At 33.6% G+C, this 72,089-nt stretch overlaps 2 protein-coding genes and 1 long non-coding RNA gene across 11 annotated transcripts; 2 read left to right on the forward strand and 1 right to left on the reverse strand.

The window, feature by feature from the left end:
• The first annotated feature begins 6,169 nt into the window (after nt 1–6,169).
• Nucleotides 6,170–7,990, forward strand: LOC109811072 (uncharacterized). The gene is made up of 6 exons (XM_083067001.1): nt 6,170–6,393; nt 6,630–6,740; nt 7,057–7,113; nt 7,205–7,345; nt 7,437–7,487; nt 7,748–7,990. The coding sequence occupies exons 1-6, from the start codon at nt 6,301–6,303 to the stop codon at nt 7,973–7,975; spliced, it is 681 nt and encodes a 226-aa protein (XP_082923127.1). The 5' UTR covers nt 6,170–6,300; the 3' UTR covers nt 7,976–7,990.
• A 7,478-nt stretch (nt 7,991–15,468) lies between these two features.
• Nucleotides 15,469–21,384, forward strand: LOC109801443 (putative ureide permease A3). 9 transcript variants are annotated; one of them, XM_020362513.3, is made up of 9 exons: nt 15,469–15,622; nt 15,711–15,865; nt 16,496–16,801; nt 18,516–18,654; nt 18,891–19,065; nt 19,335–19,360; nt 19,451–19,551; nt 19,957–20,331; nt 20,969–21,384. In XM_020362513.3, exons 3-9 carry the CDS (start codon nt 16,565–16,567, stop codon nt 21,140–21,142), a joined length of 1,227 nt encoding a protein of 408 aa, XP_020218102.2. In that variant the 5' UTR covers nt 15,469–15,622; nt 15,711–15,865; nt 16,496–16,564; the 3' UTR covers nt 21,143–21,384. The 9 variants fall into 9 exon arrangements, with proteins under 9 accessions (XP_020218102.2, XP_020218101.2, XP_020218100.2 ...); XM_020362512.3 differs by having other exon boundaries at nt 15,711–15,803; XM_020362511.3 differs by lacking the exon at nt 15,469–15,622 and having other exon boundaries at nt 15,632–15,803.
• Nucleotides 21,385–22,151: 767 nt separating this feature from the next.
• LOC145953021 (uncharacterized) lies at nt 22,152–28,494 on the reverse strand. Its single transcript, XR_014430542.1, has 2 exons — nt 27,685–28,494; nt 22,152–22,370 (listed from the first exon to the last, which is right to left on the reverse strand). It is a non-coding gene; the product is annotated as an uncharacterized LOC145953021 (long non-coding RNA).
• Nucleotides 28,495–72,089: the final 43,595 nt, after the last annotated feature.

Genomic DNA, 72,089 nt, shown 5'->3' on the forward strand with positions numbered 1-72,089 from the left:
CATGTGATTGTTATGTCAATATTAGAGTGATTCACATGACAAATCACATAATTAACACATCATCATTTAATGATAATACTTTATAAAAGAGACTAATAACAATGATAACCAATAAATGAAAGGCTAAGATTGGTGAAAAAAATATTTTCTATTTTCTATTTTCTCTAAATATACAAATAATAAATCAAAACTTACAATATATCACTTCCATAGATTAGTTTGAATTGAGTTTGCATGTTCAATACTAAAAACCAATTAATAAACATGAAAAATCGTGTTCGATAGAGTTGAATTGAGTTCTACCATAGCATTACAAATAAAAAAATTAAATCAAAATGTTTGGATTGGTCAATTTATAAGATTTTTCCACAACTATATTTTAAATTAATATTAATATATTAGTATCTAAACCTTACGTAGTTTTTTTTTTTTTTTTTTTTTTATCTTCGTTGAAAATGAACTCATTAGGAAAGTGAATCTCAGCAGAATCCACGTAACTCATTGAAGAGGGACTTAGAAAATGACAGAATACACTATTGTGTGACGCTGACGCATTGCAAGTTTTGAATTCGTGTAAGAGTTCACAGGTCTCTTGGAGTTCTTTTCTTTGTTACTTAAAATAAGCAACTAGGCAAGAAAAACGTACAAACAACAAACTTGCTCTTTGTCTATATATTCGGTTAGGTTTAATAAAATAAATTAATTTCTTACATTCGAATCCCTAATAAAAAAAAAAGTGTTTACGTGTAGTATTAAATCATACTTCGAATAGTATTAGTTTATATATATATAGAGAGACGCAATTGAAAAAAACAAAAGCAATACATTAATATTTATATTCTAGATCTATTATTTGACTAGGAACAACTTGGATTCCTTAATGTCCACAAAGAAAATCAATTGGTTTCGTCTTGAGATAAAATCTTATTGATAACATCATATCAATGGGTCTAATATTAAAAGAATTAAGAGGAGTGTGTTGAAAAAAGAAGTCACAAACTCTTATTAAATTTTTGGTTTCTTTTAGTAATTTGTTTTCTCTTTTGTATATGTTTTTTTTTGTAAATATATTTTTTCTTTTTGACCTTATATTTTGAGTTAATTAAGTAGTATAGAAATTGTCTTTATAATTATTTTTATTTTAGGAGTGTAAATAATAATTTAAGAGGGGTACAATTAGTAAAGGTTAATTAGGACTTACTGGGTGTGGATGGACTAATAATATTTTTTTTCTTAGCCCATGCTTAGAAGTCCACTTACTTATACAAGTGATTCGCACATCCAAGACATACATGTTACTAGTTTATCCAAGTGGAGAGCATGTCATATGACATTGTCTAATCACACCAAACATGTTATACCACATGACAAGCTTTTATTGACTTTTCTAGATTTAGAATGGTGATATATGAGTCACATTTTTTTTTGGTCTTGCCACATGACAAACTCTCATTGGTTATTCTAGATTTAAGGTATTGAGATGTAGAGTGTGGTTGGTCAAACTTAACTAGGTTGGTTTAGGATTAGTAGTTTGAGTTCAAGTTAACCTAACTTAGATTATCTTAACCTAAGTTAGTTTGGCTTGCACCACAAGCTACTAATTTCTATATATAGCTTTCTCCTTGTAATAGCTCATCACTTTTGATGAGTATATGATATATAACATTGAGTTTTCTCTTTTCCAAAAGTCTTAGTTTTCTTCCTTGGAGAAATCTCTCATTAAGAACTTTATCAAGGAATTCTTCCTTGTGGCATGTTCAACACATCTCTTGCTTATCTTCTACAAGAAATGGTGCATCCATCTTGAACACCTTCTCCATCATTTTGAGTTTTGAAGCTTTGATTCAACCATGTAAGAGGATACAGAGCACAAATGGAGCTAGTTAAAGTGTTCACCTATCACCTTCAACTTAGTTTCATCATATTTGGTATCATGAACTTTGGTTCTTTCATAAAGGTTTTCTCTAAACTTTTCATGTCTTGTGTTGTCTTATTATTTGTTTAGTAATCATTGTTGCTTAAATATAAATTTTTGCACATTACATGATAGATCTAAAATGTCTTAAAAAATTATGGTTCAATAATTTTTAGCACTAGTTTCTATGAACCTAATCTTTGTGTTCTACAATAAGATTCATGTTCTATAAGCTTTTCTTTATTTTTTGATGTCTAATATGTCATTTGGAGCATGTAAATGATTCACATGAACTATATGAAGTGTTATAGTAATTTTTTGTTTTGAAACCTATACAATGTTTATGTCTTAGATGTCATGTTTAGTCATTATTTTGTCATCACTTCTTGTTGTATTTTTTGTTTTTAAATCTTGAAAACTCATATGATATATGTGTTGGCCGAAACTGTATGTGTGCTTTTTTGCTTATGATCTTTGAGTTCATACATGTTATTAGATTATTAATATGTTCCTTGTAGAGTTAGGTTTTCATATGTCTAATAGTTTTAACTATTTTCTTATTTCCTTGATTTCTTTCTATTCAAATTGATTTCAAACTTTGGTGAAATATTATAAACTTTTGAGGTTGCACTAACATCATATTTTAACTTTTTCTTAGCAGTTCATTAAGTTTGAAAATCAAAAGCTTAAGTGAAAACAAGAGTAGTAGCCAAAATTTCACCAATTTTTGGAGTCCTTTTGAATTTTATCTTCTAAAGTTTTGCAAATTTGTGTTCTTATTTTGGAACATTTTGTGACATTATCCCAGAAGCTAAAATAAAAAGAAAGTAGTCACAAAATAGCTCCAAAATAAAAGAAAACAAAAGTGTGAGAAAAAAGAAAAGAAAAGAAAATATAAAAGAAAACTACAAGAGAAAAAGAAATAGAAAAATATTTGTGATAAAAAATATATATGAAGCTTAAAATCATTTTAAAAATACATTTCACATTTTATTTCATATTAATTTGTATTTAATTTGAAAGTAGATTTGAGTCTTCATTATTTTTGTGGTCCAAATCTATAACCTACCCTAGGATTACTCTTTTATTGTCCTAACTTCCAAAATGTGCTTTAATTTTTATGTGTCTATTTCTTTGTTATTCTTTCTAGTTTTGTCATATCTCGTTTCATTTAAGTTTAACTTATTTTAATTGTGCTTTTTTCTTTAGTTTTCCTTATAATTTTAACTCTAGTGTGTTTTTGGTGTGCTATTTCTTTGTGTGAAGGTAAATAAGGTTTTTGTCATAAGGTAGTATCTTGAAATGTCGATGAAGGTCCAAGAGATTTGGCTCCTTGGTAGAAGCTACCTTTTGGAGGAGCTTCTAAGCTAAACACTTGGAGTGGAGTGAAGAGTAAAAACTAGATATTTCTTACACTAATGAGTTTGTTCATTGTGTAGGAGAAGATTGAAGGCTTGAAGACTTGTATTTTGAGTTGTAATTCTTGATTTTATTATTGCTTTTAGTTTATTTTTTTTAAGGTCTCTTGCTTTGAAATGGTTTTGTGAGGTTTTAAGTGCCTACTCAAAACCTCCAATTTGTTTGTAAGGATTCAAGTAGTTTGCGCCTAGTACTTGTGAAAGTGTGTTAGGAAACTCATAAGTTTCCACCCAAACTTTCACATAGGAACATGTCTAACTTGCATCTTTATTTTTCTTTAATTGTTTTCTTTAATTTCCTATCAAATGTCAGAGTGTTTAAGAAGTTCCAAAGACTTCTTTAAACGCATTAGGTTGCATTTTTTGTTCAGTATAAGAAATATCTCTTTCTAACAACTTGCATCATGCCTAAGAACACTTCACACACTTCTCAAAGTGGTAGTGACTCTGATTCACCTCCAAACCTTTCAAAACTTATGAGTAAATTAAAGGCACTTAAGCTTTGGAAAAAAAATAAGAGATGTTAGTGAAAGAAAGAAAAAGAATTGAGATGGAAGTAATAGACGCTTGTTTAGAACAAGAGATAAAATAATTTAGAGAACAACAAAAACACTTGGCGAAGAAAAATAAGAAAAAGCATGGTAGTAGTAGTAGCTCCCCTAAGAGTCATAGCTTGACTTATCATGAGGATAATTTGTACATGAGTGACTATTACCATAATGAGCTAGAAATCCTAAACCAAGAAGAGAGCATAAGGTAAGGAAATCCAAGGTGGATTTCCCTCACTTCCATGGGAAGGATGATACGGACACATATCTAAATTAGAGATGAAAGTGGAATAACTTTTTACTTGCCACCAAGTGAGTCAAGAGAGAAAGGTTCCACAAGCGACCCTTAGCTTTCAAAGGTATGCTATGTATCGATGGACCTCCTTAGAGAGAGAGAATGATTTATAATGAGCCTAGTATGAGGTACTGAAATTACCTCAAGAGTGTCATGAGAATGAGACACATACCCTCCTATTATGGATGAGAGCTTATAGATAAGCTTTAAAGACTTTATAAAAAAAAATATGAGTATTGAGAAATATAGACAAAAGATGGAGTCATCATGATAAGGGTAAGTATAAAGGAATAGTAAAGAACCATCATTGCTAGGTTTCTTAGTGGCATGAGTATTAAGAATGACTTAGTCCAATTGTGCATTAAGGTAGAGCAACAATTATTGAGGAAAAATTCTAACAAGAAGGATTCCTCATTATTATCTTCATACCATATAAGAAGGACCATGGCACTACAAAAAAAATAACCTATGCCTACAGACACTTTTACCTATAGACTTGAATTAGTGTAGGTAAAACTAAAAAAAAATTTACCTACAAATATTTAATGTAGGTATAACTCAAAAATCTATACCTACTTTTGTTTGGTGTAGGCAAAACTCAATACAACTTAAGATTCTTCTAACAACAGATTGTCAATGTAGGTAAAAGCCTTCAAAAACTTATTACTACAAAAAATTAGTCAACTACACTACAAAAATTTAGTTAATTAGTGGCGGTTTTTTTTCGGCGGTTTCAAAAACCGCTACAAAATGTTATAATTCCTGCGGTTATTTTAACCGCCACAAAATAATTAAATTTTGGCGATTTTAAACCGTCACAATGTTTAAATATTGTCACCACGTATACAACTTAATTAAAATATACTTTTATTCTCGTTAAAAGAATAAAAATAAAAGAGTTAAAGAATTTAAATTCAAAAATATAAAAAAAATCCCTAGGGTACCTTCTGCTTCACTTCAACGCATGCTCTGCTTCGCTTCTGCCGTCAAACCTCCGTTTCTTCTTCTTCCGTTAAACCTTCTGCTTCACTCTCAAACTTCTTTTTTCGTCAAACCTTTAGCTTCATTTCACGCTCAACACAGTCGTTGGTGAGCCAATTTGCGATGAAAGCATTTCGCTAAGTGTTCTCTACGATGTTCTCTACGGGGTTAGTGATTTCGCAAGAGCTTTTTAATCTTTCTCTTCTCTACGCTGCTCTTCGATTGATTGCTTCCACTTAAGGTGAGTTTTCGATTCATATCCATTTTGATTCCCTATTTTTGCTTTGTATAATGTTTCATTTTAATTTTTTTGTACAAAGGTTTTAGGTGGAACAAATTTTTCAGAGATTACACAAAAATTTACACACTATTTTTAATTCCATTTGTTAGTTCGAAAAAATTCACATAGCTAAACCTAACCGGTTGGAGTTGAGTATCCTAACAGAGTGGCCCAAAGTTCAGTATATAGGTTGACTTGTACCATCTTTGTTTCCTAAAAATGTTTACCAGTTCATTGTATAATTCCAGAATGAACTTGAGGCTGCAAAATCTGAGATTAAGAAGTGGCATTTTTCATTTCAAAATGAACCTTTTATATCTGCTGGGACCACTCCAGGTTAGTTTATGCTTATTATTTTGCAAGTAACAGATGTGTTTTTTATTCATGATATGGTTTTGTTAATAGTTGGTTTATGTGTTTTAAATATATAGCTAAGCAATTATTTCTTCTTTATACTTTCTAGCACCAAAATTGGTGATTAATTATCTTCAAGCTCTGAAATCATTTGAAGAGTCTTTAAGAGAGCAGGTTCAGAGTCTAGTTTTTAATTTTTATGCTTCAAATGATCCAATATACGTTGATCATATTTCACTAAGCCATTTCACTTTTCTACTGGTTATTAAGCTTGAAAAAGCAAAGAAAAAGGAAGTTGCATTCATTGTCACATTTGCAAAATGAGAACAAGAGATAGCAGAGTTGAAGGTTGGTAACAATATTCTGAACATAAGGTTCTTATTCTTTATAGCATGTGTATGTGTTAATTTATTTATTTATTTTGTGTGTACGTATATCACCAGAGTAGCTTTACACTGGTAATGATTTTGAAGGTGAACTAATCTGTTGAGTCCTCGTGGCAGTTGGGGATGAATTTTGAACTTGTTAGATCAAATTCAACGATTCTCCATGTCTTCCCCTTCAATTCTGAGAAAAAGCGAGACGGTGTTGCTGTGAAACGGGTAATTATTTGATACAAATGTTTTCCAACTCATGGCTTATTTACTGAATCTTATAGCCATTATGATACATAAATATTCGTCCCATGCACTTTCAATTTTAACTCTCATTTTTAACTTATTTAATTTACAGAAATAGATTAGTTTTACTTTTCTAATATTGAAACATATCAATTGGATGGTTTGCATCATCTTTCATATGATAATCTCATAAATAATGAATGTAACTTGCTTGGCAGATGGACTCTGCAGTACATATACATTGGAAAGGAGCTGCGGAGATTGTTTTAGAAACTTGTACTCAATATGTTGATTCTGATGGTCACTTGAAATCTATTAAAGAAGAAAAGGTAAGGAACAACAGCTTCATGTGATAGAAAGTTTGTTGAGGGAATTAAAATTATTGAATTGAACCAGGGGAGATAAAAATAAATAAAAAATATGATTTAGACATGGCTGCTCAAAGCTTGCATTGTGTTGCCATTGCATATAGATCGTATGATTTAGACAAAATTCCATCTAATGAGGTTGAATTAGATCGGTGGTCCTTACCAGAACACGAACTTATCTTCTGTATGTATTTTCCCCTTTTGTAAAACTAATTTACTTTCAGATATTATGATGTGGTAGTTCATTTGTATCTCTTTGGATGTTTTCTGATGACAGGTCAATCCTCACACTCACCAGTTGAAGCTTTGTGACTTTGGGAGTGCAAAAGTTTTGGTATGTTTATTCTCAACCTTGAATTTCTATTGTCTATTTTCACTATCTATCTGGTGCATTATCATGAGTAAATTTTGCATATATTTGACAGGTCAAAGGGGAACCAAACATATCTTACATCTGTTCTAGGTACTATAGAGCTCCTGAGCTTATATTTGGTGCAACTGAGTACACCACGGCCATTGATATATGGTCAGCTGGTTGTGTACTAGGTGAACTATTGCTTGGCCAGGTATTTTGCTTTTATGTTTGATTCTGCTATTTTTAGAATTCATTTATGTGCACTTGTGCAAGAACTAAGAATGAATTTTTATTTTTGTTAGCCTCTCTTTCCTGGCGAGAGTGGAGTAGATCAGCTTGTTGAAATTATCAAGGTAAGATAAATTCTAAAGATTAATAAATTCACTTCGTAAAATGGCATTCTAATAACTGCTTTTTTTGTGTCTTTGCAAGCTGGTTTTTGCTTTGAATGACCTGTTCTTGAATTTATATTAATTGCATAATTTGCATTTACTTGTAACTAGACAGTTTGTAGATATCCATAATACTCCCTTTGTTTTATTTTGTACTTTTGCATTGTTCAGGGCCTTGTTATATTTCAGTACTTCTGAACAAGTTTGGGATTCACATGCAGGTTTTAGGCACCCCAACAAGGGAAGAAATCAAGTGTATGAATCCTAATTACACTGAGTTCAAATTTCCACAAATTAAAGCTCATCCATGCATAAGGTATTGTAATGTTCATCCATGCATAAGGTATTGTAATGTTATTTTTATACTCGTCTTTTTACATATTATTTCATATGGTGTTCATGTATATGAACCTTCATCATCATATTTTTCATGTCTGTTCAAAGCCTAAACATTCCTTTACGCATTCAGCCTTTGTTTGCCTTTTGTTAGTCCCATTAAGAAGGCTTATAGCAGGAAGAATGATAACAGAATATTAGTCATAAGGATTTATTAGTAGTATTACTTTTTACTGGGCAAAGAATTGTAATAAAGAGAGTAGGAATAGATGAGGAAGTGATAGTATGTAAGATTTGAATCATATTCAATAGGAGACTTCAGGACTCTTGAATACTGGGTTATATGCTCTGTTTTCAGTGATTTGTCTTGTCCATTTCAGTTTAAGAATCCATCTGCTACTGAACTACAAAGCTTCCTCGATGGCAATAAATACAAATAGTCATAGGAGATTTTATTCCTATATACATTACATGATATGACTATAAATTAAATTCTAATAAGATATGCCTATAATTACAAAATCCTAATTAACTTAAATTAAATAAGGAAACAAATCATAGAATATAAAAGAAGAATAAGTCTTAAGAGATGATCTTCTAGGGCACTCTAAAATATTCTAGGGGTAACGGTATGTTTTTTTGTTTCTGTTGCTTACTTTATATAATCTTTGACTTTTATATCCTTTACAAAGACTTCTGAGGAACAATATTTGACTGATTTACAGGCACAGGTGGAGAAATTATTTACGGAGGCAAATTTGCAGGTAGTTTACCTCATACCTATTATGAGAGGAGGCTTTTTTTATTCTACATATAAGAAAAGAGAATCAAAGTGTGCTTACATGTAATGATACCTTCGTTTTAATGTAGTGAATAATTGATTAAGTTGAATTTTTCTAATTATGTATAGTTTTAGCACCAGGCACAATAATTCAATATTGCATCATTGATTCGTAGCTCTGGTGTTGCATGCAATCTTGATAGTGGCTGATGCATGATATATTTATATGATGACTAAAAAAATTGTTTCCAAAATTAGTTATTATATTCATATAGAGTACACATATTCTCTATAAGATATATTATATATATATATATATATATATATTTTATATTATATATAAATAAAATAAAAAATGCTTTTACCTATAGTCAGAGCATGTAAGAATAAGTTAATGACTTTTACCTACAGTCATAACATGTAAGTACAATTTAATGGTGTTTACCTATAGTAGGGAGTGTAAATATAAGTCAATGACTTTTACCCACGCATATTGCAAATTGTAGGTAGCTCTTATAGTGACAGTTAAATATAGTTGTAGGTAAAATTATGTCTGTAGGTAAAACTTATAGTGATAGACTATTAGTTGTAGCTATATGCCCCCTCAAAGTTGACAATTTCAATGTCTGTAGGTCAAAGTCCATGATACCTTTACCTATGGAATTTATATTTTTAGTGACATTTTTTGTGTGTAGGCATAAGTCATTTTTCTTGTAGTGATGGAGAAGAGAAGTACTCTTCTAAGAGTTACTCTAAGGAAAGAAGGGATAAAGGAAAATCCTCTCTAGAAAAAGAAAATTCCAACACTAGTTCTAAGACTAGTAACATTAAATGTTTTAAGTGTTTTAAGAAAGATCACATTGCCTCGCAATGCCCCACCAAAAAGACCATGATCTTAAGGGCAAGGACCATTATATTAGTCAAGAGGAGACTATATCTTCTTCCTCCACCTCTAGTGGTAGTGAAGAAGAAAGGGTAGAAAGCTCTAGTGGGGAGGAAACTTATCCATGTGATGGTGAACTCTTATTAATTAGAAGGCTTCTTGAAAACTAACCTTGTGATATTAGCACTTCTCAAAGAGAGAATATCTTACATACAAGGTGTAAAATTTTATAACAAACTTGTTTTCTCATTATTGATAGTGGTTCAAGCTCTAATTGTTGTAGCACAAGGTTGGTTGCTAAGTTAGCCCTCACTACCATTTCTCACCCAAAACCTTATAATCTTTAATGGTTTAATGAAAAGAAGGATATGAGAGTAAATCCACAAGTGAAGATCAAGTTTTCTATAGGGAACTATAAAAAGATAAAGTTTTATGTGATGTGGTTCTCATGGAAGCTTAACATATTTTGTTAGAGAAATCATGGAAATTTGATAGAAAATCCATACATAATGGTCTTACTAATGAAATATCCCTCACTCACAAATATAAGAAATATGTATTATAGCCTCTTACACCTATCCAAGTGAAAGAGAATGAAATGCAAATGAAACTTATGAGGTAAAATAAAATGAGAAAATACAAGAAAAAGAAAAATAACTCTTAGAGGGCGAGAGGAGTGAAAAGGAGGAAAATGCTTCTTCACGAATAATTGCTAAGAAAAAGAGTCATTTTGCTATATAAAAAAAAAAGATAAATCAAGAAAAAAAAAATTCTTGATTATGAAATTGTTATTATATTCCTTAGTACGTGTTTATGTTTGTGGCTACCAAGTCTTATCTCACTAGGTGCAAAAGTGAGACGTATCTCACTGCCTTATTTTGTGTTGATTGTTTTTGTTATATGTTTTGTAGGTGGGGGGGGGTCATGATGATGCTAGTGATGAGGCATTATGCCTTGGCTATGGTTGAGATATGTTTTGATATAGGATGTGACATTGAGGGATTTGGAGTTCATGTGTTTATGTTTCCTTTTGAAAATTTAAGTTAGAATCTAATTATGTTGACTAGAAACCTTTTGTTAGTTCTTTTAGAGTTTTGTATGGCCTTTGATGCTTCTTGGATTTGTTTTAATTATTTTTTATTCATGTTATCGTTTTCTAAAAGTTCGACTTAAAACTTGATTTAGTATTATAAAAGAAATGTGAGTCTACATTAGAAGGCATTTTGCAAACTCTATTCATCTTACAATTAATTTTTTTTTATTTAAACTTTCAGTTGTTTACTAAAAATGAAAGCATGCGGGGTAAAGGGTGAAGGTAGACCCACATTTAAGTGAGGGTGGACAAATGCACCCCCTCAGTTTCATAAAATTTAGCACATGTGTAAAAATTTAAAATCTTGACCCTATAATATCATATAATGAAACCCTTAATTATAGATAAAAAGTTAAATTTTATTAAAATATAATAAAATAGTTTTTAGCATGGATTGAGTCATGGTTTAACGGGTTTGGAAAATTAACTTAACCACTAAACCATGCAATTATATATATATAGGAGGGTTCAAACGACACCGGTGTAACTTTTACTAAGTGTTACATCGTTCAATAACTTTATATTAAATGTGAATTTTCAAAATCCAAGCGTTAGATTGAAAGTTCATATCTTTTAGATCATATATATCAAATTTTGTTAAAATTGAACAACAACTTGAAGGTAATCAAAGTGTTCATATTTTAGTATATTTTGAAATGTATATATTACGCCAATTTTGTTTTATGAGAATGAAGTATCAAATCATTTTAGATTAATATAAAATTTGATATATATGATCTAAGAGATATGAACTTTCAATCTAACGGTTAGATTTTGAAAATTCACATTTAATATAAAGTTATTGAGCTGTATAACACTTAATAAAAGTTACACCGGTGTCGTTTGAACCCTCCTCATATATATATATATATATATATATATATATATATATATATATATATATATATATATATATATATATATATATATATATATATATATTAGGACAAAACTTGGGTATAATTCTTTAGGTGCAATTAGTGTTGTTCTCCAATCAGACTTGGAGTTTTACCTCGATAGTATGCGATGAGACTTGCATTAAATGCACTTGCAAATACCAAGGTAAGACTTCAACTCTGATTGGAGAATAACACCAACTGTGCCTAAGGAACTATACCTAAATTTTGTCCTATATTTTACATATATATATATATTTTAAAATTATATTATATTTTATTTATACTAGTTTATACAATTTAATTAGTGTCTCATTGGTTTGATTAGTGGCTCATTAGCCTAGTATCCCTATCGGTCAACTACTGGCTCAAGTTTTAAAATTATGATATTAATCATGTTCAAATAATAAAATTTTTATTTCTTCCTATCTCAACTTCTCTCATAGGATAAAAAATATACTAGACCAACAAGATTTGAATGACCATTTCACTTAGACAAATACACAATTGCTTCTTTATATGACTATCTTGGATCCAACTAATTTGTTCTCTACTTTTGAGAAGGCATGACTAGTTGAATTTGCAAAGTTTTATCCACGTGAATTTTCTTCATTTAATTTAGTGATGCTTGATAATTTAATTTAGTGATGCTTGATAATCAACTTGAAACTTACATCATTGATATGCATAGCAATGTGAAATTTGCATCTTTGAAGGGAATTGGTAATTTTTCTGAAAAATTGATTGAAATTGGGAGACATATTATTTATCCATTATTTTATCTTCTTTTAAAGTTAACAATGTTTTTTTCCACAACCACCATATAAAGACCATTTTCTGTTATGAAAATTGTGAAAAATAAATTGCGTAATCAACTGGGAGATGCATGGATGAATAATTGTCTTATAACTTATCTTGAGAATGATATGTTTCAATAACATTGATAATAAACTTATCATTCAATGATTTCAAAACATAAAATCACGTAGAGGAAAATTATAAAACATGTAATTTATTTGATTAGATATATTATATTTTTATGATTTAAGCATTTATATTTTATTTTTCTTATGTATGATGGTGATTATTTTTTAAAAAAGTTGTTTTCACTGGCCAGGGTCTTGGATTGGCCACATATATACAACTATTGACAATTTTACGGATAAAACTTCTATACGAAAAGACTTATCTGTCATTTATAAATAATAATTATTATATGAGTTATATAATTTTTATAAAAAAAAGGTTAAAATTGTTAAAAATAATATGCAGACCAAAAACAAAAAAATCACACACACACACATATTAAAAAATCAAGATTAATTGTTAAGTCCAAACAATAATTGATTAACATTACTAATGAAGAAAATTATAGGGATATTTAATCCATTTTTATATTAATAAATTCTTTAATCATCTTAAAATGAAGTCATCGTGTGCATCATAAGGGTAAAATCTAGTTGCGGTGTAAAATGGGTGTAGAAAAGAAAAGATACTCGTTGAATAAGCAATGCAATGTAGCTGTTTCTGCTTGCATTTGAATTTTTTGTCAACTCAACGTAGTAAAAAGTTATATTTCATTAAAAAACAATAAGAAAATAAAAGTAGAGAAGCAATAAATTGCATAGGTTATAACCCCAAGCGTGTGGTTCAGTGGTAGGGGTTGATCCACGCTTAAGCAAGGTCAGGGGTTCGAATCCTGCCTTGTGTATGCAGCCGCGCCTCCAACGTAGCGAGGAGATTAGTCACTGCTGTCGGCGGTAGATACTCCATGAACGAACCTAAAAAAAAAAAAATCTGCTACCAGCGTAGGGTTCTTATCAGAAAACTTTCACCATTCAAGCTCTAATTAATATATCATTTATTCACTCTCACACAATACAATGCAAAGGGATAAGCTCGATCCATGAAGTCGGTGCTACCCTTAGGAAAGATAGGGCAGAAAAATGAATAAAATGGAACGTATGTAGTACTTTTATATTGTTTCATGCAAATTTTGTAACAATTTGTAATTTCATTGAAAATTTTCATATAAGTTTGAAAAACTTGCTACAACGGGTGATTTTCTGGTAAATCAATACATCACCTATAACAGATTTACCCTAGGATCTCCCTATTAAATTAAGTTATTCGGATGTTACTCATATTTATTATTAATTCTCAAGTTTTGGAAAAGTCTACAATATTATTCTTTATTGGCAGGGAAAAAAGAAATATTTCCTATCTCTTAAATTAAAAATAAATTAAAATAATAATAAAATAAATGATTGTAAATATTTATTTAAAGAGAATATGCAAAATTATTATTTTTTATATTTTAAAAAATATAATAATCTAGTGAATATAAAAAATATATCTTTTATAATAAATATAGATGAAATACAATTCATATTAAGATAATATAGTATAATTAGTCGATAGTTTCATTTCTTAAACATGATGAAAAGTTTTATTTTAAAATACATATAAAAAATAATTATTAAAGATATTAATTATTTAAATAAAGTTTTGTTCTTCAAAAAAAATTTCATGAACAAAAAATTTTGATGCAAGGACCAAAATATTAATACCATAAAAAATTTAAAAGCTAAAAGCAGAAATCAACAAAAAAATTTAACTACTAAAATTAGTTAAAAAATGTTCAAAAACTAAAAATAAATATTGACACAAATTTAAAATTTTAAAACATTCTAAAAATAAAATAGCTTGCGTTGTTGGCTTGATAGTTGCTACAAAATACAAACGTTAACGGTGGATGATTTATTAAAAAAAAATTAAGAAAAATAATAATAAGAAGAATATACCGTATACTACCGGTACACTGATAAGTGTCCTATTGGCAAGTTTAATTATTTTAAATTTTAATTATAAAATTTGGTTTTTAAAGTAAACCTACACTACTAAAAACTAGTTTTTTTTATTCGTAATTTAAAAAATATTTCTAAAATACTTATTTTAAAAGCAACTAACATATTTTATTTTCATTTTGTTCAATTTCTCTCAATTCCATACTTTGTATCTTGCTTGTTTGCATTAACGACCACTAACTATTTGAACAATTTTATTAGTTGATTTTAAAAACTAAAATATCTTTTAAAAATAAAAATTATTTATCTAGTCATACTACATGTGAAAAATTATAGAAATTATATATATATATAATTATAATTATAATTATAATTATAAATATTTTACTTTGTAATCACAATTTTTTCAAACATTTGCTAATTTACGTTTGCGTAATAATTTTTTTTAACACAAATTTACGAATATGATAAACTATCATAGTTATTTACTTTTCATTGAAAAAAAAAAGGTATGAAGAAAAATTATGTCTATTAAAACACTTGTCCAAATACAAAATGAAATTGTCTCAATTTTCCAAATTCTATTTGATTACATAGCTACCTTTGTCCAATTTTTCTGCATAAAGTTATAGAAACACAAATTATATCTTTATCCTATTATTGTTAAGCTCTTTCCCACTTTTATTAACGGAATTTTGCAATTCATTAAAACATGACAATACATGTAAAAAGTTTAAGAATATTCTCTCTGTTTCATAATAACGGTAGTTTTACATTTGAAAATCAAAGTCTCAAAAATGTAAAATTAATTAACCTTTTCTTAATTTATTTTTTTATAAATTATTTAATCTTTATAATTTAAAATAATGTATTTATTGAAAGAATCAATTATTTTAATAAAATTATATATATATAAAAAATAATGTTATTAATCGTGTATAAAAATCTTAAAATATTTGTGGGACTCAGGGTGTATTACTTTCCATCTTATAAAAAATCTCAATTACAAACATTCATAAGATGCTTTAAAATCCGAGATTCGATTCCATAGTGAGAAATTCTCTCTCAAAATTCCTAATATCAATTGATATGTATGGCCTGCCTGTCATTTTTGGGATTTACGAAAATAAAAGTCAAAAAGCAGATTCTTCTGCATCCAATTAAAAAAAAATCAGTTAATTGACATTATCAACCAAAAAGTTGGAATCCTGTATGAAGATTCCCCTCAATTGAGTTGCATCCAATGAAGTGTACTCACAATTCAAAGGGTACATCATTGTAGTGGTTTTCTCATTGTTAGGTGACAGGAACAATTTGCATTCACACTTCTCTCTTACTTTTTTCTTCTTTGTTATCATTCTCAGTTCAAGTACTTCCAAATTGTGCAGATCAGCATAGGGTGAATTTTCTCTCCACCAACAGTGTTTTGAGATTTTGAAACCATTTTCCGGGGAAGTTTTGGCCTGATTAGTGCATCAAAGGTTCAAACATTTCTTCATCATGTGGCCCACAATTGCTTTGTGTGTGTGGCTAGTAAAACTTGGTAGATTTTTATTCACTGTTTGAGCTTTTATTTAATTGATTGGCTTCCACAAAGGCTTTTATCTTTTGACTTTCATAGCTGACTTCCTAATTCCTATTGTTTCTGATCCATGGATTCCAAGGTAGCTGGATTCTTTCTCAGTTCTCTGCCGTTCATTGTGTATTTCCAATTTTTCCGTGCTTGACTTTCTGAAGATTATGCTTCTTTTTTCTCTTATTCAATTTTCCCATTTGGATACTTCATCGTTAAAAAGTAAATTTTGACTCCATTATATTATATACTTGCCTTTAGTTGGTTTCCCCTTTCTAGTAGACTCAACTCCTGTTGGTTGTGCTTGTGTGTAGATAATTCTTCTCCTTTTCACCCCTATTCAATTTGAGTTTCTTTTCGGTGTTAAAAAGTAATCTTTTTAAGCCGTTTATATGCACAACTTTTGCCCTTGCCTTTGATTGTGATTTTCTGACTGTTATAGGAGATTCACCCCTTCCATGTTGCTTGAATAGTTGAATTTCTAACCACTTTTATGTGGATGGACTTTTTATTGGGTTATTATTGCTTGTGACATTCCAGTAATAGCTCATCATTTTGATATTTTTTAACTGAAGTATGACTAATTCATGCTGCTTTCAGGAGTTCTCTGGTATATGCTCCTTGGTTCCTTCACTTTCTGAGAGCATTTTGTGCACCAGTGGGTTGAAAATGTATTTGGTGGAGAGCAAAGGAGGAGCCATAGCATGCATGTTCTTGGCTCTTTTCTTCTTGGGGACATGGCCTGCACTTTTGACTATGCTAGAGAGGCGTGGTCGTCTTCCTCAGCATACCTACCTTGATTACTCAATCACCAATTTCCTGGCTGCTTTAATCATTGCTTTTACATTTGGTGAGATAGGCAAAAGCAAACCTGATGAGCCTAATTTCTTGGCTCAACTTGCTCAGGTATGACTATTTGTTGTATTTTGCAGTTGTTATTTTCATAAAATAAAGGATAAAATATGTTTTTGGTAATTAATTTTGGTCAAAATTGATCTTATTTCCTATATTTTGAAAATGATAATTTTGGTTCTCGCATTTTTTAATAATCGGTGAATTTCATCCCTTACTCTGGAATTCTAAATTCAATAGAGATAAAATTAACCAAATCATGAATAGCACTCTAACCATATTTTGACATAAAAAATATATATATGAAAATGAAATCATACACATATATAGTAGCATATGAGCTAGAAATATAAACAAAGATACAAATAATAACAACCACAAGGTCAAAAGAAGTGACTGTTTGCACAGTTCAACAACAAAGCTCCCAAAAACCCAGTTTTGTTTGACCAATTCTTCTTCATTCAACAATTTAAGCTTATATGACTTAATTTTTTATGAGAATTGGTAAAACTAAGGTAAAAATGAAAAAAATAATGAATCGCTGAATCATATGATTTGTATCAATGATACGAAATTATATAGATTCATTCATGTATCTTAAGATACAAAACCATTTTAGCTTCATGTTAGGATACGTGTTGTTAAGTTGTCAAAAATTGTATCGAATCATAAGATTCAAATCGTGAATTGTAAGATGCTGATAACTATGACCGGACTATAAAAGGATATGAAAACTAAAATTATATTTAAAGTACAGACCGATTTTGACTGAAAATTAAGGACCGAAAACATGTTTTATCCTAAAATAAAGGTTCTATAAAGCATGTGAGAGTGATCATGATCGCATATGATGCCTCATCAGTAGATGTGATATGATATCTCGGAAAGTGTGATTTTGGAAACAAAAGCATTCATGACATATTAAATGGGTTGAAGAGTTATATGCTATGTCACTATCATCAATAAGCTACAAGTTTTGTGTTTGAATACCAGAAATCTAAGAATTATATATTGTTACTTTGCTTTGCAACTAGTTATAGTTATATATAGTGCCTGTACTGTGTCAGTCAGTTGTAACATAAATGGAATAATATTTGAAGATGGAATGTCTTTGAGTTTCCAAGTTGTTGTAAAATGGTTTTATCAAGTTATGAATTATATTTCTTAATGATATTTATGGTAATGATTCCATAATACTATCAAAATGTCTCCAAGTCCCTTAATATATAAGCTTTACAAATATAAACAAATAAAGGGTACAAACTCCCTCCTTCACAGCCTGTGCCTGATTTTCTTTAAGCCTTCAAGGATGCATCTACACTCTCCTTTTCAAAATAAACTGAAGAGCAGGTTTATGTTTTAACTATAGATAACATGAGAAATTATCAGTAAAACCTGGGGACAGTTATGGTATTTTGCTAAATATGTTATTGGTACGAAGTATTTATCGACTTTGCCGAGACTAATCTCTGTCAAGAAACTTATCTGGCCACTTTTAAAGGAGTCTTCTTTCCCGACTACTTTTTTTTTTTTTCCATATTCAAAACTTGAATCCGAGATCTTGTTTAAAAGGATCGAGTACAGTACCATTACTTGTTGGTAATCTATAGTCATTTAAATTCTAGTAATGTGCAAGTTTAATTTTAATTATCTTTGAAACTATTTAGTTAAAAGCATGTTTAGCTTTGAACATTAGATTCAATTGTATTTTTTTTTTCTTTTTATGTTTACAATTGGTTTAACAATTTGCTTATGTTATTTCGTGCAGGATAATTGGCCCTCCGTTCTTTTTGCAATGGGAGGTGGTGTAGTCCTTAGCCTTGGGAATCTTTCCTCACAGTATGCATTTGCTTTTGTTGGGCTATCGGTTACTGAAGTGCTCACAGCAAGCATAACTGTTGTTATAGGTAATTCAATGACATAACCACTCCAAAATGATTAAATTAGTATACAAACAAAAATTAAAGCACATGTAAAATGAATGCTAACGAAAATATACGCTCAATGACATGGATGAACATGCCATGCAAGGATATGAGGGTAGTGTGCATAGGCTATGTACTAAAAAGTTTTGACTTTTGTGATGATTTTCAGCTTGCTGCAGTACTGAATTCTATCACTATCCTTGTTCCAATTGTAACAGGCACAAGCTTGAATTACTTTTTGGATGACAAAATCAATAAAGCTGAGATCCTTTTCCCAGGAGTTGGTTGCTTTTTGATTGCAGTTTTTCTAGGTTCTGCTGTTCATTCATCTAATACTGCTGATAATAAAGCCAAGCTCAACAATTTCTCAAGTGATTACAAAGATGGAGCCTTGTATGTGTTGTTTGCTTACAATTATTTTTGAGATACGAGTATTATTGGGTATAGATGTTAAATTTATGATTAATGCTCCTTCCAAAGTGATTCCCTAATATTATTGTCAACTTGATTTTGATCCTGTATAGTGTATACTTATGTGAAACTTATGTCACATACCTTACAATTGGATCCTAGCACGCGTATTTTGTCAATGATTGTATTGGATTTTGATGCTATATAAATTTGGTGGTGTATTACTAACTCTGTTAACAATTTTTTGCCAGCAACTCTTCGAAGGAAGGAAATTTAGGTAAGGAGATCTCTTGTGGTTCAAAATGTGAGTTTGTTATATAGGATAACATGTCAACTTATTCTACCTCTTCAATATATATTATTATAGTTACATCGAAAGATCTCGAGGATGGAAATGATTCAGCAGACATTGTTAAAGCAGGAACTGCAGTTTTCCTCCTAGAGCTTGAGGAGAAAAGAGCTATCAAGGCAGGTGACTATAGTTTATAATATATTTAAGTTCTGTTTGGATAAACTTATCAGGAAACACATCTAAAAGAGAAAAACTAGAAAGAAAAAATAAGTTTTTGCATGAACTAAGATTAACTTGTGCACAAGCTAATTTGAAGAAACTTTCTTTTATTAACTTCTTCATTTAGTGTAAGTATAAGTTAGTTTTAACTTATAGAGAAACTTATTTCAATATTCTTTTAGATGTTTTCTCCTAGAAGTACTTCTGAAGAGATTTATCCAAACATGTCTTTGATGTGTTATGGGATAATGACTTGAACAGTAGAACATGCTTTCTCTTAGTCAACCTTATATGGCACCAACACTTGTCAAAACCAAATCCTTGACCTTAATTCTACATCTCACACTTAAATTCTGGTGCAGGTTTTTGGGAAGAGCACTTTGATTGGATTGGCAATAACTTTCTTTGCTGGACTTTGCTTCTCTATGTTCTCACCAGCATTCAACATAGCAACAAATGACCAATGGCACACTCTAAAACAAGGGGTTCCCCATTTGACAGTTTACACTGCCTTCTTCTATTTTTCAGTCTCTTGTTTTGTCATTGCCATAATTCTAAACATCACCTTCCTCTACCACCCTGTCCTAAACTTACCCAAGTCATCATTCAAGGCTTACTTGGCAGACTCAGATGGCAGAGTCTGGGCCTTGTTGGCTGGTATCCTTTGTGGCTTTGGAAATGGTCTCCAATTCATGGGTGGTCAAGCTGCAGGATATGCAGCAGCAGATGCTGTCCAGGTTAGTTTTATTACTTCTATTGAAAAAAAGGATAAAATATAATTTTAGTCCTTATTTTTTATTTTAAGTTCCCATTTGTTTCCTTAAGTTTAAAAAATTTCACTTTAATCTCTTAAGTATCTATGCTAAATTAAATTGATCCTTCCGTCAATTTAGCTCACTAATTTAATCAATTTAATGGCATGTGACAAGTTGTGAAGATGTGATATCAATCAAAATTAAATGATCTCTGGGAGAAAAAAGTTGACGGAAGGAACTAATTTGGATAACAAAAAATATTTTAAGACATCAAAGTGAAACTTTATAAATTTAAGAGACTGAATTGATACCTAAAATAAAAATAAGGGATCAAAATTTTATTTTAGCTTAAAAAAATGAATTTAATTGAAATGCACTAACAATGTAAAGGTTGTTTATAGAATAATAATATAAATACAACAATTTGTATAACTTCATTTTTTTGTGTGTATATGTCTCCATCAATGTGATGAAAAGAAACAAATAAAAAAATGATATTTTACAAATTGTTATACCATGTTGTACAAGTATCATTTCCCTTTAATGAATGTATCTGACTTTTGTGTGTTCAATGAAGTTCTGAATCATTTCATCATTTGAATGTGTGTTGATCAAACAGGCACTTCCACTTGTAAGCACTTTTTGGGGTGTTGTTTTGTTTGGGGAGTACCGGAAATCATCAAGAAGAACATATATGCTGCTAGGGAGTATGTTGTTTATGTTTATTGTGGCTGTTGCTGTGCTAATGGCATCATCAGGGCATAGAAACAGTCCTCACACTGCCAAGGAATGACTGAAGAGAACAGAACACAAGTTATTAAGAGATTGTCCTGTGAAAGGGTAGAAGTATTCTCATTGTTCACGAGGGTGAATAAAAGGGAAAAAAAAATATTAAGAAAAGGGTGTATAAGAAGAAATAAAACAGGAATGGTGTTGAAATATTTTTATGTAATTTTTTTCTCTTTAAAGTTGATGGCCTTTTGTGTATATTTGAACGTTTAAACTGAAATTAAGGAAATTCTTTGTACATGTAAATTTGAATAACTATTTTAAATTATAAGTGTACTGTCTGTACCGCGAAGCCGAGCTCCGAGCTCGGCATCACAGCACAAAATGAGGTCGGGTACGCGTTACGCGACGTCAGCTCGGCATTTAAGCAGATCATAACCGATCTCGAGGGATCTCGCTTCAGACGGGATCCACCATTTAATCCTATCATATCTTATCACAGGCCCAAGGCCCAAAGTAACCCTAATCCACACTAAGGTACGTGCATTACTTATACGAGATTCATACTCCCACAAGAACTAACTTTAGCATCGGAGTCTCTTTTGCAGGTACCACCCCCATCTTGGAGCACCAGCGTACAAGTGAAGGAGGCTCACCGATCTTACCTGGCAGATCAGCTCTACAATAAATTTCCGATAAGAACATTTGGCGCCCACCGTGGGGCCGATCAAGACAGCTCTTATCGGCCACGCCTATGGTTTTCAACAAAAGCCATAGTAGACGCGCGACAGACGAAGCAAACTGTGACACCCTCTACCCCATCATCAATTCACAATTAAATAATAAGAAAGATTTCTTTTTTTTTCTTTTTGGGTAAATAAAATCTTTCATAGTTTAATAACATCTTTCATGTATAAAACAATTGTTTCAAATACTATAAGGTAGAAGATTCACATTCGTAACTCATCAATCATAAAAAGTCAACATATAAGTATTAAGATTCAAGAAATCATATAAAGGAAAATATAGATTATTTCCAGCAAAGGTGGCAGAGCCTCCTAGTTAGGAATTAATTTATAACTTTGAAATCATATAATAAAATAGTATAATAAAGATGTACATTTTGGTCTTTTCTCAGGAACGTTCAAAATTACATAAGAAGAGAAAATTAAAGCTTTTTAATATAATAACATCCAAAATAAACCTAGCTATGCCCGACGTCACATCCTATCAGAGCATGCCCCACTGAAGCCTTTAAGCCTCATCACCAACATCCCCATGATGCTGATCATCTGCAACATAATTTAAAACATATACAAAAATAACAAGGGAGTGAGAAACATCTCACTCAGTTTCAGGTGCAGAAATAAAGGCTAGATAGCACCCACACACACAACAAATATAAGTCACTTATAAACAATACACATATATCATCAATATCACATATACATTCATTTATCATGCAATGATGTCATGGACTCATATCATAAATGCATACATGTGGCGCCATACGGAAGTTTCACATATCATCACTGGTGACCCAAAGGTACACCTGGTTACATCACTGGTGACCCTAAGGTACACCTGGTTACATCACTGGTGACCCTAAGGTACACCTGGTTACAAGTTACATCACTGGTGACCCTAAGGTACACCTTGTTAGCATGTTACATCACTGGTGACCCCAAGGTACACCTTGTTAGCAAGTTACATCACTGGTATGCGGCCTCAGCGGCACACCTGGAATAATATATGCGTATGATGCATGTCATACCATCATAATCTCATTGACTCAATATTTAACTTGTTACATAATTTCATTTAGTACATCATGTCCTCATTTGTCATAGTCTCATAATCACATGTCTCAATAGTCCATTCATATGTCTCATGTCATTTGTCCATATTTCACAAGGTCGTGTCATAAATACTCCTCATAAGGTTCGCATAGGAATTCAGAGATCCAGAGAGCATTCTTTTTCATATTAAAACTCATTCATTATTAACATTAATTTCATACTCATTTATTACTTTCAACAAAGAACAAAGTAAAATAAATAGAAAATCGGACAGAACAACGGCACCTTCAACAAAAAAAAAGTAGAGTAAATAGAAAATCAAACAGAACAACGGCACCTTCAACAAAGAACGAAGTAAAGTAAATAGAAAATCAAACAGAACAACGACATCTTCAACAAAGAACAAAATAGAGTAAATAGAAAATCAGACAGAACAACGGCAAGGGATTGGGGGCCAATCCGACAAACAACTATCCAACAATTATCCCCACACCCCTGAGCGAGGTTCTCACTCCCCCCTTACCTGGATAGGCAGAGTTGGAACTTGGGCAGGACCTCCTCCTCTGGATCCCCTCTTTCTTTTCCTTTTCTCTCTCTTTCTTTCTTTCTTTCTCTCTCTCTCTCTCTCTTCTCTTTCTCTCTCTAGGATTTCACTTTCTTACTGAATATAAAATTTTCACCCCCTGCCCCTATTTATAGGCCTCCTGGCGCAACCGGAACGGCCGTACTGATTTCGGAACGGCCCGTTCCGGATCCTTCAAACGTGGGCAAATTTCTCAACTGGAACGGCCCGTTCCAAAACCGGAACGGCCCGTTCCGAGACTCAGCAGAACGGCCCGTTCTGTTTCTAGAACGGCCCGTTCTCCATACCAGAACGGCCCGTTCTCCATCCAGAACGGCCCGTTCCAGGCCCGTTCTGGAACTTGAAAAAAAAAGCATATTCGCTCTTTTGGAACGGCCCGTTCTGCATTTGGAACGGCCCGTTCCGAAACCCAGAAATACCTTTGTCCCTTTATTAAAATTACGAAAATGCCATCAATAATTACGAAAATGCCATTACTAATAAAAATATCCTTTTAAGGAAATTGGGGTGTTACAATTCTCCCCTCCTTTTAGAAATTTCGTCCCCGAAATTTACCTGAAAACAAAAATAGATAAGTTTCTCGCATCTTGCTTTCTAACTCCCATGTAGCACTTTCTTCAAAATTTCCTTATTGATGTACAACTCTATCAATCTCTCCAAGAAATGTCTAATGTTAATAAGTTCAAGGTGAGCAGACCTGGTAAGCCTATCCATTAATCCAAATAAGATCAAATTTCTTAAGAATATCATACATAACTACAACTAAATCCATAGATACAGAATCTTATTTTCAAATTAGAACGTCTAAAGGTTGTATTAAATCTGAAAGTTTTTGGTGTTCGACCTTAGCTTTCTAACATACTAAGCAAGCATACACAAATTCCTCCACTTCCTCCGTCATCTTAGGCCACCAAAACATCTTCTTAAGATATTGATACACCTTAGTAACTCCTAGATGAATACTAAGACTGCTCTTATGACCTTCTTCCAAGATTGCTCTCTTAAGTTCTAGCACATTTGGAATATACAACCCATCCTTAAATCTCAACACTCCATCCACTCCAAATTTAAACTTACTTTCTACACCTTGATTCAACTTCTCTACTTCTCTTTAGACCATCATGTTTCCGCTGCGCCACTCTGATACATTTCAGTAACTCTTAAATAAATGCTAAAAATATTCTTATGTCCTTTCTCTGAGATCATCTTCCTTAATTTTGGGTTTACTAGGCACATAGATTATATCCTTGTATCCCGAAACACCATCAACTTCCACTTGTAAAAGGCTATTTATATTCCTACCAATCTTTTTCACTTGGGTCACTAAGAAAGAATCTAACTCCTGAGTCTTCTAATCTCATTATTAATCCTTTCAACATATTCAATTCAATGTTCCTAAGGGTGAGCTCACACATCATGCTTAAGTTTCTAATCTACTCAATCAAACTCAACCCTTATATCATCAAAATGATAGATAAATGCTCATCCTACTCAGGACATTTGTCACCATATTAGTTTAACTTGTATAATCTTCTCCAATGATTAGGCATCTAATTGTAAGTTCACTATGTACTCATACTCGGTCTTCAAGTCTTACCACTTTATTTATACTCCAAGAAAACTCTTATTCACTACCTTGTCCTATAATCTCATACCTGGCCACCAAAATGAATCGACTAATATGCTTATTCAATATCCTTTGAATAATCCATTCGTTAATCGAGTCATACATAGTCCCTTACTACTAGGAGTAATTTCACAAATCAAACTTAAATTCCTAACTTGAGCCAAAAGATATATCTCTTTGACCATAAAGAAAGATAAATATAAATATTTCCTATTCAAAGCATCGACTGCTATAGGTTTACCCAGATAACTACTAAGATTAAAATCTTAATCCTTACAATTTCCAACTATCTCTTCTATCTCATATTCAATTCCTTCAGATCAAACAGATATTTAAGATCCTTATAATCACTAAATATCTCAATAATGTTTCTAAAATCTCAAGCGTAACTATTACAACTTCTAATTCAAGGTAATTTCTCTCATGAATTTTCCATTTCCTAGATGCTTAAAAACATAAGTTACTACCTTTGCATCAATAATCCACCCAAACCTGTCTTCAAAGTCATCACTATATCCCACATAAGACTTACTAGAGTCAGGTAATATTATCACTAGTCAATCTTGCCATAAGAGTTAGAACTACTCTTATACTTACTATCTCACATAAAGACAATACCCCTCATAGTGAATGTAGTCAAGGGCAATGCTATCCTAGAAATTCTTTCAATAAATCTCCAATAGTAAGCCTCATAAAACTTTTATTCTCGCTAACTTGCTTAGATATCTCTCTGCTTAAACATAACTTCTACCTAAGACAGATTCATGTTCACCTTAACTGAAATTTACAGGGACTAGAAAACTTAACATACAACCGTCTTGGATATATCTTCACCTTCAACTACAATATGATCATATCACATCCTAAGATCAATATCACTAACCATACAACATTCACCATTTGATCCCTAAGGTCTTCTATTCACATATCGACATACATGCACATCAAGTCATATTAGAATGCCTACTTTAAACCTTCATATATATCATCCATAAGCATGTACATGAACAACCTTTACCACATAGCATCATATAACCTTAAACAACCTCTCAAACATGTCAATTCTTATCCTTGCATTGCCTACTAACCCGAAAACATTATTATACAGACTAACTTCTATTTTTAACAACTATCAAAGAAAACAACACATAAAGAGTTCTACTCATCCACGTGATATCAACCTATCACTAAGTGAATAGGCTACAACTCTTAGTGAGACATGAGATTTTAAAAAAATCATTTTCTTAGCTAAAAAAAAAACTTCAAAAATCACAACAAATATATTCAGTGCTTACAACTATACCTCTGATTACCAAAGCAGCTATACTGGAGTTCTAGACCTCCGTTTTACCTGATTCCAATTCCATTAGAAAGATAACATCCAAGGCTACCACTTTCCTGAAGACTAACAAAAATTCTAATTTTGTCAGTATAGCACTTGTACTGTCACAACAAAACATCTCCTACACCAGACAACAATAGTGTATCAACATCTAAAACCACAAAAATACCTCAATCCTTCCAAACTTACTCCTTTCCACCTGAAATTCATATCAAAGTTTCCCACTACAAATCTAAACCAAATAACTCACCTATTCAGTACAAAAGGTTTAGAAAATAAAATTTTCATGCAACCATCAAACTCTAAAAATCATCAACACTTCAATCTCTCCTTAAGAATACCAAAACTCCAATTCTCAACATACCTCATCTTTGGATTCAATTGCTACAACTATAGCTTTCAAAAATTTCACCAATCATAAATTCTTAATACACTTTAAAATAAATCAATGTCTTACCCAAATCTAAGCCTCAATAGTTCCCACAATATTAACAACATATTTCGTCTACCACTACTCGCACATATGCTTGCAACACAAGCGATATTACTCAACCACCACTTCTTACGTAAGTATCAAACACTTAAGCAATCATAAGAATGAAGAAGAAAGGTCATAATGGTATTAGCTGACACTATCATGACTATCATTCCACTAATTAAAAAAAAATAACTTAACAATATCAAACTTTACAATATCAACACAAGGAGAACATCATCATCATCATTATCAAAGCAAAACATCATCAAAGCAAAGCATCACCAAAGTATACAACAAACAAAACAATGTCAGAGTACACAACAGAATCTCGATAAGTCACGGCCGATTAGATCGACCTGCTCTGATACCACTAAATGTGACACCCTCTACCCTATCATCAATTCACAATTAAATAATAAGAAAGATTTCTTTTTTTTTCTTTTTGGGTAAATAAAATCTTTCATAGTTTAATAACATCTTTCATGTATAAAACAATTGTTTCAAATATTATAAGGTAGAAGATTCACATTCGTAACTCATCAATCATAAAAAGTCAACATATAAGTATTAAGATTCAAGAAATCATATAAAGGAAAATATAGATTAATTCCAGCAAAGGTGGCAGAGCCTCCTAGTTAGGAATTAATTTATAACTTTGAAATCATATAATAAAATAGTATAATAAAGATGTACATTTTGGTCTTTTCTGAGGAACGTTCAAAATTACATAAGAAGAGAAAATTAAAGCTTTTTAATATAATAACATCCAAAATAAACCTAGCTATGCCCGACGTCACATCCTATCAGAGCATGCCCCACTGAAGCCTTTAAGCCTCATCACCAACATCCCCATGATGCTAATCATCTGCAACATAATTTAAAACATATACAAAAATAACAAGGGACTGAGAAACATCTCACTCAGTTTCAGGTGCAGAAATAAAGGCTAGATAGCACCCACACACACAACAAATATAAGTCACTTATAAAACTCATTCATTATTAACATTAATTTCATACTCATTTATTACTTTCAACAAAGAACAAAGTAAAATAAATAGAAAATCGGACAGAACAACGGCACCTTCAACAAAAACAAAGTAGAGTAAATAGAAAATCAAACAGAACAACGGCACCTTCAACAAAGAACGAAGTAAAGTAAATAGAAAATCAAACAGAACAACGACATCTTCAACAAAGAACAAAATAGAGTAAATAGAAAATCAGACAGAACAACGGCAAGGGATTGGGGGCCAATCCGACAAACAACTATCCAACAATTATCCCCACACCCCTGAGCGAGGTTCTCACTCCCTCCCTTACCTGGATAGGCGGAGTTGGAACTTGGGCAGGACCTCCTCCTCTGGATCCCCTCTTTCTTTTCCTTTTCTCTCTCTTTCTTTCTTTCTTTCTCTCTCTCTCTCTCTCTCTCTCTTCTCTTTCTCTCTCTAGGATTTCACTTTCTTACTGAATATAAAATTTTCACCCCCTGCCCCTATTTATAGGCCTCCTGGCGCAACCGGAACGGCCGTACTGATTTCGGAACAGCCCGTTCCGGATCCTTCAAACGTGGGCAAATTTCTCAACTGGAACGGCCCGTTCCAAAACCGGAACGGCCTGTTCCGAGACTCAGCAGAACGGCCCGTTCTGTTTCTAGAACGGCCCGTTCTGTTTCTAGAACGGCCCGTTCTGTTTCTAGAACGGCCCGTTCTCCATACCAGAACGGCCCGTTCTCCATCCAGAACGGCCCGTTCCAGGCCCGTTCTGGAACTTGAAAAAAAAAGCATATTCGCTCTTTTGGAACGACCCGTTCTGCATTTGGAACGGCCCGTTCCGAAACCCAGAAATACCATTGTCCCTTTATTAAAATTACGAAAATGCCATCAATAATTACGAAAATGCCATTACTAATAAAAATATCCTTTTAAGGAAATTGGGGTGTTACACAAACCACTCAACTACCATGGATAACGAAGCAGCGTTAAGGAGACTGATCGATCAGGTCGAACAGATGCGGCAACGACACGCCACCGACCTACAAAACATGCGTGCCCAGCACGACACTAATCTAGCCGCAATACAGAATGCTAATGAGGCTGACCTAGCGGCTCTGCGCGCGGAAAACAAGAGGATTCGCGCTCAACCCCAGCGGCGATACTCTGATCATCCCTCCGGCTCTCAACCCAACCCCGGCGGAGCAGTGCAAGCCGAGGTAAACCAGGAAGCAGGATCAACTCCCCCACAGGGAGTGATCAGCACAATTGCAGGAGGCTTCACAAGAGGGGGAGCCAGCAGCTCGGCCCGGAAAAAACACCTGCGCAACGTCAACCGCGTACATTTCACCACCTTTGCTTCGCACCAGAGTTCGCCGACGATCACTTTCACCGACGATGACTATACCGGGGTCAACCCCAACCAGGATGATCCCATGGTTATCGCTGTGGCATTAGCCAATTGGGAGGTTCACAAGACCCTGGTCGACCAAGGAAGCTCGACCGACATCCTATATTGGCCAACGTTCCTCAGGTTAGACGTCCCCCACTCTCTCATACAACCTCACACAGAACCCCTAGTCGGTTTTGCAGGAAGGAGCGTTTACACTCGGGGGTACGTGGACCTACTGACGACTTTCGAAACACCTCCGAATTCAAGGCGGGTCATGGTCCGATACCTCCTCGTGGAAGTCGACGCCTCCTATAACATCATCATCGGCAGGCCAACCTTGAATCAACTCGGAGCGGTGGTGTCCACCCCACACCTCACCATGAAATTCCCAGGGCATGATGGGAAGATTATCTCCGTCAAAGCAAATCAGAAGATGGCACGACAATGCTACACCGAAAGCCTGAAAATCACCTCACCCGGTGAACAGTGCAAGAGCAACCTCACCACCGTGGCTCACACCAACCACGAAGAAATCACCGACCTCGATCCAAGATCCGACGCTCATGACGAGCGGCCTAGCCCTGTTGACGAACTCGATGACTTCCAGGTCGGGGAACTCCCCGGGCAAACCACGAAGATCAGCAGACAGTTGGCTCCAGAGTTGCGGCAGCAACTTGAAGCGGAAATCCTCAAGAATGCCGACCTCTTCGCCTGGTCTAGCGCTGACATGCCAGGCATAGATGTCGGTTTCATCTGCCACAGGCTAGCAATACACAAGGAGGCAAAACCAATCGCCCAGAGGAAGAGGAAGGTCGGCGGCGAAAGACGGGAGGCCATCGTCGCTGAAACACAAAAATTGCTCAACGCAGGCTTCATCCGTGAAGTCAGATACACCACATGGCTGGCGAACGTGGTCCTGGTAAAGAAGAACTCGGGGAAGTGGCGTATGTGCGTCGACTATACCGACCTAAACAAAGCATGTCCCAAAGACTCATACCCTTTTCCGAGCATTGACAGGTTAGTCGATGGAGCCTCCGGACACGCCCTGCTCAGTTTCCTCAACGCCTACTCTAGGTACAACCAGATAATGATGTACCCACCTGATGAAGTGCACACGTCCTTCATCACCGACCACGCCAACTACTGCTACCGGGTGATGCCCTTTGGCCTAAAAAATGCGGGGGCAACCTACCAGCGGCTGATGGATAAGGTCTTCCATCAACAGATCGGGAGAAACATGGAAGTTTACGTCGACGACATGGTAGTCAAAACCACCTCGGCGACAGACCACGTTGCCGATCTCGCCGAAGTATTCGCCCAGGTCAGGAAGCATAACATGCGCCTCAACCCGGAGAAATGTGTCTTTGGTGTCCAGGGAGGAAAGTTCCTCGGCTTCATGATTACCAGCAGAGGAATCGAGGCCAACCCCGAGAAGTGCAAAGCCATCATCCAGATGCAAAGCCCACAAACGGTGAAAGAGGTCCAACGCCTGGCCGGACGATTGGTCTCACTGTCCCGCTTCATTCCCAAACTCGCGGAGAAGGCAGGACCAATTTTCACTCTGCTAAAAAAGCCAAAAGATTTCCTGTGGACCGATCAGTGCGAAGAAGCTTTCCTGAGCTTCAAGACCTTCCTCACGACTCCACCGATCCTACAGCGGCCAGATCACAACACCGACCTATTCCTCTACTTGGCAGTAGCAGAAAACGCCATCAGCGCAGTTATCGTACAAGAGCACCAAAAGGTACAGACATCTATCTACTTCATCAGCCGAGTCCTCCAAGACGCGGAAAGAAGATACCAAATGATCGAGAAGCTGGCATTGGCGCTCGTCACCGCAGCTCGGTGGCTCCGACCCTGCTTTCAGAGCCACCAGGTGGTAGTCAAAACTGACTACCCCATCAAGCAAATTCTGCGAAAACCCGAGCTCGCCGGACGCATGATCGCCTGGTCAGTAGAACTATCCGAATTCGGCATCCAGTACGAAAGTCGCGGACCCCTGAAGGCCCAATGCTTAGCCGACTTCGTAGCCGAGCTCACGCCAACTGCTTCTGAAGAACCCCAGGTATGGACTTTGCATGTTGACGGGTCCTCCAACTCTAAAGGAGGTGGTGCAGGCATCATTCTGGAAGGGCCAAACCAAGTCACCTTGGAGCAATCCCTCAAGTTTGGCTTCAAGGTGACCAATAACCAGGCGGAGTACGAGGCACTTCTCGCAAGACTGAGGCTAGCCTGCGACCTCGGAGCTCGAAGAGTGAGTTGCAACAGTGACTCGAAACTCATGGTGGAGCAACTCAGTGGGACGTACCAGGCAAAGGACACTCTGCTGCAACGGTACTTTCACACTGCGTCCCACCAGATCTCGTCCTTCGACGAATTCACCATAAAGCATGTGCCGCGAGAGCAAAACGCCCGAGCTGACCTCCTATCGAAGCTCGCCAGCACCAAAAGGCCCGGACAGCACCGAACTATCATCCAGGAAACCTTGCACTCACCTTACTTAGACAACAAGGTCGTCAACGTCAGTGACAATGAGGACCTAGGATGAATGGCAGACATATGGGGCTACTTGAAAGAAGGAATCCTGCCCGAGGATAAAGACGAAGCTCGGAAGATAAGGATGAGATCGGCCAAGTTCATCATCATCGGAGATGAATTGTTCAAGCGTGGCGTTTCCTCTCCACTGCTCAAATGCCTGACTGTGTCGTAGGCAACCTATGTCATCAAGGAAATTCACCAGGGAATATGCGGCATGCATTCCGGGGCGCGTTCAATGGCAACCAGAGTACTCCGAGCTGGGTACTACTGGCCCATTCTGAAGTCGGATTGCCAAAGCCACATCCAAAAACGCAAAGAATGCCAGCAGTTCGGCAACGCACATCGACAACCGCCCGAAACTCTCCATCGCATGATGTCGGCATGGCCTTTCTCCTAGTGGGGAATGGACATCCTCGGGCCATTACCCCCTGCGAAGGGCCAACTAAAGTTCCTCTTGGTGGCGATCGACTACTTCACCAAGTGGATCGAAGCATGTCCACTCGCCAAGATCACCACCGAGAATGTTCCGAAATTCACCTGGAAGAACATCATCTGCAGGTTCGGAATCCCTCACGCCCTCGTCACAAACAACGGCCGACAGTTCATCGCACAAGAATTCGAGGACTTCCTCCGCGAACTAGGAATCAAACACCTTTCGACCTCGGTGGAACACCCCCAGACCAATGGCCAGGCCGAAGCCGCCAACAAGGTCATCCTCCGGGAACTCAAAAAGCGACTAAGAAACGCCAAAGGACAGTGGCCCGACGAACTTCCCAGCATCCTTTGGGCGTATCATTGTACCCCCCCAGTCAACTACACAAGAGACGCCTTACAGGCTGACCTACGGAGCTGACGCAATGATCCCAGTCGAAGTCGGCGAAACATCCCACAGGCGCCAAGTCTTTAACGGCGAACAGAATGCCCAAAAACTGGCAGCTGACCTCGACTTAGTAGACGAGCTTAGAGACGAAGTTCAAATCCACGAAGAAGCCTGCAAGCTCCGAGCTTCCCGAAGATACAACACCTGAGTAAAACCTCGCTCGTTCCGAGTAGGTGACTTGGTGTGGCGATTATTAGGCGAAACAAAAAAATACACGTCAGATGGGAAACTCGCACCCACTTGGGGTGGCCCCTTCCGAGTTACAGAAGACTTGGGAAATGGAGCTTATAGACTGGAAGAACTCAGCGGCAAACCTATACCGCGAACTTGGAATGCTACGCATCTCAAGTTTTATTTTAGTTGAACTTTGTATGAATGAGCTGTGCACTATTTTCCCGCCTCAGTCTTTTGTCCCAAAAAACAGAAAGATGGGTTTTGGCTGAGAGGGTTTTTAACGAGGCACATTTACGTAATCAATAAAATGACTCATTCCATTAAACTTACATCTTTTTCGCATCATTTTACGCCTAACCTCAAATGAAGGTCGAGTTCGAACCTCGGTTTACTAAGGTCAAGTTTGAACCTTCACAAAAATCTAAGGTCGAGTTCGAACCTCGGTTCATTGAGGTCAAGTGTGAACCTTCACAAAAATCTAAGGTCGAGTTCGAACCTCGGTTCATTGAGGTCAAGTTTGGACCTTCACGAAAATCTAAGGTCGAGTTCGAACCTCGGTTCATTAAGGTCAAGTTTGAACCTTCACAAAAATCTAAGGTCGAGTTCGAACCTCAGTTCATTGAGCTCAAGTGTGAACCTTCACAAAAATCCAAGGTCGAGTTCGAACCTCGGTTCATTAAGGTCAAGTTTGAACCTTCACAAAAATTCAAGGTCGAGTTCGAACCTCGGTTCATTGAGGTCAAGTTTGAACCTTCACGAAAATCTAAGGTCGAGTTCGAACCTCGGTTCATTAAGGTCAAGTTTGAACCTTCACAAAAATCTAAGGTCGAGTTCGAACCTCGGTTCATTGAGGTCAAGTGTGAACCTTCACAAAAATCTAAGGTCGAGTTCGAACCTCGGTTCATTAAGGTCAAGTTTGAACCTTCACAAAAATCTAAGGTCGAGTTCGAACCTCGGTTCATTGAGGTCAAGTGTGAACCTTCACAAAAATCCAAGGTCGAGTTCAAACCTCGGTTCATTAAGGTCAAGTTTGAACCTTCACAAAAATCTAAGGTCGAGTTCGAACCTCGGTTCATTGAGGTCAAGTTTGAACCTTCACGAAAATCTAAGGTGGAGTTCGAACCTCGGTTCATTAAGGTCAAGTTTGAACCTTCACAAAAATCTAAGGTCGAGTTTGAACCTCGGTTCATTGAGGTCAAGTTTGAACCTTCACGAAAATCTAAGGTCGAGTTCGAACCTCGGTTCATTAAGGTCAAGTTTGAACCTTCACAAAAATCTAAGGTCGAGTTCGAACCTCGGTTCATTGAGGTCAAGTTTGAACCTTCACGAAAATTCAAGGTCGAGTTCGAACCTCGGTTCATTGAGGTCAAGTTTGAACCTTCACAAAAATCTAAGGTCGAGTTCGAACCTCGGTTCATTAAGGTCAAGTTTGAACCTTCACAAAAATTTAAGGTCGAGTTCGAACCTCGGTTCATTGAGGTCAAGTTTGAACCTTCACAAAAATTTAAGGTCGAGTTCGAACCTCGGTTTATTAAGGTCAAGTTTGAACCTTCACGAAAATCTAAGGTCGAGTTCGAACCTCGGTTCATTAAGGTCAAGTTTGAACCTTCACAAAAATCTAAGGTCGAGTTCGAACCTCGGTTCATTGAGGTCAAGTTTGAACCTTCACGAAAATTCAAGGTCGAGTTCGAACCTCGGTTCATTGAGGTCAAGTTTGAACCTTCACAAAAATTTAAGGTCGAGTTCGAACCTCGGTTCATTGAGGTCAAGTTTGAACCTTCACAAAAATTTAAGGTCGAGTCCGAACCTCGGTTCGTTAAGGACAAGTTCGAACCCTCATGAAAATTTAAGGTGACCAGCTCGGATCCATAAAAAACGCAAAACAGACATCGAACGTATATCTCAAAACGCACACAAAGCAAAAATCAAGCGCAAACACATAAAAGCAAAGAAAATGCGTATGCAAGCAAAGTTCCCGGAATTCAACACTTGAATCCAAAACAGAAAATTAAACTAGGCTATTACAAAATTAGGCCTACACAGAGGCATTCTCACTGGAGCTATCCTCGACGTCGTCCTCCTTGACCAGCTTCCCAAAGCGAACGACATTTTTCACGTGCATGTCGGAGAAGTAAAACCCTGGCGCAAGGAGCCTGGCCTGGCGGGCAGCCTTGAGAAAGCCCCTCTTATGCTCCACCACGACGGAGCGCTCGACCTCCTCAAGTCTCCTCTCCAACGCTGCCTTCTCGGCCTCCAGTGACGAAAGGTCTACTCTCTGGGCAGCAATCTCCTCCTCTTTGCTGCCAATAATGACCTCATCGCGGAGATGCTCCTCGGTTACCGACACTAGTTCACTCTTCAAAAATGCGACTTCACCTTCCAAAGAGCGAACCTGCTCCCGAGAAGACATCACCTCGCCTTGGGACGAGGTAACAAGCCCCTGCAGTTCACTCACCCGAGAAGCATAGTCTTCGTTGGAGCGCACGGTGATCTCCAATAACTTCTGGGCCCTGGCGAGGCCCCCCCTCGCCGCCTGGAGCTCGGCCCCCTGCATCTTCGCTTCGCCGAGGGCGGTAGTCAGAACCCCGTTCTCCTCCTTCAGGACTTTATTTTCATCCTTCAAAGGCTGAACAAGGCTCCTCAGCTTCGCCATGTCCTCCTGCTGCCTCGACCACTTGTGTTTCCAGTAATCCACAATGGTCGTGCCTCTCTGTAGGAAGATCTCGGTGGCCTCGAAACTCCCCATCGGCCCGGCCGACTCGATCATCGCCTGATCAGCCGTGCTCAGCGACCCCTGTGGGAAAAACTTCTCCAGGGTCACCGCGGCGCTCCACAGAGAGTCGACCTCCTCCGACGCACTCAAATGATCTAACCGCATGGGCGCGCCCTCTTGCGCATAGCGGTACGCAAGATATGGCCGCTTCAGCTTCGGCACTGGACCGGAAGAAGGGAGCCCGGAGTTCGATCCCTCTCTACGAGCCCCGAAGGAAGTAGACGCAGGCACCCCCTGCACAACCACGGAAGGATTCCCTTCCGGCGCCCCGGAACTCGGGAGAACCGAAACCCCGGTGTCGTTCCCCGCCTGCAAGAAACGAGGATACTCTTCTGAGAACAAAAAGTAAACAGAAGGGTAAAACATCAACATCACAAAAGGGCCAACCGCTCACCTCGCCAACCGGGGTAACAGGTACAGCACCCCGGACTACCTCCTCGGCAACCGAGGTGGCCCGCCCGGCAGCAAGGACCGCTTCCTCGGCGACATCCCCTGCCTATAGAAAACAGCCTCAAGTCAAAACCAAGAAAAACAGCGTACAATGAAGAAAATAGAAACGAGACTAAGAAAAGAAAAGTACTCACCATGACGGCCCGGACAACTCGCTCAGCAGCTCGGGCCAGCACCTCGCCGGGCTGAGTGACAGGCCCAGTAGCCGACGCCACCTCTTCGGCGACCACACGAACGCCCCCTTCCGACAGCGGACTTCCAGCAAGGTCCACCACGCCGGCTTCAGCAGCCTCAGAGGCAACCTCCCCTATTCCACGAGGGGCAGAGGTCCCCCCGACCTCTCTCCCGCCCCTCTTTCTCTTTCGGTTCACCGTCAGGGGGGAAACTTCCTCCTCTGGAGGCTCGGAGACCTCGAGCTCGGTCACGTTGAAGCAGTGCTTTAGATCAAGCCACAAATCCTCCCCTATAATGCCTACGGACAGAAAATAGGGCACATCAGCAAAGAGGAATTACACAAATCTCAACAAACTACCAAAACATAAGATACTCACCTTCGAGGCCCCTCTCCCTATGCGCCGAATTCGCCAGTGACAATATCGACTTGCAGTCCAACGGACGAGGAAGTTCCGAAAGATTCCCAATGGCGGCGGCCTCCGAGGCCTTCAATTGCGAAGGATCCACCCCGTGGAACCTAGACGGTTTGGGACACCAGTAAAAAGGGAACTTCGGCAATCCGCCGAACTAGAAGCCCCCATCCTCTAAAGGGTCAACATCCACGAGGGCAACCCGAAAGAACTTGGTTTTGAAGTTTTTATAAGACTGGGAGTAAGGAGTGAATAAACCCCCCTTTTTACTCCCGTTCAAAGAAAGAATGCCATAAGGCGGAACATCCAGCTTCAGCTGATAAAAGTGAAGGAAAACACGGAGGGACAACCCTATCCCTAGGACCGCACACAAGACCTGAAACGCCCTCAAAAAACCCCAGCTATTGGGGTGTAGCTGGCAAGGTGCCGCATTGATGTAGTTCAAGAAATCACACTCAAACTGAGTGAAAGGAAGACAGACGCCCAGGTCCCTGAAGAAACACTGATAGACATAGAAATGAGGAGGGCCGATAGACCTCCCCATATACACACCCTCACCGGCCGGACAGGGCTCGAGTCGAATCATCCGGGAAACGGAAGGGTCGCAAATCCGGTGCGTCTTCCAAACTGCATTGACCTCCAGAGGCGATCTGAACACGCTTTGGACCCCCCCCCCCCCCACTTCGTGCTTCACCCAATCGTAGCCAGGAACGCCCGACTCCAGGTCCTTGGGCGGAGGCGGGTCTTTCCTCTCGGCGGCGCCCCTCCCGGTAGCCACCATCTTACCGCGCGCTTTGACCCTGGCAGGGGCAGAAGAACTGGCGCCACGACCACCAGCCATCAAGAAGAGTAATAGAAACTCGAAGAGAAACTGTGAAAATGGAGACAGAAAGCAAACGGGAACGAGAAGGCAAAGAGGACTATCGTACCCAAGAAGCCAAAGAGTGGAAGAAAGCAGAGTGAGTAAGGAGAGACGCGGGAGAGAAAGAGAAAAGGGATTTTCCCCCAAGTTTCAAACCGGCCATGCCACGTGTCAACCTAAGGGCACGCTGACAACACATTAATTGCAAAACCATCATTGCATAACCGTCATTTCTCTTAACGCGCCACTTGCACGTTTTCGGAAAATGCACAGTTGCGACACATGGCATCTCAACAGGCAAAAGTACGCGAAAGGTCACTTCCCCTCAGCGAGCTCGGTCTTAACTCCTCAACCTACGGACTTCGGAGCTCGGGGGGCTAGTGTACTGTCCGTACCGCGAAGCCGAGCTCCGAGCTCGGCATCACAGCACAAAATGAGGTCGGGCACGCGCTACGTGACGTCAGCTCGGCATTTAAGCAGATCATAACCGATCTCGAGGGATCTCGCTTCAGACGGGATCCACCATTTAATCCTATCATATCTTATCTCAGGCCCAAGGCCCAAAGCAACCCTAATCCACACTAAGGTACGTGCATTACTTATACGAGATTCATACTCCCACAAGAACTAACTTTAGCATCGGAGTCTCTTTTGCAGGTACCACCCCCATCTTGGAGCACCAGCGTACCAGTGAAGGAGGCTCACCGATCTTACCTAGCGGATCAGCTCTACAGCAGATTTCCGGTAAGAACAATAAGGTTTTTAGACTTTATTATTTAATCAGAGTACTTTGTTTAGAGATTTATCTTAATTTTTTTTATCTTTTAATAATTTATCTTTTTCATCTTTATTTTTATATTGAGTTCCAATAAAAAAAACATTTATTTATTAAGATTTTGGCTTAAATCCACTTTTGATTCTTATGTTTGTCAAATGTATAATTTTGTTCTCCCAAAACTTTGTATTGCAAATTTGGCCTTCTAAATATTTTAAATTAAGTAATTCTGGTCCATCATTAATCATTAATATGTCATTCAAAATTAAACAATAAAATTAATGTGTTCATAAGTGACATTATATGGTAGTTACTTAGTTACACTAACTTTCATATAAGGAACAACGTTGCTTTTTTACTACAAATATTTTATATTTACTTTTAATTTTAATTAAAATTTATAATATACTAAAATAATTTTTTTAAATTTTTAATATTACTAGTTTCTTACATGACACTAAACATTGTTTAGTGAATGGATGTCTTGCTTATGGAATAAACATTTGTGACATATTTCCATACAATGAATGTAAAGAATAGTAAAGAATGAAATCCTTCAAAATTTAGACTTTACTTATTTGAATGTATGTGTGATGGAAGGGACATGACCAAGGGTCCTACCACAAGGACTACGGTTATGGAGATCCAAGAGAATTTGGCTCATAATAAGGTTAGTGGACCTAAATTTTTCTTGAGTTATATACTACTAAATATCTAAGTCTAATACCTCTTATATATTTATAGTTAGTTTCTTTAGTTTGAACCTTGTATTTTGGACCAAGGAGAATAAAGAGTTTATTGTAATTTTCTTTAAGGTGTAATTTTTTAGCCTAGGAACTAGAACTTATTTGTGGGTCATCCATTAACATTTGAATTTTTGGATTAGGAGCACATGTGACCGACCAAGTTGATTTAGGCACACATGATGTCACTAAATTCAAATTAGAATATTTATCGCATGACATTCAAATTAAGTCATAGTTTCCTTACCTGTCACGTGACTTAATTTCATTGGCTAATGTGTATCTTAGATATAAAAGCACATAGGTGCACATGGTGGAGGTTTTGGGACATCCAAATACAAATTTGGCTCTTAGCCACCCTAGGTTAAGCAACCTTGGTTAGTTTCTAAGTTTTGTTGCCTAACTTGCTCCATAAACTTCTTAAATTCATATAACGTCCTCTCTTAGTGTAATCTGTCACTTTTGAATCATATGAGAATTGGATTTCTAAATTTTCTCTCAAAAGGCTCATAGGAGAATACTTTTCTTAAGCATGTTCATCAAGAAAACCTTTCTTGTGGTGAGTGCATTAATTCTTGCTTATCATTTTCCTTAAAAGGTGGCACACCAACTTCTTATTTTAGTTTTTGGAAGCAATTGAAGGAAGCTAGGAGTTGCATGGAGAAATCGTCAATCATTCTCTAATGGAATTCTATCAGTTTTGTATTTAGAGACTTGGTTTTTCCATGAGGTGTTATCTTCTAATTTTCTTTACTTTTTCTATATCAAAAATTTTCTTAATATGCCTTGTAGTTTAGATATAAATTTTTCATTATTTTGATAGATTTGTATGTCTTGAAAACTATTGGTTTACAAAAGAAAAAAATGATCTAGAGTTCTTAAATCAATTCTTGTTTTGCTTTGTAGAATCAATTCTATATATGCTTCTTTTTGGCTTGTTTGAGTCTTGGATCTTGTGTTCTTGATTAGAAATTCAAAAATATATGATTAAGTTGCATGATTTTAATTTTTAATCCATAAAAATTGTCTAAAGCAATGTGTAGTCCTTAAATTTCAATATGCTTCTAATAGTATCTATTTTTGTTTGAATCTTTGAAAAATTCATGCAAAACATGATTGGATCTTGATTTGGTAGAGCCATTGTGTGTTTTTGTGTTTTCATTTTGAATTTATATTCATCATTAGATCATTGGTGAATTCATATAGTTAAGTTTCCTTTGTGTTTTGAGGTAGTCGTGAGTTTATTTTTTTTGAAAATATTAATCAATTTTTGGCTCCAAAATTTGAATTAAAAAGTTTTGGTGATTTGAATTTGAAATTTAAATTCAAAGTGTAACACATGCAATTCGAAATGCAATGAATCTAGTTGATTGATTCATCCTCCATGTGCATGCCTAAAATTTAGGCTACAAATCACCAACTAATTCAATTTAAATTTAATCTTCCAATTATTGAAATTTTGAATTTAAAATTCAATTAGAAATATTTTGTGACAAAATTTGAATTAAAAAGGTTACAAATAGCTCCAAATGAAAAGAAATTAAAGAGTTAAAAAAATATATAGATTCAAGAGAAAATATTAGAATTGTTGAATTTAAAAAAAAATGAGTGGAACTTGAATTTAAAAAAAAAATGCAATTAAATTCAAATATTTGTGTCACATAAATAAATTTTGAATTTGCAATTAACCATACTTTAAATCCTTGAGTCTTTTATTGATTTTGTAATCTAATCAAGAACCATTCTAGGACTTCTTTTTGTGTGCTAGCCTTTTAAATTGCTTTTAATTTTAGCTTATAATTTTGTTGGCTTTCTTTGAGTATTTCATATTATATTCCACTTTGAGATTAGCTTTTCTAATTTTTATCTTTTCTTGTTTGTCTATTAAACTTCTCCTTGTAGGCAAATGGAGATTGAAAGGAGCAAACATTAAAGAGGAGTGAAACACTTGGGGGGCTACAAGAAGACTTTAATTTTCAATTGCTTTTAAAATTTGTTGTATTTGGCCTTTCATTGTGGAAGTGGTCTTAAGAGATTCTAAGTGTCTACTTAAGACTTCCACCTTTTGTTTGTAATTGTTCTTTAAATTCTTGCATTTAAAATCTTTGTTTCACGTTAGGAATGTTAAGAAGTTCTAAATAATTCATTAACACTAATAGTTGGTCATGCATTTTAGGTAGAACATCCTTTCTCAAACCTTATATTTACATCATGAGTCATCCTACTCTTTCACATAATGGAAGTCATTCAAGTTCACCAACAAGTATTTCAAAAATCATGCTTGAACTTAAATCATTTAAATTATGGAGAAAAAAGGAAATGATAGCCAAAGAGAAAGGAAGAATAAAAAGAGAGACTAACATAACTCAAATAGAAGAAGAAATGAAAAAAGTGGGAGAGAAAAAGAGGTAGTTAAAAGAAAAATACAAAAAAAAAACATGGTAGTGGGTCTTCAATTGGGTCAACTAAAAGCCAAAACTTAACATGAGTGAATACTACCAAAACCATCCAAGAAAGACTAGGCGTAGAAAAGAAAAAATAAATAAATAAAGCCCAAAGTGAGGGAATCTAAAGTAGATTTCCCTTACTTCCATGGCAAGGATGATGTGGAGGCTTATCTTGATTGGAAAATGAAGGTGGAATAACTCTTTACTTGCCACCAAGTGAGTGAAGAGAGAAAAGTTTCTTTGACTACCCTAAGTTTTCAAGGGTAAGCCATATATTGGTAGACCTCCTTTGAACATAAGACAAGGTTCCATAATGACTTTCCAATTCAATATTGAAATGAGTTGAGGAGTGCATTGAGGAGAAAACATATCCCTTCTTGTTGTGGTAGGGAGCTTATGGATAAATTCCAAAGGCTCTAACAAAGAAACATGATTGTAAAGGAGTATGAACAAATAATAGAGGTTTACATGATGAGAGCTAGGATAAGGAAGGAAGAAAGGACCACCATTGCTAGATTTTTAAGTCATATGAGAATTAGATTTCTGAATTCTCTCTTAAAATTTCTTTCAATTAAGTCTTGTTGGATTGAGCGCTTACCACTAGGCCAAAAGCTATAGTTGATAATCAAGGTACAACTCTTTCTACTTAATCGTAGTAGCCCAAGTGTCACATGGAAAAATAGCCAACCATTCTCCAATGGAATTCCATCAGTATGTCTAAGGATAGGAATAGGTCAAGTTAGGCTTTTAATATATAGGTTGGGTCTATTCTGCAAAATTAAAGTCTAAATCTGACCTATTATCTATCATATAATTTTTTTATAGGCTTGAGTTGGCATTTTAAGGCAAGGCCTAACCTATTAGCCTATTTAAATTATTAATGTTATTTAAGCTAATAAACTTAATTTTTAAAAATCAACAAAATTATTTTTAAAATATAGTTTCCTCAATATTTTTAAATTTTAAATTTAAAAAAAATATAGAAGAAAAATTGAATCATTTTTTATTAAAGGAACAATTCATGTGTAATCATGTATGTTAATGTATACTCATGCACATGTCTTAAGCTTTTAAACCTATAATGAAAAAAAATGTATAAAAAAATTTAAATATTGACAATTTATTTTTTGTTTTATAAATCTATTTGTTTATTTATATTTTTAATAATGTATACATATTATTATATTATATAAATAAATAGGTTAGTCTATTAGGCTTAAATGGTTTTTCTAAAAGTCTAAGTCTGACTTTTTTATATAGATAGATTTTTTTAAAAGGATAAACCTAACCTTTTTATTAAATAGGTTAGGCCAAGTCAAACTTTAAACAGGCCAAGTCATAAGTCCCTGTTTAAGGTTTAGCCTATTCCCATTCCTAAATGTGTCAAACCTTTTGATGTCAATTCTTTCAATAAAGAATAATATTTTATCACCTTTATTGACAATTATCCAAATTATGGCTATATTTATTCTCTACATGATAAATCTCAAGTTGTAAATGCATTAATGATTTATGATGAAAATGTTAAAAACCAATTAAATTAAAAAAAAAGTTAAATTTTTCATATTTAATTGGTGGTATTATATGAAATGTATAATGAAAAATGATAACATTCAAGTCCTTTTGCTAAATTCCTTGAGAAGCATTGCATATGTGCACAATATACAACACCACAACTGTAACATCCTATTTTTTAATAATAAATAAAATAAAGTTATTAAAATAATATTTAAAATATATGCTTAAATAATTTATTTCATTGAGGTTGTAGTATAAATAAAGAGATTTTAATAATAAAATAAAAAGGTTTTTTAAGCCCAACTCAAAATCTTATTAAATGAGAGGAAAAGGGTATGGTTTTAAATCCTAAGAAAGGAAAACCTATAGGACAACCCAGAGGACCACATGGAGTAGCTACAATGACAACGAAATATCATACATATGCCTTAGAGATCATCATTTGAGGTAAGCGGGGGAATAAAGATGTCTCACTTGTGGACACATAAGGGATATAAGTAGTGAAACAACCTTTAAGTCTCCTTAGGAATTATAATTGTATTTTTTTTATGTAATTTTTGTTTGATATAAGATTGTGTTGTTGTACAAACATGTATGAGAAGGAATTTGAAGATCTAAGGTGTGAATTATATATAGTTTCATGTTAAATGTTAGCGGGTTAAGGTTACATAATTGGAGATTTGGAGGTCTTGTGTGATTTGAATGATTTGAGTTATTTGATGGTGATTAAGTGTTGTATGGGTGAATTACATATGGGCGAATTCACGAGGTTCGCAATTTTGCGAAATGCAGAATCTGTAGTAGTGCTAGGTGCACATTTAACACGTTGGGCATGGTGAGTGTGGTTCTTCGTGCTAGGTGTGTAGAGGGTCACAATGGGCTCAAGAGCCACAAACATGTCCTTGACTTCTTAGCATTGGGTGAAAGTGGTGTATCGTTTAACACTATTTAACGTCAATTTTTTCAAGTATATGGCATTGGGTGCAACCAAAGTCACATCAGACACTAGGAGTAGCCATGCTAGACTTGAATGTGACAAAGAGGTGCTTGACCTCTCCACATTGAGCATGCATTTTGTCTTGTTAGGCACAACATCACTAACTGACATAAAAATATTGAGTCTTGAAAGAAAATAATTAATAGTATCCATTGTGGCAGATTTTACTCATTTGAATGTATGTGTTGAACCTTTTAATGTCAATTCTTTCAACATCTTTATCAATGATTATCCACATTATGAGTATGTTTATTTACTACATGATAAATCTCAAGTTGTAAATGCATTAGAGTTTTATGGTGAAGAAGTTGAAAGCTAATTAGATTAAAATAAAGTGAAAGTTTTTAGATTTAAAAATTAGAATGATAAGTATTATGGAAGGTATGATGAAAAATGATAGCATTCATGTCCTTTTGCTAAATCCCTTCAAAAGCATGACTTATGTACAATACATAATGTCAAGTACACTACAACAAAACAGTGTATAAAAATGTGTAAAACCTTCTTAGATATGATTAGGAGTATATTAAGAAATTCTTTTTTACTCATTTCATGGACTTATGCATACTAGGATTACTTTGCAACTTTTCACTACTAACTTCACCACTCTCAATGAATTTAGCAATTGTAGTTTCAATAATCCTTGTAACATGGGTTGGATAATAAAAACCATGACACCCTCTACCCCACGTACATAATTATACAATAAATAGAGATAAATAAAATCAAGGTCTTCTAAACAATTTAACAAGAGTAACATTCTAAATTAATCCTAACTAAACCCTGGTGTCACATGTCCTATTAGAGCACACCCCATAATGAGACTTAAACCTTATCACCAACATCCTTATTATGCTGATGATCAACTGCAACACAATAAAAATACACAAAGAGCAACAAGAGAGTGAAAAACATCTCACTCAAGTTCAGATGTAGAAATAAATGTTAGTCAACACACACAATCATAACAAATACCACGCAAGTTACACATAATCAAGCACAACTCTCAAGTTACAAATACATTAGATCATAGCACATTCACTTATCATGTAATGATGTCATGGACTCGACTCATAAATGCATGTATATGGCACCAATCACGTATCTCATAATCACATATCACTTGGTATGTTACTGAAACAACATACTTAGAGTAGTCTAGGAGTACATGTCGGCTTAACCGCGAACTCTCAATTAGAAGGATGTACTGTCAGGGTCTTGTTAGGATAGTGAAGCTGCACAAGATACGTCCCATGCACACAAACGGGTAGAACTAGGCCTTCCAAACCTCACTATCCCTTAGGACTCCTCTTAGATGTTTTACCCAAAAGGACTTCCTTAATGATGTACTCTATATCGTACCCCGTCACATAAATGCATATGATGCATGTCACACATTCACATGTTCATGGAATCAACATTTCACTTGTCATATCTCATCATGTCACTTGTTCTTATATCACATTATCATACTCATAGTCACAAGGTCACATACAAGAGATTATAATCCTCATCACGCTCATAGAAACACATCACTTGCATTAAAACAACAATAAGGTAGTTCTCACACCCTTAGCACCTTTAAACATAACTTAAAACATGCAAAACATAACAGGGATCATGCCTGGCACACCCCAACTCGCGCCCAACATACAAAATGTTGCACCAAAAGCAGAACAGCATGTCCGACGCGCCTCGAGCGTGCCCGACGAATTAAATGTCGCGCCTAAAGCAGAGAAGTTGGCCAGCGCAGCTCTCCATGCACCCAACGTAGGCCCTCTAGGAATTTGCGCTTGGCGTTAGGAACTATGCCCTATGCCCCAACGTGACCTGCATTTCTAACTTCACATAAATCTTACGTTTTTCACATCAAACATGTTTTCGAACAAGTCAATCAGTACAAATCCTCCAAATAACAACCAGAACATGAATCCTTACTCAATTTTTCATAATTTACCTTAATTATTGTCAAGAGATCATATTCCTAATTGTTTCTCATAGGGTTTCCCACGGAGCACTCTAATTCATATCAAAATTTATCTATTCTTGAAATTGAACACATATTCACACTCAGCAAACATTAAGGAACACAACAAAAAACTTAAACATGAAAATAGAAAATATTCAAAAAAATGTTTGTTCCTAAGAGCACACATCAGGCAAGGGATTGTGAGCCAATCTGACAATCCAACAAATATTCCTACACCCCCAAGTGAGGTTTCTCACCCCCGCCCTTACCTTGATGAGTAGGGATGGCAATGGGGCCCCATAGGGGCAGGTAATAGTAAATCCGTCCCCACCCTGCTGAATGAAAATTGGCCCCATACCCACCCCATATTCGCGCGGGTATCCATGAATTTCTTGAATACCCACGGATATACATGGATATTTATAAATTTTTTTAAAAATTAAAAAACTATATTACAAATAATTTTAAGTTTATATTAGATGTTATTGAAATATTAAAAATAAAAATTCAATGTTAATTTTGAACTTGTATTTAACATTAATTTTGTTGAAATAATAATAAAAATACAAGATAATCAATAACTTAAAATACATCAATCTCACACAAGTAAGTGAAAGTGTCATATCACAAAACTACACTAATTTAATCTTATAATTCTAAACGACAGTAAACAACTTAAAATACATAAATTTTATTACTCTAATCAAAACTATAAAATTAATCAAATTACACCAAACATAATTCTATGAATAGTTTTAGGGTTATGTGATACAAGGATAATTAGGATATTTAAGAAATATTATTAAACGGGTATCCGCGGATATGGATATCATCATACCCGCCCCCGCCCCTTTTATAAACGGGTAAAAAATTATTCGTCTCCATTATCCGCGGGACCCAATTAGCCTATCCATTTATTATCCGTAGCGGATTTTACCCGCGGGTGCGGGTATTTTTGTCATCGCTATTGATGAGCATAAGTCAAAGCACTGGCAGAATTCGATTGTTCTTCTTCTCTGAGTTCTTGTTCTTCAAAAAACGTAAGAAGGAAACGAGGGAAAAAGGTCAAAAGTAATGAAGCGTAAGTAACTTCCCTCAACTCTTGATAACTCCTTTCTTAAAAATGATAATAATAATAATAATAATAATAATAATATTTAATAATTTACCAAAACATTCTTCCTTCCTTTCTCATAAAATAATTAATACAATATATAATTAAATATATTATTTTCCTTAAATCAAAAATATAAATATATATGTTAATAAAATACCTTTTATAAAATACTTCATGCTGCACTAATAAAAATAATTACAAAATCATGTCTTGTGCATAAAATATAACTTATATAATCAATTAAATAATGTTAAAACTTTAAAATAAATAAGTAAAATATATCAAAATAATTTCTAAAATATTATTATTATAAAGTGTGAAATCCAAGATGTTAAAAAACCTATTTTTGACTTTTATAGATGATTATTGAAATAAAAATTGATTTCCCTTCCATCCAACTTCTTTTGTTGTGAATTATAAAATATAATTTTTATTGGACATCCTAAGCACGAAGGTTCCTTAAAATAGGTTTTCTTCTAGTTAGTTAACAATTTAAAATGAGTTTTTAGAACTACCTTACTGTAAACCCTATTGAATAAATACATAGAAATTTTTATACCATAGATCCATAATGAAATGAGGTATGAGATATTTACAAAGTACAAAGAATCCCCACACTTGCTTATAGGAGATTTGGTTGAAATGATTGAATATTCAAATTCAAACTATGTAATACTAGAAAGTCTACCTTAATTTGGTTATTAATTTATGTTAGTTGGAGGATCTATCATTTAAAAAAGTGCAAAATAATTTGTCATTGTTTCATCCAATATGGAAACAAAATTTGTGGCATTCTCTAATTAATGCCATGGTTGAAGCTACATGGCTATGAAAATTTATTTCAAGATGATAATATTGTTAAGCTAAAAATTTATTGTGATAATTTTATAATTGTCTTCTTTTCTAAGAATAAATATGAGGATTGTGAGATTTTGGTCCTTCAAATTTAATTAAATTGAACAAATTAGGTTCCTAATTATTGCAAATGCACATTTTTTTTTATATTATATATATATATAAGGAGAGATTCATTTATTCTAGGAGTAAGTTTATCTAGATTTACTCCGTTCAATAACTTATGTTTTACATCAAATTTTAACGATCCAATCGTTGAATTTAAAGTTCTTAATGCATAGATCAAATCTGCAAATTTTTTAAAATTTTAAAAATCATTTGATACTCTGTTTCATTAATTCAAATCAATGTATAAAAATAATTTTATGATTGTCCTTCAATTTGAATTAATGAAATGAAGTATCAAATGATTTTCAAATTTTTTAAAAATTTGCAAACTTGATCTATGCATTAAGAACTTTAAATTCAATGGTTAGATCATTAAAATTTAATGTAGAACACGAGTTATTGAACGAAGTAAATATAAGTAAACTTACTCCTAGAGTAAACAAATCCTTCCTGTATATATAAAGATAAAACTTTTCCTCCAACGATAACATTTAACCATTAAACCAAAAAAAATTTCTAATATATAAATGAAAATTTATAATATATACTTTCAATAGAAATCAAAATTGTGTATATATTTACCACTAAGTAAAAAAAATATATTATATTATATATACGAGTAATATTAATAATATTATTGATAAATTAATATTAATAATATTATAAGTATATTAATATATTTTTTTATGATATTTTTAAATTATATAATTATTGACCTATTTCATTTATATAAATCATAAATTTCATTCATATATTAAAAAATATATATGTAGTATTATTAAATAAATTTATATATATATATATATATATATATTAATATGATTGATAAATTAATATTGATAATATTGTTAAAATATTTTTTGTGACACCCTCTACCCCAACACATTAATAAACATAAACTATATTTATAAAAGATTTTCATAAAATGATATAAAATAATAAGTATCATAAGGTAGAAGATGCACATTCATAATTCATACACATAAATATTAAACTCAAGAAGTTATTATAAAACAAAGATTATAAATTAATCCCAGTAAAGGTGGCAGTGCCTCCTAGTTAGGAATCAATTTATAATTTATTAAATTACACAAGAAAAGAAAATATTTTTAGAACAAGAAATACATAAGAGAAATCCTAGCTAAACCCGATGTCACATCCTATCAGAGCATGCCCCAAGAAGCCTTTAGGCCTCATCACCAACATCCTCATGATGATGATCACCTGCAACAAAAATTTAAACATATACAAAAAAAATAACAAGGGAGTGAGAAACATCTCACTCAGTTGTAGATGAAGAAATAAAAGTTAAATAGCACACACACATAATCATTATCATATATAATAATTATTTATCATGCAATGATGTCATAAACTCAACTCATAATTATATGCATGTGGCGCCATACGGAAGTTCACATATCATCATTGGTGACCCTAAGGCACACCTAGTTAGCATATCGTGGGTGACTCAAAGGTACACCTTGTTAGTCGTGGGTATGCGGCCTCAGTGGCACACCTGGAGTATATATGCATATGATGCATGTCATACAATCATAAACTTAACATTTAACATGTTACAGAATTTCCTATAATATACCATATCATAAGCATAATTCATACTTATATTATATTTTATTAATCCAATAGTCCAAAAGTCCAATAATTCAATAGTCCCATGGTCCAAAGGTTCAATAGTCCAATAGTCCATTGTCCAACAGTCCAACAGTTCAACAGTTCAAAGGTCATTAAGTCAAGGGTCCAATAGTTCAAAGGTCTTTAGGGATCATATAATTTATATTTCATGGTATAATTAAATCCTTAAGTAAAATAGGAAGCTTAATGAAAATAAGGAGGCTCGGCCTTCCATTTAGATAATAAAGTCTAAATTTATAAGTTAATAGGAGGCTTAGTCTTCCATTCAATGAATATTTTAGAATAGTAAAAGTGAAGTTATCCATTAATTATAATTATTAATTACCGCAACAAGAAAATCAAGTAGTACAAATAAAACACAGTAATAATGTATATTCAAATAATCAAACAACAAACAAGGGATCGGGAGCCAATCCAACAAACAGACTATTTAACAATTATTTCTACACCCCCAAGCAAGGTTTCCCACTCCCCCCTTACCTGGATAAATAGGAATTTGGGCAGAATCTACTCTCTTTCTCCTTAAACCGGAACCGGAACTAGAGCAGAACCTTCTCTATTCTCCTCCTCTTTTCACAACCTAGGCAGAACCTTCTCTCTTATTTTCTCTTTCTATCTCTCTAGAATTCCTTCTCTCTAAACTTTTCTTCTCCCTAGTTATGAATTTTCAAAATCCTTAGGTCCCTATTTATAGAATTTATGAAGTTACTATGCACTATGCACTATTCATTAAAATAATATTATAAGTTACTATGCACTATGCACTATTCATTATTATATTCAAATTAATTATAATTTTGAAACTTCAAACGTCCGCAGCCCCCGAAAACGCAGCCTTTCACTATGCATACATAGTAAAACACTATTCATAAATACGTATACGTAAATAGTAAAATACGTATACATAAATAGTAAAATACGTATACATAAATAGTAAAATACATATACATGAATAGTAAAATACGGGAATAAAATACTTATTCACATAATAAATAACTCTTTTCATTTGAATAAAATTTTGGGATATTACATTTCTCCCCTCCTTTAAGAAATTTCGTCCCCGAAATTTTCCTGAAATAGAAAAGGATAATCTTCACGCATCTTGCTTTCTAACTCCCAAGTAGCACTTTCTTCAAAATGTCCTCCCCAAACGACCTTAACCAAAGGAATTTCCTTTCCTCTTAGTTGTTTCACCCTCGTATCATCAATTCTTAAAGGAACTGTTTCATAGGTGAGATTATCTTTCAATTGAACATTGTCAGACTCGATGATATGGGAAGGATCATGGACATATTTTCTGAGTTGGGAAACATGAAAGACATTATGAAGATTTGAAAGAGATGGGGGTAAGGCAATTTGATAGGCTACTTCACCAATTCTTTTAAGGATTTGATAAGGACCAATGAAACGTGGAGTAAGCTTACGCGATTTTAGTGCTCTGCCTACTCCTGTCCAAGGAGTAACTTTAAGGAATACATGATCACCTTCATTAAACTCAAGGTCCTTTCTCCTCTTATCACTGTAACTCTTCTGCCTACTCTGAGCTGCTCTCATTCTCTCCTGGATCATCTTAACTTGTTCAGTAGTTTGTTGAACTATCTCAGGTCCTAAGATAGCATTCTCTCCAGGTTCTACCCAACACAAGGGTGTTCTACATCTCCTACCATATAGAGCTTCATAGGGTGCCATCCCAATACTGGAATGGTAGCTATTGTTGTAGGTAAATTCTATCAAAGGTAGGAAACTATCCCAACTACCCCCATGTTCTAAGATGCAAGCTCTCAACAAGTCTTCCAAAGATTGAATAGTTCTTTCGGTTTGGCCATCTGTTTGGGGATGGTAGGCTGAACTCAATCTAAGCTTAGTGCCTAGAGCCTCATGTAAACTGTCCCAAAATCTAGAAGTAAACCTAGGATCTCTGTCAGAAACTATACTAGTAGGAACCCCATGTAATCTCACAATCTCACTTATGTACAACTTGGTTAGTCTCTCCAAAGAGTATCTAATGTTAATGGGAATAAAATGGGCAGACTTAGTCAATCTATCTACAATAACCCATATAGCATCTAAGTTTTTCGTAGTTTTAGGTAATCCAACTATGAAATCCATAGAGATGCTATCCCATTTCCATACAGGCACATCCAAAGGTTGCATCAAACCTGAAGGTTTTTGGTGTTCTACCTTAGCTTTTTGACATACTAGGCAGGCATACACAAATTCCTCCACTTCCTTCTTCATCTTAGGCCACCAAAACATCTTCTTAAGGTCTTGGTACATCTTAGTGGCTCCAGGATGAATACTAAGGCTACTCCTATGTCCTTCTTCAAGAATTGTTCTCTTAAGTTCAGGCACACCAGGAATATACAACCTATCCCTAAATCTCAATACTCCATCTATTCCAATTCTAAATTCACTTTCCACACCTTGATTCAACTTCTCAGCTTGACTCAATAAGAAAGGATCTACCTTCTGACCATTTCTAATTTCATCTATCAAGTTATTAGTCACCTTCAAGGTTCCCAACCTAATACTCTTAGAGGTTAGTTCACACCCTAAACTCATATCCCTAAATTCCTCAATCATGTGCAATTCCCTCATCATTAAAGAAGAAATTCTCAAGGATTTCCTACTCAAAGCGTCAGCTACCACATTAGCTTTGCCTGGGTGATAGTTCAACTGAAAGTCATAATCCTTAAGAAACTCTAACCATCTTCTCTGTCTCATATTTAATTCCTTTTGGTCAAACAAGTACTTAAGGCTTTTATGATCACTAAACACCTCAAATCTAGATCCAAACAAGTAGTGTCTCCACAACTTAAGCACAAATACTATTGCAGCTAACTCAAGATCATGGGTAGGATAGTTTTGCTCATGGGTTTTAAGTTGTCTAGACGCATAGGCTACTACCCTTCTCTCCTGCATAAGTACTCCACCTAAACCTGATTTGGAAGCATCACAAAATACCTCAAAAGTCTTGCTAGGGTCAGGTAATACTAACACAGGGGCACTAGTTAGTCTTCTCTTAAGTTCTTGAAAACTCTCTTCACACTTAGAGTCCCACACAAAAGGTTGGTTTTTCCTAGTCAATTTGGTCAAAGGTAAAGCTAATTTAGAAAAACCCTCTATAAATCTCCTATAATACCCAGCTAGTCCTAGAAAACTCCTAATCTCAAAAACTGACTTAGGTGTTTTCCATTCAAGAACCGCCTCTACCTTAGAAGGATCTACAGCTATTCCATCCTTGGATATCACATGCCCTAGAAAATTTACACTCTCCAACCAAAATTCACATTTTGCCAATTTAGCATACAACTGTTTCTCCTTAAGGGTTTGAAGAACGATCCTAAGGTGCTCAGCATGCTCCTCCCTATTCTTAGAATACACTAGGATATCATCTATGAAGACCACTACAAATCTATCCAAGTAAGAGTGAAAGATCCTATTCATGTAGTCCATGAAAACACTAGGTGCATTAGTCACACCAAAAGGCATCACTAAATACTCATAGTGCCCATAGCGGGTCCTAAAAGCAGTCTTTGGGATATCCTCGGATTCACTCGGATTTGGTGATAACCTGATCTCAAATCTATCTTACTAAACACACAAGCCCCAACTAGCTGGTCCATAAGGTCATCTATTCTAGGCAATGGATACTTATTCTTAATGGTTACCTTATTCAATTGTCTATAATCTATGCACAATCTCATGCTCCCATCTTTCTTCTTGACCAATAGAACAGGCGCTCCCCAAGGTGAAACACTAGGCCTAATGAATTGTTTCTCTTGTAGTTCCTCTATCTGTTTCTTAAGCTCAACTAACTCTTTAGGAGACATCCTATAGGGTGCTATAGATATGGGTGCGGTACCTGGCACTAAGTCTATACTGAACTCAATCTCTCTCTCAGGTGGTAAACTAGACACATCCTTAGGAAATACTTCTGGAAATTCTCTCACTAAGGGAATCTCATCTAGCTTATTCTCAGTCTCAACTGTTAATGAAGATAAGATCATGTATACCCTTTCATTTTCCTTTAAACAAGTTTTAATGTTAGAAGCACTAAGAAATTCCGTACTCTTACATTCACAAAATGAAATGGATTTATCAAAGCAATTTAAAAGAACATGGTGAGAAGATAGCCAATCCATACCAAGGATTACATCTAATTGACTAAGAGGCAGACAGATTAAGTCAACTAGAAACTGTTTATCAGAAATTGTCAAAGGGCATTTTAAACACACTAGGGATGTAGTTACAGAACCATTAGTAGGGGTTTCAACAACTAAATCAAAATTTAATAAAGACACAGGCAATTTCAGTTTTTGGACACAAGAGATGGAAATAAAGGAATGAGTTGCACCAGAATCAAATAGTACAACAAAAGGAGTCTCAGCTATGAAACAAGTACCTTGTATCAAATTTTCTGACTGAGCAGCTTCAACACCACTAAGAGCAAATACTCTTCCTACAGTCTTTGGTCGTTCGGTTTGCGATCCTGATCCAACGACACGTGTTCTTGGTGGTTCAGAACATTGAGTGCTAATATGTCCTTTACCACTACAGTTGAAACAGGTAATCTCCTTGTCACGACATTCTGACTTGTTATGACCAACACGTCCACACTTCCCACATCTCCCTGAAAAAGTAGATCCTCCAACACTTCCAGTAGTATTTACAGTGGTTCCTCTAGTAAAGGACTTACTTCTATTATTAATAGTCATATTCCCTTGAAATCTTGTAGGGTTGGAATAAGGCTTACTTCTACTAGAAGTATTAGAATTCACTGTACGAGCAGGGCCTCCAGCTCCTTTATAGAAAGCAGCACGAGCACGGTTGTCACGATCATAAATACTGCACTTATTGACCAGAGTGGGAAAATGATATATCTCCTGATAATTGATTGCTGTTTTCACTTCAGGACGCAGACCATTTACAAACTTTATGCATTTGGCCCTTTCCCCACCTTCACCATGATAGTGTGTACAGTAGCGGACCAAAGCATCAAACTTTGCAGCATATACCTCTACTGTATCGTTTCCTTGTTTTAGTTCAAGAAATTCCATTTCCTTCCTACTCCTTACATCATCTGGAAAATATTTTTCAAGAAAGACCCTCTTGAAGTTCTCCCAATTCAAATGTACGCCTCCATCAATTATCCTCCGAAGTGCTCCTTCCCACCAAAAGTAAGCATCAGCTGTCAGCATGAAGGTGGCTAGCTTCACTCTCTCTGTAAGGGGACAATCCATAACATTAAAGATTTTCTCGATCTCTGATAACCAATTCATGGCGGCATCTGGGTCATAACCTCCTTTGAAAGTGGGTGGATTATTCCTCTGAAATTGCTCCAACCAGTTAGGAGCAACTCCATTCATATTATTGTTGTTCATAGCTTGGGCTAATGCTTGGAGAGCATCAGCAATCGCACGATCATTTCTACCAGCCATATTCTAAAGAAATAATACAATTAATAGACATAGGCAAACATCATATCAACATAATAGATCTCACAATCAATTCATTTATCAATAAATATAGTAGACACATAACTCACGGCCGATAAAATCAACCAGGCTCTGATACCACTAAATGTGACACCCTCTACCCCAACACATTAATAAACATAAACTATATTTATAAAAGATTTTCATAAAATGATATAAAATAATAAGTATCATAAGGTAGAAGATGCACATTCATAATTCATACACATAAATATTAAACTCAAGAAGTTATTATAAAACAAAGATTATAAATTAATCCCAGTAAAGGTGGCAGTGCCTCCTAGTTAGGAATCAATTTATAATTTATTAAATTACACAAGAAAAGAAAATATTTTTAGAACAAGAAATACATAAGAGAAATCCTAGCTAAACCCGATGTCACATCCTATCAGAGCATGCCCCAAGAAGCCTTTAGGCCTCATCACCAACATCCTCATGATGATGATCACCTGCAACAAAAATTTAAACATATACAAAAAAAATAACAAGGGAGTGAGAAACATCTCACTCAGTTGTAGATGAAGAAATAAAAGTTAAATAGCACACACACATAATCATTATCATATATAATAATTATTTATCATGCAATGATGTCATAAACTCAACTCATAAATATATGCATGTGGCGCCATACGGAAGTTCACATATCATCATTGGTGACCCTAAGGCACACCTAGTTAGCATATCGTGGGTGACTCAAAGGTACACCTTGTTAGTCGTGGGTATGCGGCCTCAGCGGCACACCTGGAGTATATATGCATATGATGCATGTCATACAATCATAAACTTAACATTTAACATGTTACAGAATTTCCTATAATATACCATATCATAAGCATAATTCATACTTATATTATATTTTATTAATCCAATAGTCCAAAAGTCCAATAATTCAATAGTCCCATGGTCCAAAGGTTCAATAGTCCAATAGTCCATTGTCCAACAGTCCAACAGTTCAACAGTCCAAAGGTCATTAAGTCAAGGGTCCAATAGTTCAAAGGTCTTTAGGGATCATATAATTTATATTTCATGGTATAATTAAATCCTTAAGTAAAATAGGAAGCTTAATGAAAATAAGGAGGCTCGGCCTTCCATTTAGATAATAAAGTCTAAATTTATAAGTTAATAGGAGGCTTAGTCTTCTATTCAATGAATATTTTAGAATAGTAAAAGTGAAGTTATCCATTAATTATAATTATTAATTACCGCAACAAGAAAATCAAGTAGTACAAATAAAACACAGTAATAATGTATATTCAAATAATCAAACAACAAACAAGGGATCGGGAGCCAATCCAACAAACAGACTATTTAACAATTATTTCTACACCCCCAAGCAAGGTTTCCCACTCCCCCCTTACCTGGATAAATAGGAATTTGGGCAGAATCTACTCTCTTTCTCCTTAAACCGGAACCGGAACTAGAGCAGAACCTTCTCTATTCTCCTCCTCTTTTCACAACCTAGGCAGAACCTTCTCTCTTATTTTCTCTTTCTATCTCTCTAGAATTCCTTCTCTCTAAACTTTTCTTCTCCCTAGTTATGAATTTTCAAAATCCTTAGGTCCCTATTTATAGAATTTATGAAGTTACTATGCACTATGCACTATTCATTAAAATAATATTATAAGTTACTATGCACTATGCACTATTCATTATTATATTCAAATTAATTATAATTTTGAAACTTCAAACGTCCGCAGCCCCCGAAAACGCAGCCTTTCACTATGCATACATAGTAAAACACTATTCATAAATACGTATACGTAAATAGTAAAATACGTATACATAAATAGTAAAATACGTATACATAAATAGTAAAATACATATACATGAATAGTAAAATACGGGAATAAAATACTTATTCACATAATAAATAACTCTTTTCATTTGAATAAAATTTTGGGATATTACATTTTTAAGTAAACTAATAGTTTGATAAGTATAAATTAGTATATATTAATATACTTTTAAGAAATATAAATATATAATATATGATATGAGTATTGAGTATCTAATTTTTATATTTTTAATTATTAAAATTTATACTTACATCATATATTATATTTTAATATATCATATACTTCTAATTAACGTTCTTTTTTATATATTTATATCATATATAATATAGTTATATTTATAAATTATTATTTTACCTATAAATAATCAATAATATTATTAATATCAAATGTATGTGTAATTTTGATTTTTACTAAATTATATTTTTTATTTATATATTAAAAAGTTATTAATTTAGTGGTTAAGTGCTACTATTAGAGGTAAGGATGTAGGGTTCAATTTTCACCTTGTACAAAAATTTTAACGAAAGATTGATGAAAAATCTAAAATTACACAATTATAATAATTGGAATTTAGTTTACTCAAGTTAAATTTAAGAGAGTAAAATAGCACAAATATCATTCTTGAACAAAAGTGAAATTAAATATATGAAGAAGAAAAAAATACCTTGTCACTAAAAAAGGTTTAGAAAGTTAATATCAATAGAGCATGTGTTAGCATTGATATTGTGATTGTTGATCCTTTAAAAAAAAAAAAAAAAAAAAGTAACCGCCTAAAACATTTGTTATAGCCATGTTGAAACCCTGAACATTATATGCATGCAAGTGAATGTTATACATTATTATTGATATTCTTTTAATGTGTGTATGACACTCTAAACTCACTAATAATGAATATTTATTGTTTTCAAACTTATGTATGTACGAAATACAAATAATATTGTTGAAAATAAATTGTGTATGGAAATGACATTATTGCCACCCATATTATATATATGTACCTCCCATTACAGTATCACGTTAGGAAAAAGGTCGATATGTAGTACTAGTACATAGAAGATACTTTCTAAAATTAGTGATACACAAATGCAATGACACTTATTAGTTTGCTTTCTTAACTATAACTTGCCATGCAATTAATAGGTAAAAGACAATGCCATGGTTTTTTTTTATATACCAAGTTATTTTTTATAAAAATAAAGTAATGGCTTCGGTTGAGACTTTATTTTGAAGTTAAAAATTGAGCTATGATTCTTAGACAATACAAATGTCAAATTAGTTAAATTAAATTTTTATTGTGTGAAAAGTTTGACTTAATAATTTAAAAAAATATTTACCTATTAATATTTGAACGAAGGGAGGTAACTTTGGAGAAAAAGTCTCATGCATGCTTCTAAATAATATCGGAAGAACGTGAAATAATTCTTATCTGTGTCAACATATATAAATAAATAAATAATGTGTGTCGTTAATTTGCATGAAGAAAGAAGAGATCATGGAAAATTGAAGAAACAAGTGAAAAGAATTTATATATACTAAAGTCAAGAATGATTCTTGTATGAAAGTTTACATGTGAGCGTGAGCGTTGTTTGTTACCGAGGAGAGTTGGGCGGTTCTTGCGGTGGAGGAGAGTCGGGTGGCGGTGGTTGTTGCGGCGGCGGAAGCTGGGGCACTACTTGGTCCTGCGGAGAGTAATAAGGTGGCGACGGCGGAGGAGAAGAATGTTGTTCCGGCGAAGGGAAAGAAGGCACAAGGTGGTCCTGAGAATCCGGTGACGGAAGAGAGTGGTCGGGAGGTAGTTGGTCATCGTCGGAGGTAAGTTCATATTCTTCCAATGCAGGCACCACTTGGTCTTGCGGATCCATCCGATTAATAATATCTTTAAATGTTTATTTTGAGGGAAAACACACACACACAAAATGAATATATGAATATATATTTATCAATATGAGAAATGTTAATAGTTAATAGTTATTTGTTGAAATTTATTGAAAAATAAAAAAAAAATGGATTATTTATCATATTTTATTTTTTCATGTGATTTTTTTTTAATAAATTTTAATCGATAAAAGTGAACGAATTAAGAGTTGGGGGTGATAAAATGAATCAGTCTGACCTGTTTTGGTCTAATCGCCAATAGCTCACCAAAAATGGGCTAGACTGAACCGGCCTGCCACTAAAAAATGGTCTAGAAATGTTGGTCTGTCTCATCTAAATATAGGCGGGCAGATCAACAGACTAGCTTACATTACATTAAATAAAATGTAAAAAAAAAAATTGCAAAAAAATTGCCAACAAGTTAGCGAGATTGGCAGATTGACAGGTTAGATTTCCATAATTAAGAGAAAAATATTACTCAACATATTAGGAGCACTCCTCTTATGAATTGTATTAAATCAAAAAGTATTTTCTTAATTATAAGATTCTTTTAACTAAATTACACAATTTGAAAAAATTGATTAGTTTAGTTAAAAATATTAAATTTATTAATAATTTAAATTATTTTTTAAAAATTAATCTTCTTCTTTTTTTTCTTAATCATTTTTCATTTAATTAATTAATATTTAGAATAAAGATATTTATATGTTTATTTATTTTTTCCATACTTTCTCCCAAATGATGAGAGTTAGAGGAAGAAAAATGTTGGATGGAAGAGGTGATTTTTGTTGGCATGATGGGGTCCATTTTTAATGATATATTAACTGCGTTACGTAGTTCCAAAAGAGAATATTCAAGCATTGACAGAGGTATATGGGTGAAACCCATGATGAAGGCCAAGCAGGGCCACCCTTATTGGGATATACAGTGAGCCAGACAAGAGAGGATAATATGTTTAGGGTAATGATATATACACCTCTTATAAGTACACTTTTTTTTTATTTTTTTAAATATTTATATTTTTAATTTTTTAATTTTTTAATTTTACACTTTCAACTTTTAATTTATTATTTTTTTTATACACCTTTTTCCTTCTTTTTTTTTTTTTCAATTTTCACTTGCATCCTCTTGTCTTCATTACTAAAATATTTCAGTAGTTAATTTTAGTTCTCAATTTTTATATTACTCTCTTATTTCCTTATCTCTCTCACTTTTTCATGTGCATCCAGCTAGTAGAACTAGTACACAATAACATTGTAGGTATGTGTAGCTTTCTCGACAGTTTTTTTAAAATTAGACACACATTTTTTACTTCCATTCCGGAAATAACTTTTTGGAACAATAAAATTTAGTGTTATGGAAGTGTGTTATTTTACATAATTTCAAAAAGAACTTTTTGAAAATAGTAAATTTAGTATTCCAAATAATGCTTTCTAGAAGTATGTTAAAAACTAAATTTTGAAACTTTCTCTTGGTAAAATTATTGTTCCAAAAACTAAAATTATTTGATGTTATGTTTTAGACGTGTAAATGAGAGAAGTGCTCGAAAAAAAATGTACATTTGACTCGATACTTTCGACAATATCGAGAAAGCCACATGCGCCTATAATGTTGATGAAAACTAATTCTAGATTTTGGGTGTGTTTGAAAACTAAAAATGAGAAGGGAGAAGATAATAGTGAGAAAATTGAGAAAAGGAAGGAGGAAGACAGTAATGTAAAATTAAAAGAATTAAAATCACCTATCAAAATAGGTGAGGTGGAGATAAGGTAAGGGGATACATATAAAAATAAGAGAAAGAAGTGTGTGAAAAAAATGTTAAATAAAATATTGGGAGGTGTAAAATAAAAAATGATAAAAATTAAGAATATTTTAAAAAGTGTATATATCATGAAACTATGTTTATGCTGAATATGCCCAACAGGGCCCAATCCTAACACTGTTCTTGTTTGGAACAGTAGGGGCTCCGCTAAAAATTGTTTGGGCCCTCTCATTGAAACTTTAGTATATCAATACTCTTTTAGACTGATGGTGCTCGTTGAAAGGCATGGTGACCTCCCAAAAGCCCAGAATTTTTTCCAAAAAAAAAATGTCATTTTAACAAAGTTTTGAGTGTCGACGCTACAGATTCACTGAGAGACTTCACTCTTGGAATTAAGAAGTTTCTGGTCATATATCCTCCCACAAAAAATCCTTGTTAAAGCGTTTGGAGGGTATCTGTAGAAGGTTACAAGATTCACCCTTTTCTTGTTTAAATTGTAGGGGGATTCGTGGGTTGAATTGGAAGAAGTTCCTTTTAGGGAGGAACTCTTTTGTTTGCAAAAATGCAGATACAGGTGGTTACAATATTGATGACATCATTGTCAGGCCAGATTTACGAGGAATCAAGATGATAGGTTATGGTTGAAGAAAGAAAGTCCAAATTCTTATTGAGTTTTGAGTAATTTTAGTAGTTTTTTCTTCTAAGTATATTTGTCTTTGTAAATATTTCCTCTATTTTATCATTGTATTTTGGTCAAGTAATATAAGAAATTTGTTATTATATTATTTTTCTTTGAGGGTATAATTAATAGTTTAGAGGAAATGTAATTAGTTAAAGTTAGGCTTATTGAGATTGGATGACCCAAACTTTTTTCTTGGTTCATTGGATTGGATGTCTACTTGCAAATGCAAGTGGTTTGGACGTCCAAACCAAGTTTACTTAGTTATCTAAGTTACAAATTAAGTCATATGACTTTTGATAGTAACATTTCAACAACTTGTTTAAGTAATCATTAATTTGTTAATTATAATGATTAGATTAAGTTATTGGAGTTAGCTTAAACAAGAACGTAATGATTACTTATTGTTTTAATATTTACTTTCCACTAATTTATCTAACCTTAATTTTTACTATAATAATTGAATTTACGATTGTGAATTGATATTGTTGTATCTTAACCTTGACGTGTTATGTGAGAAATTCTTAAGAATAAGGATGTGTTGTTAAATATTAGTGCTCAAAGTGATTGAGACCAAGGAATTTTTTGAAAAGAAATATTTATGATTATATCGTAAGTAATATGATAACGCGAGAGACATGTGATGACATGGCGCCCTGCACTGGAAGTTAAAGTTTGGTAAATCTGAGGGATGAAAGGTAAAGGGTCTCACATTAGTGAGGATACCTTGGGGGTAAGATGTCAAGTGGTTGAAAAAGCTATGGTCAAAGTAACACCTTGTACTAGAATCTCCACCTAATCAACTTCGTAACCTCAACAGCTGCTCCAACATTCTAGGATTTGTGTGAGGGTACATCCCAAATTTGGATAGGGAAAGAAGTATCCCATTGATATATTTAGACTCATCTAAAGGGTGGTATCGTATCATTTACAGGTTGGGATGTATGTACTTCCAATCACATATGAAATAAGGTAGTATTGATTCATATTGTGTTAGTATCAAGTAAGTCGGAGTAGAAGGAATTCTAGTTCCCACCTAGAGTCTTGTGTGTTTGATGGTAATTTCTCTTACCTGTGTATTTATCAAAGTCGATGTCCAGTAAGTATAACTAGAACTAATTATAGTTTCTCCCATAAAATCTTGTGTTTCTTAGGGTAAGTATCCTTACCCTTGGTGTATATATAAGTCAAGATAATTACATTTTCATTCCTTTATTTCTTTTTTGTGCATATACTTCATAGATATAAGTGAAGATAATGGCTCATTTTTTATAAACTAATGGCGAGCGGGTCTAAACGAGTCGAATTGATCTATTTTATCATCATTGCTCTTGATGATATATTAAGAGATGGTAATTTATCAATATATTTGGATAAAATTTTTTAAAAGTATTTATAGAAGAGAAATATAAGAAGAAAAAATAAAGTAATTAAGTTTCACCAAAAGCTAAAATTAACTCCAAAAACTAAGATAAAAAAAAATAATATTTAAGTTAATTTGTAAAAACTTTTTTATATTAATTTCTCCAAATTTTTCTTTTTAACTTATGTATAAGTTAGTTTTAACTTATAAAAAGAATATTATAATTTTTTCTTATTTTTCTTTCATAAAAGTACTCTGCAAAGCTTATCCTAATAGACTTTGTATATAAACTGGATTTTGCTTCTGCTTTATGATCTTGATTATGGACCATCATCTTCCACGACATAACATTAGCACTTAGCAGAGGATTAAGAAGAATTTTGGTGGTAGTTAATTCTCTTGTGCTTAAAATACATTTAAAATAACTAAATTAAAATAGATTTAAATGATTTTTTCTTCGTTCATGATGTTCTGATCTTTAAAAATCTTTTACTCGATGTCTTTTCTGCTTACTAAGCGGTAATGGAACCTTTAATTCTTATAAATAATTAATGCCCCAACATTTATGAAGATATATGTCTTGTCGTATCCTATTTGTGTATTTTGCTTTACTTTTTATCCATAAGATTTATAATAATAATAATAATAATTATTATTATTATTATTATTATTATTATTATTTAATGTCTCTATCCTATAACTACTTTAAGATTATATTAGTCATATTTTTGTATTGATGTAATTAGTTAAGAATTAAAATTGTTTTTCTCTGAAGATTTTTATTTAAATAATACAAAAATAAATATTATCTACCAAAATAACATCACTCCCATTTTTATTTATCTCAATACCACTTTTTTTTCCTGAAAATCTCCCCAAAACTTGATTTCCCTCGGCCCTTCTTTTTGTTTTTTATTTTTTTAAATTAGAGTAAATTATACTTCTATTTCTTCATAGATACAAATATTATACTATCATCTTCTCTCCTTATGTTAAAAATTACGGCATCTTTTCTCGATTGATTCTAATGTGTAATACTTTACCCATTTTTTTTAAATTTTCTGTGAAAGTTTCGTTAACTTTTATTAAAAAAAAATTTATAACCAAAACATCTTTTATATTAATATCTCCTCAGAGACTCTCAGATGTAAATATTACACTATCTTCCCTTCTTATAAATATTTTTCTCTTAAAAAATTTAAGCATGTTATATTTTAATAATATATCTCTTAATTTATATATTTAATTATCATTTTAAATTATTATAAATTTACTAAAATTAACTATATATCTTCAAAAAAAATTCATTATTATCTTTACAAAATATTTTTAAAGTTATATATCAAAATAAAAATAATATATATATATATAAGTTTAAAAAAATTATTTAACTATTATAGTTAATGTAATATTTTTATAAAATTTAAATAAAATAATATTTTCATTAAATAGTATTAATTATATATATGTTAAATTAATATATTATTTAATTTATATTACTAATAAATATTTAAATAATATATAAAGAAATTAGTATTTTATGATAAACTATTTTTTATTATATTTAATTAATGTAATGCTAAAATATATATATATGAACTATATAATTTTTAAATAAATATATTTATATTAAAAATATATTGTTTAATAGAATATAATTATTATAAAATTTAATTTATATACACATATATATGTGTGTGTTAATTTATATTATATATATTATGGTATATATAAAAGTATAATATATAATTTAATTTATAATTTTGATCTTATTTATTATTTTAATAAAATAATTTAAATTTAATTAAATATTTTACATTTTTTTACTTCAGAATGACAATGAACTTAAAAATATTTTGAAATATATTCTAATTAAAATTATATTTTTTGAATTATTAAATTAAAGTATAATTTTTATAATTAATTAAATTAAAATTATTTTTTTAAAATCTTATAATGATAATTTTTTTAGTGATGTTGAGTTAATATAATAAAATAGTGATACTATAATATTTAAAACTCTAAGGAATAAAAGTATAATTTATTTTATATTTTAACATAAATAGGGTGGATAGTATAATATTTATATCTTTCAGGAGAAGGTAATGTAATTTACATTAATGATATTAAGTTAAATAGACTAAATTGTACATTTTCATATAAGAGGGGAGGGAAGTGTAATACTCTTATATCTTAGGGGAGAGTAACATAATTTACTCTAAAAATTAACAATAATTAATTATTAATTTTAAAATTAAATAATAATTTATAATTATTTTATGAGTTAATTAGTGGTAAACAACTACTTTAAAAGTGCAAATCAGTAAACATACAATATATAAATAGATTAAATAAAATAGTAAAATTTTATTAATTAAAAAATACAATACAACAATTATTTGGTTATTTATTTTTCATAATGGTGTCCATTTTCACATGATAGAAGCCTATTGTTACGTAAAAGATTTTGTTATAGACATTCATGTTGGTCAATCTGTTTTGAGTTTAGAGTTTAGTTGAACTTAAAAATGAATTACTATATGAATGATTAAACATATCCAAACACAGAGTCATATTTCTCAAAAACTTAGCTTTGAGAAAATTGGCCCATTGAGTGGAAGAAGAAATGAGCTTGATCCCAACAAAGTTTTAGCATATGGATCTAATCAATCTTAGTCTAAACCGTCCTTCATCTAAGAGTGAACATGTTGTATGCAAGCAACTATCATCATGATCTTTTGTTTATGAATGTCCTTTTGGACCTATAAAATTTTGAATCCAATCCAACCATCAATTTGTTTCAATAAACAATACTTCGGGCATATAGGTTAAAGTTGTAAGAGAGGTGCCATGAATAACAACTTCAATTCTATCCATTATTGAAAGCATAGCCCTTTTCCACGTTGATAATTTACTCTTGACTTAACTCTATCAACAATTGGTAGTAGATATTGATGCTTAGGTTTATCTTTGAAAAAAGGGAGCACCTAATCATGTAAAATGAAGGTTTCTTGTATGAAAACCAAGAAGCCTAGACACCTCTACAATTCTAGCATAGAATCGATCTATATTTCTCTAGCCTAAGTTGTTGTCCCGATTCCTCTCCACATATGTGGAAAACCTTCATGAGGCAATATAGATATCTAAAGTGATTATATGATTTTAAGAAGTTTTTAATTTTCATCATGCATATATAGTTGTACAACACAAATTTGCTCATCCACACTCATATTGTTAACGAAATTAATTATTATAATTTATGGATGTAATGATTTAAATATTTTTTCATCCTTGCACAAACATATGAAATTAATTTTTCATTTAGTCTATAAATCAATTTTTGTTATGATCCATATAATGTTCAAACCTTTATTATTATTTTTATCTCTTGTTAGTCTCCTCTACATAAACACTTGCACAATTTCATTCACTGTTCGCATAAGCATTTCTGTAACATGACATTATCACATGTCAATGTCTAATTTAGTCTTGTAATTGTTTTCGTAATGGATGGATAAAAAATGAATAGTATGGATATTACAAGGATTATAAAGAGAGAGAGAGAGAAATACAAGGATTAAAGCATTTTTAAGGACCAAATTACATTTAAATCTGATATAAATTAATTACATATACAATTTTTTTGTTATATACTAAATGTAAGACACATATGATGGAGCAATTTTCTCATCAAAAGATATGAATATATTTTAACTTTGCATATAATTAACATTTATTAATACAATAAAATTAAATTTTAAAGTTTAGAATTAAAAAATAAATAATTTTTCATATATAACATACTTAATCTCCGACAAGGTCTCTCAACTAATTTTATTGAAGAAAAAAAATAGCATTCCCACTAGTTGTCCTTTCCATTATTATCATTTAGCACTCAGGAAAATACTTTTTCTAATATTTTTTCTTCCAATTAATTTTTAATATTTATTTTTACTATTAATCTTCTAATTTATTACAATTATTCTGTGTGTGTGAATTTTATCAATTTAATCATTGAATTATATCTTCATATCATCTTATATGTAAATTTTGTTAAAATTAAACAATAATTTAAAAATAATCAAAGTGTTCATATTTCAATATATTTTTAAATATATATTATGTTAATTTTGTTTTATTAGAATGAAATATCAAATTATTTTTTATTAATATCATGTGACATAAGGATAAGAAACTTACAATCTAATGGTAAATTTTGAAAAATTCATATTTAATATAAAGTTATTAAACAAATGTAATAATTAGTAAAAATCGCATCGGTGTTGTTTGAACTTTCTTCTCTATATATATATATACATATAGTGACGGATCTAGAAATTTTAGGTAGTGAGGACAATACTTACTCATATATTTGTAGTATTAAAAATTTTACATATAACTTTTAAAAGTATAAATATATATCATAATTATTTTTACAATTTTTTAATCTACAATTATGATTAAGGATGGAAATAAATCGGGTAAGGCTAGATTATATTATAATTTAATAGATTTGAACCTAACTTTCTTTAAAATTATATGTCTTTAATATGACTTATTTATCTGTCATACATATTTTTTAAATGTTTGGTTAGAACTACAATCTTAAAGACCTATTTTATAATAATTTAACACTAATAAAACCATAAAAATAAATATGTTAAATTTTATAAATAAAAAAAACAAGTTTAATTTATTTATGATATAAAATGTTTTTAATATCTGATATAAATTTTTAGATGATAATTTATTAAAAATTTTACATATAACTTTTAAAAGTATAAATATATATCATAATTATTTTTACAATTTTTTAATCTACAAGGTGTTCCGGTAACATTAAGACTATTCTTCATTGCATTCGTGACTGTCCCCACTCCAGAGAGCTTTGGACTAGATTGGATTTGGCTCAAATTAATGATTTTCATATTCTTGATCCTGTGGCATGGATTTTTCAACAGCTCTCGGCATAGGATAAAGAACTCAGAATGTTAACAATTTCGTGGGCTTGGCGCTGGCGCAATAACATGATTTTGGATTCTTCTTGTTGGTTAGTGAACTATGTAGTCAGGTGTATCTATTTGGATGCTTTGAATCTTCATTTGTCACTCTCTTCCGATTTTCAACTCACACCTACCCTATTTTTTCTTGACTCGTCTACTGTTCGCTTGAATGTTGATGGTTGTTGGTTCTCTGATCAATCTCATTTGGGCTTTGGTGGTCTGATTTGGGACGTATATGGCCATTGGTTAGCTGGTTTCTCCGACAATTGTTCACATGGTGATCCTTCTTTAGCTGAGTTATTGGTCGTTCTGGAAGGTCTCAAGTTCGCATGGCATATGGGATTTAAAATTTTTCAATGTATGATTGACTCCATGGATATCGTGCAGTCTCTTCTTCATAGAGATCAAGCTTACCTACACTCTCATGCTTCTTATCTCCTTGATATTTTCTCCTTGGTAGATAAACCTTGGTCGATGAACTTCTTTTGGATTGATAGAGACCGCAATTGCAGTGCGGATGCCTTGGCTAAGCTGGGGGCCTTGTCCTCCCCTGTTTTTGAGTATTGGATGAGTCCTCCTCCATATGTACTCAAGTGGCTTCTATTAGATGTAGTTTCTTAGTTTTCTTTCTTGTTGTTTTTTGTTCCCCCTCACCAAAAAGTAAAACATATATTCTATTATTATTTGCTTAGTTGATTCTATAAAAATATTTAATTCTCAAATAACATTTATTAATATTTTAAAAAATATTTATGATAAAAGCAAATTGATTTAATCATTTATAAAAATCTCCAGATTTATGATTTTCATGAACTAGAATTTTCATAAACTAGAATTTGCAATATGATATTGATCAATGTATTTGATTTATAACTCGCAATAAATGTTTATTTATTCCTATATAAGGAATGTTAAAAAAAAAAAAAAAAAAAAACCTATTGCTTTACACGATTTCATAACACAAGTATACATCTATCTCATGCATGTTTTACACATCTATTATATTTATTATATGTGTTTCTCTATCTCTTAAAAATAAGATAGATACTATAATAGAAAATTATTAATGTGAAATATTCTTAGGAAGCATTTGGTAGAGAATAAGTTTTCATACTTGGGAATATTATTTTTGGAAATTATAAATTCTGAGAATAGTTAAAATCTATTTGATTTCTCATAAAAGTTTATGAGAATATTCACATAGGGATTCTTGAAAATTAAATATTTTTTACAAAAATAATTTTTATTAAAATAACCTCATTAGATATATTTATTTACTTAAATCTTATTATAAATATGATTTTAAAATATATATTTTAAAAACTTGAGAACTTATGTTGTAACATCCCACCAGGTCTCACACTGTCTATAGCGTCCAAATACAAGTATAAAATAAAATCTCACTACTAAACAATTATATATATATTGAGGATACACAACTAAAAAAATCTCATACTATATATAACTGAAAGTATGGAAATAATATCCTATACAACAACTAGGTAGTCAAAGCTACCAATCAACTAAATACAACGTCAGCCCTCCTCCTGAGTCCCAACCAAAAAGAAGCTCACCTAGTCCAGCAGAGGACCTACTCCTGATCTGCTCGCATACCAAGGTATGGTCATCACAATCCCAACCACATAGGGAAAACACACTAGGGTAAGCTCACAACAATAAACATAAAAAAATAGCATCAACATATAATAAACAACAATAGAATTCTACTTTCAACTTACAACTTAAAGCAACACAACATCTACAACAATAGATATACAATATCATCTACTAGCAACAACATTTTCAACACATCACACTTTATTCAAATTGGCCGCTTGTAAATCGGTATAGCTCGGCCTGACCCCTATACCGTGGTCGCTTCATACACGTGTGCCTCGACCTTGCCCACACACGGGACCAACCAAGTTCTAGAGGAGAATAACACATCATCCACTCCAAAGGACAACTTTCCAAGGAGGGTTTTCAAACAAATTGGACTCTCAGAGTACCACAACTATCTCAATCCGCACAATGGGATGAACAACTTTAAAAACCTCTCCTCTAATCCTAGTGATCAACAACTCATCACAACACAATCACGTAGCTCAACTATCAACTCATTCATACAACATTATATACAACTTGAATGCAACAACCCATGCAACATCAACTAATGTGTCGTCACACATATACAACTAGGAGATCTCCAACAACTGAGGTTGAGCAGTCTAGGTGGCATAAACCCTACCGAATCCAATATTTGATCTATCTTAACCAGGTCAGGTATAGAACATCGTTAGGAACTCCGAAGAGTAGGGATGGCAAAACGGGCAAGCCCGCCACGTTTTGGCCCGTCCCGCCATTGGCCCGCCAAAAACGGGCTGGGCCAGGCCGGGTCGCCAATGTAAAACGGGCTGGAGATGCTGGCCCGCCCTGCTTAAGGACAAGCTAGTGAGTTGGCGGACCAACCCGCATACAAAAATAAAAATAAAAAATGGAAAAAAATATATATTTTTTGTTTAAATAAAAAAAATTTGCTACAAATAAATAAATATAACCATATGAAATTAAAAATGCATACATATTGTACATATTGTACATAATATATGTTCAATAAAAACAAATTACAAACTTAGAAAAAAAATCAAATAGAAATTAGTCCATTTACACCAAAATCAAAACCAAATTATAAACTTACACAACTAAATTTTTTGATAGTTCACAAAACAAGTTTAAATACAATTAATTAACTTTAAATTTTTATTTTAAGAATATTAGAAGCTCTGTTAGAAGAAGATGTCTCTACTTTTTTTCTTGATCATCTTCATCCTCATCTTTTGCATCAAAATAAAATAAACAAAAATAATTAAATTTTAAAAAATATATATGCGGGCCGGCGGGTTGTGGCGGGCTGGCCCGCTATTTGGCCCGGCAGGTTGGCGGGCTTGGCGGGTTGGCGAGGTTGAAATAATGGCACCAGCCCGCCAATTTTTGGTGGGCCGACGGGCCGGCCCGCGGGCCACAGCCCACTATGCCATGCCTACCGAAGAGAACCAGGTATAGACAACAATAGGCGATTTCTCAGGTGTGTCACTTAGACTCGGAGGTCCAATACTACTATCAGGACAGAAGGATTTGGGTATGAGCCTACTACGGCCTTGGCTGGCATCACCAATCCACATATGGAGTTAGCCCACCCACTGTCCTCCAAGTACCATGCACCCTCCAGTACCTAGTCAAAGACTACATCTCTAACTAGATACCTTACTCAAATTGGTCATTCAACCATGACATGGATTGACTACTTCCATGTCGCCCACACAGTACTAAGGGATTCAACTTTAAAACAACTTTCAACTTAATTATCTCCTTAGTACTATGTATATCAACATAGAACATATATCTTCACCATATGTCCCCCACTTTTCAACTTTACAACAATAAGCAGCTTTACAACTTTACAACAATAGGCAACTTTTTACAACTTTACAACTATAGGCATCATAACAACTTCACAACTATAGGCATCATAGCAACTTCAAAATTATAGGCATCATAACAACTTTATAACTATAGTCATCTGTCTCAACTTCAGCAACTTTAAGGCAACTTTCAACTTTACAGCAATAGGCATCTTTATGCTACTTAATTAAACAACTAGAGCAACTATAGTCAACATAATATCAACTTTACAACAATGAACTACTTCAACTTATACATCTCAACTTATTAATAATTCAACAATAAACAACATAAAAAAATAACTTAGTTTCACCAAATACACAACATATAGCAACTTTTACAACATATCACATATTAGCAACACATAACATATAAACAACTTAAGTCAACAATTACCCAACACATCTTCATCAGGCAACTTAGCAGCTTAACCACGTTATAAACAACTTCTAAAACACAAGAACAACTACATGCAACCACTAATTTAAATCAATCATCTCTTTTTCGTTCAAACAACAAAACCCAACTTTTTAACTCAATCCGCACCAAACAACTCAACCATTGCATGAAGCTTCCCTAACCTGAAGATTGGCTCTAAAAGCCAAGAATCTGAGAGGAAGAAGAAGAAAAAGAAGAAATATCTGAGCTCGACTCTTGAACTTCAATCCTCCCAAAAATAAGCTTTCTAGTCTAAAATTCAAGGGAAGACAGAAGAATTAGTGACCTAGAGGAGAAGAACAATTATACAGAGAAAGTTGAGAGAGAAACGAGTTCACCGACCCATAGTCTTTTTTCTAGAACCTCTCTCTAAAACCTCTCCTCCTCATCTGCACATAGGTCCTATTTATAGAAGTCCAGGAGTGGCCAGAACGGCCCGTTTCGAATCCAGAATGGCCTGTTCTGGACTCCT

This window comes from Cajanus cajan, chromosome 11 (genome assembly GCF_000230855.2).
Source record: "Cajanus cajan strain Asha chromosome 11, NIPB_CcT2T_4, whole genome shotgun sequence".
NCBI classification, from domain to species: Eukaryota; Viridiplantae; Streptophyta; class Magnoliopsida; order Fabales; family Fabaceae; genus Cajanus; species Cajanus cajan.

Excerpts from the sequence above, each read along its gene's own strand:
- LOC109811072 (XM_083067001.1), top strand. The coding sequence starts at position 6,301 with ATGAATTTTGAACTTGTTAGATCAAATTCAACGATTCTCCATGTCTTC. Across the intron at positions 6,394-6,629 it reads ACGGTGTTGCTGTGAAACGG|ATGGACTCTGCAGTACATAT; the intron begins GTAATTATTTGA and ends CTTGCTTGGCAG. Across the intron at positions 6,741-7,056 it reads AATCTATTAAAGAAGAAAAG|GTCAATCCTCACACTCACCA; the intron begins GTAAGGAACAAC and ends TTCTGATGACAG.
- LOC109801443 (XM_020362510.3), top strand. Across the intron at positions 19,066-19,334 it reads GATTACAAAGATGGAGCCTT|CAACTCTTCGAAGGAAGGAA; the intron begins GTATGTGTTGTT and ends ATTTTTTGCCAG. Across the intron at positions 20,332-20,968 it reads CAGCAGCAGATGCTGTCCAG|GCACTTCCACTTGTAAGCAC; the intron begins GTTAGTTTTATT and ends TTGATCAAACAG.